The 61,580-nt window shown below is 69.9% G+C and overlaps 10 protein-coding genes across 21 annotated transcripts in view; 5 read left to right on the top strand and 5 right to left on the bottom strand.

Moving 5' to 3' along the window:
- The window catches only part of RPL18 (ribosomal protein L18), a 2,032-nt gene extending 1,443 nt beyond the window's left edge, over positions 1-589 (bottom strand). Inside the window, 3 exon segments of the mRNA XM_075019262.1 lie at positions 1-31; positions 158-244; positions 445-589. The exon segment at positions 1-31 is cut by the window's left edge and continues 47 nt beyond it. Coding sequence (XP_074875363.1) covers positions 1-31; positions 158-244; positions 445-447 — 121 coding nt within the window. The 5' untranslated portion in view covers positions 448-589.
- A 1,207-nt stretch (positions 590-1,796) lies between these two features.
- On the top strand, positions 1,797-7,008 carry SPHK2 (sphingosine kinase 2). The gene is made up of 5 exons (XM_075019174.1): positions 1,797-2,172; positions 3,323-3,466; positions 3,700-3,794; positions 3,896-4,011; positions 5,097-7,008. The coding sequence occupies exons 2-5, from the start codon at positions 3,424-3,426 to the stop codon at positions 6,361-6,363; spliced, it is 1,521 nt and encodes a 506-aa protein (XP_074875275.1). The 5' UTR covers positions 1,797-2,172; positions 3,323-3,423; the 3' UTR covers positions 6,364-7,008.
- Positions 7,009-7,681: 673 nt separating this feature from the next.
- On the bottom strand, positions 7,682-12,309 carry DBP (D-box binding PAR bZIP transcription factor). The gene is made up of 3 exons (XM_075019261.1): positions 11,654-12,309; positions 10,645-10,832; positions 7,682-9,271 (listed from the first exon to the last, which is right to left on the bottom strand). The coding sequence occupies exons 1-3, from the start codon at positions 11,820-11,822 to the stop codon at positions 9,056-9,058; spliced, it is 573 nt and encodes a 190-aa protein (XP_074875362.1). The 5' UTR covers positions 11,823-12,309; the 3' UTR covers positions 7,682-9,055.
- A 1,480-nt stretch (positions 12,310-13,789) lies between these two features.
- ZNF865 (zinc finger protein 865) lies at positions 13,790-18,829 on the top strand. The gene is made up of 2 exons (XM_075019055.1): positions 13,790-13,978; positions 14,734-18,829. The coding sequence occupies exon 2, from the start codon at positions 14,761-14,763 to the stop codon at positions 17,758-17,760; it is 3,000 nt and encodes a 999-aa protein (XP_074875156.1). The 5' UTR covers positions 13,790-13,978; positions 14,734-14,760; the 3' UTR covers positions 17,761-18,829.
- Positions 18,830-23,299: 4,470 nt separating this feature from the next.
- On the top strand, positions 23,300-29,241 carry CCDC106 (coiled-coil domain containing 106). 3 transcript variants are annotated; one of them, XM_075019031.1, is made up of 6 exons: positions 23,300-23,464; positions 24,200-24,275; positions 24,529-24,636; positions 25,073-25,216; positions 25,827-26,030; positions 27,809-29,236. In XM_075019031.1, the coding sequence occupies exons 1-6, from the start codon at positions 23,453-23,455 to the stop codon at positions 29,005-29,007; spliced, it is 1,743 nt and encodes a 580-aa protein (XP_074875132.1). In that variant the 5' UTR covers positions 23,300-23,452; the 3' UTR covers positions 29,008-29,236. The 3 variants fall into 3 exon arrangements, with proteins under 3 accessions (XP_074875132.1, XP_074875134.1, XP_074875133.1); XM_075019033.1 differs by having other exon boundaries at positions 23,310-23,464; positions 27,753-28,226; XM_075019032.1 differs by lacking the exons at positions 23,300-23,464; positions 24,200-24,275 and having other exon boundaries at positions 25,132-25,216; positions 27,809-29,241.
- A 577-nt stretch (positions 29,242-29,818) lies between these two features.
- Positions 29,819-37,105, top strand: U2AF2 (U2 small nuclear RNA auxiliary factor 2). Of its 2 annotated transcripts, none has more exons than XM_075019035.1 (12): positions 29,819-30,129; positions 30,812-30,947; positions 31,077-31,106; positions 31,195-31,298; positions 31,393-31,544; positions 31,766-31,882; positions 31,963-32,101; positions 32,514-32,593; positions 32,850-32,972; positions 33,430-33,516; positions 34,813-35,028; positions 36,692-37,105. In XM_075019035.1, the coding sequence occupies exons 1-12, from the start codon at positions 30,081-30,083 to the stop codon at positions 36,824-36,826; spliced, it is 1,368 nt and encodes a 455-aa protein (XP_074875136.1). In that variant the 5' UTR covers positions 29,819-30,080; the 3' UTR covers positions 36,827-37,105. The 2 variants fall into 2 exon arrangements, with proteins under 2 accessions (XP_074875136.1, XP_074875135.1); XM_075019034.1 differs by having other exon boundaries at positions 29,826-30,129; positions 34,780-35,028; positions 36,692-37,103.
- Positions 37,106-37,271: 166 nt separating this feature from the next.
- Positions 37,272-39,620, bottom strand: LOC142026151 (platelet glycoprotein VI-like). 2 transcript variants are annotated; one of them, XM_075018995.1, is made up of 5 exons: positions 39,449-39,590; positions 39,319-39,355; positions 38,402-38,659; positions 38,023-38,316; positions 37,272-37,459 (listed from the first exon to the last, which is right to left on the bottom strand). In XM_075018995.1, exons 1-5 carry the CDS (start codon positions 39,476-39,478, stop codon positions 37,395-37,397), a joined length of 684 nt encoding a protein of 227 aa, XP_074875096.1. In that variant the 5' UTR covers positions 39,479-39,590; the 3' UTR covers positions 37,272-37,394. The 2 variants fall into 2 exon arrangements, with proteins under 2 accessions (XP_074875096.1, XP_074875095.1); XM_075018994.1 differs by having other exon boundaries at positions 37,273-37,459; positions 39,319-39,354; positions 39,445-39,620.
- An 868-nt stretch (positions 39,621-40,488) lies between these two features.
- Positions 40,489-49,182, top strand: LENG8 (leukocyte receptor cluster member 8). Of its 5 annotated transcripts, none has more exons than XM_075019027.1 (15): positions 40,489-40,691; positions 40,789-40,954; positions 41,624-41,725; positions 41,851-41,967; positions 42,119-42,386; positions 42,826-42,982; positions 43,196-43,372; positions 43,471-43,791; positions 43,930-44,088; positions 44,223-44,511; positions 44,604-44,705; positions 45,000-45,068; positions 45,163-45,292; positions 46,914-47,121; positions 48,185-49,182. In XM_075019027.1, the coding sequence occupies exons 1-15, from the start codon at positions 40,654-40,656 to the stop codon at positions 48,345-48,347; spliced, it is 2,466 nt and encodes an 821-aa protein (XP_074875128.1). In that variant the 5' UTR covers positions 40,489-40,653; the 3' UTR covers positions 48,348-49,182. The 5 variants fall into 5 exon arrangements, with proteins under 5 accessions (XP_074875128.1, XP_074875125.1, XP_074875124.1 ...); XM_075019028.1 differs by having other exon boundaries at positions 40,490-40,691; positions 43,954-44,088; positions 48,185-49,180; XM_075019024.1 differs by lacking the exon at positions 48,185-49,182 and having other exon boundaries at positions 42,122-42,386; positions 46,914-48,167.
- A 714-nt stretch (positions 49,183-49,896) lies between these two features.
- Positions 49,897-54,344, bottom strand: LOC142026241 (protein phosphatase 1 regulatory subunit 12C-like). The gene is made up of 17 exons (XM_075019172.1): positions 54,205-54,344; positions 53,993-54,129; positions 53,823-53,881; positions 53,588-53,707; positions 52,948-53,070; positions 52,703-52,782; positions 52,486-52,563; positions 52,311-52,401; positions 52,079-52,213; positions 51,943-52,006; positions 51,705-51,784; positions 51,564-51,613; positions 51,412-51,478; positions 51,184-51,288; positions 51,033-51,083; positions 50,865-50,915; positions 49,897-50,755 (listed from the first exon to the last, which is right to left on the bottom strand). Exons 1-17 carry the CDS (start codon positions 54,258-54,260, stop codon positions 50,669-50,671), a joined length of 1,434 nt encoding a protein of 477 aa, XP_074875273.1. The 5' UTR covers positions 54,261-54,344; the 3' UTR covers positions 49,897-50,668.
- On the bottom strand, positions 54,315-60,730 carry LOC142026232 (troponin T, slow skeletal muscle-like). 4 transcript variants are annotated; one of them, XM_075019142.1, is made up of 13 exons: positions 60,687-60,730; positions 60,553-60,566; positions 60,182-60,211; positions 60,028-60,060; positions 59,923-59,944; positions 59,766-59,826; positions 59,448-59,564; positions 59,111-59,188; positions 58,906-59,016; positions 58,704-58,813; positions 58,529-58,619; positions 58,393-58,433; positions 57,561-57,635 (listed from the first exon to the last, which is right to left on the bottom strand). In XM_075019142.1, the coding sequence occupies exons 1-13, from the start codon at positions 60,713-60,715 to the stop codon at positions 57,590-57,592; spliced, it is 783 nt and encodes a 260-aa protein (XP_074875243.1). In that variant the 5' UTR covers positions 60,716-60,730; the 3' UTR covers positions 57,561-57,589. The 4 variants fall into 4 exon arrangements, with proteins under 4 accessions (XP_074875240.1, XP_074875241.1, XP_074875243.1 ...); XM_075019141.1 differs by having other exon boundaries at positions 58,529-58,813; XM_075019139.1 differs by lacking the exons at positions 58,906-59,016; positions 59,111-59,188; positions 59,448-59,564; ... (4 more) ...; positions 60,553-60,566; positions 60,687-60,730 and adding exons at positions 54,315-54,728; positions 55,292-55,436; positions 55,931-56,090; positions 56,176-56,294; positions 56,392-56,522 and having other exon boundaries at positions 57,094-57,635; positions 58,704-58,819.
- Positions 60,731-61,580: the final 850 nt, after the last annotated feature.

Genomic DNA, 61,580 nt, shown 5'->3' with positions numbered 1-61,580 from the left:
AATTCGTCCGCCGGGCCAGGAACCGATAGAGCTGCAGCGGGGGGGGAACACCGGGACCGGGGGGGGGGGGGGGTCAGGACCGGCGGGAGAGCCCCGTTACCCGGCCCAACACCTCCCCCCCCCCCCCCCCCCCCGCCGCCCCTTCCCCTGGCCCCACCTTGACGAGCAGCCGCAGGTAAATGTCCTGGCTCTTCGGCTCCCGGCGCCGAACCTTCCGGTCCCGGTTATGGCGGATATCGATACCCTGAGGGGGGGAACGGGGGGTCAGGCCGCCCTTAGGCCTCAGCGGGAAACATCAGGCACCGGCCCCTCCACGGTGCCCCATCGCCTTCCCCAGGCTCCCTCCAGCCTCCCCCGGCCCCGGCGGCGCCGGTCCGGTCCCCTCCGGGGGAGGATGGAGGCGGATGGTCGTTCCCCCCCTCCCCGCCGGCGGCGCAGACCCACCATGGCAGCGGCGACCGAGGGAGGCAGAGGAAGGTGCGCGCCCCGCGCGGGGGGTTATGGGAAAGCGGCGGCCACTTCCGGCCGCCGGGCGGAAGTGGGTGCACGGGGCCGCTCTGCGCGGTGCGGCTCGATGGTGGCGGGAGGACCGCGGCGTCCACTGGAATGGCGGCGAGGGGGCATAGAGACGGTGGACAGAGAGACGCCGCTGCGGAGGGGTTTTGCGTTTAATTAGCGTTGTTAATGGGGTTGTGAGGAGGGAGGGGCAGCGGGAGGGATGGCGGCGGGGATTCGCTGTCCTGGCCTGCACCGCGGGGCCGCCGCCTCCGCCCGGCCCCGAGGCTTTTCCTGGAAAACCGGGCCCTGCCCTCCCTCAGTCAAGATGGCCACCGCGGCCTCACTCCCCGGGCGACCGTTGCCATGGCTCCGCCGCTCCCATTGGCTGAAGCGGCGGCCCCGCCCTCCCCGCCCCAAAATGGCGGCCGTGCCCCCGCCTGACCCGCCGCGCCCTCAACAAAGATGGCGCCGCCCTAACGTCACGGCCCCGTTGCTCCCCACGGCGGCGCCGCCCTCAACCAACATGGCGGTGGGCGGCGGGGCGGGGCGCTGGCGGCCGCCTCCGCCTCCCATTGGCTGCCGGCGGGGGGCTCGGCGCCGCGCGATTGGTGGGACGCGAGGGAGGCGGGGAGCGTTTCCGGGGCGGAGGGCAAAGCGGCCGGAGGGGAGAGAGGGCGACGGCGGGACCGGCGCCCGGGGGGGGACGCGGGCCCGGGGGGGCCGCCCCGGGGCCCTCCCCGATACGGGGGGCCCATGACAGGGTGGGAGCACTGGGGGGGGCGCTTATAACCGTCTGGGGGGGGTGACAACGGCCCCGGAGGGGCAGTACCGGCGGGGGGTGGGGGGCAGTACCGGCCCTGGGGGGGGGCAGCCGGTCACTGCGGGGGGAGACAGGCCCCGGGGGGGCAATACCGGCATTGGAGGGGGGTAATGCCCGTCCTGGGGGGGCAGAACCGGCTCTGGGGGCATCAACAGCTCCGGGGGGGGCACTGCCTGCCGGTGGGGCTCCCCCCCCCACCTCAGGTCCGCCGCCTCCGGTCCCGCCCCGGCCCCCCCCCCCGGCCCGCCCCCCCTTTTCCCCCGCCCCCCCCCCCTACGATGGGTGTCGGGCGAGGAGAACGGGACGGGCAGCCTGTGCAGGTGGGGGGGGGCACCGGGGGATGGGGGTCACTGGGATGGGGGGGCAGCGGGGGACATGGGGTTGGGGGGGGGAACGGGCTGGCCCCCCTCCCCGTTCCCAACCCCCCCATCTCCGCCCCCCCCCCAGGCCGAGCCGCCCCCCCCCGCCCCGATGAACGAGGAGCCGTTGCTGGAGGGGGGATTTCGGGGGTCCCCCAGGCGCGGGGGGGGGACCCCGTTTCCATCTCTGGCCTGACCCGACGGAGCTGCAGATCCTGGGGGGGCCCCCGGGGGGGGCGGGGGTGCTTCGCCTGGCCGACGTGGTGGGCTGCCACACGCTTCGCGCCCCCTCCCTCCCCGCCGCCGCCTTCTTCGCCGTCTACGCTTACCCCCCCCGTTGCCGGGGGGTCCCGGGGGGGCCCCGCCGCCGTCGCCGAGCCCCCACTTTCCGGGTGGACGCGGCCCCCGACTACGAAGGGAACCGGGCGACGGCCGAGCGCTGGGCCCGAGCCATCCGCTGCCTCGTCCGGGGGCTCCCCCTGCCCCCCCAGGCCGGTAAGGGGGGGGCACGGGGGGGGGGGGCCGGGGATGGGGAAATTTGGGGGGGACCTGGGTTGTTAGAGGGACGGGGGACCCAGGTGTTGGGATCCCATAGGAATGGTGGGGGAAGGGGGCAGGTTTCTAGAGCCCCCCCCCAAGAATGGGGAAGGGGCCCCCAGGTGTCGGGGACCCCCCCAGGTGTCGGGGACCCCCCAAGGCTGGAGGGGAGATCCAGGAATTTGGGGGACCCCGTGTGCCACAGGGAGGGGGGGGACGACCCAGGCGTTCGGGCCCCATAGAAATGGGGGGGGGACCCCCAGGGTTGGGGGAGCGGACCCACTGGGGTGCCCCCCACCCCCCCCAGAGGGGACACCCCCCCCCCCAGCACCCGCCGGGGCCGGTTCTGGCAGGTGGAACGAGTCCGGCCCGAAAGCCGGGGCCTGCGGGCGCGGGGCTGGCGCCGCCCGGACGCCTGGGTCCCCTCGGGGAGGGGCGGGGGGGTGCCACGCCTGGACGCCTGGGTCCTCTCGTGGGTTTTTGGGGTGGGGACCCAGTGTCTGAGCCCCCCCGCCCTGGAGGGGACCCAGGGATCTAGGGATTTGGGGGGGGGGGGGTGTCTCCAGATGGGGACCCAGGTGTCTGGGGGGGGGACGACTCTGGGATGGGAACCCAGAGATTTGGGGGGGGTCTCTGGGATAGGGGGGGGTCTCCAGACCAGGACCCAGGTGTCCAGGGGGGCCTCTGGGATGGGGATCCAGGGATTTGGGGGGGAGCTTTGGGATGGGGGGGTCTCCAGGCGAGGACCAAGGTGGCCAGGGGTCCCTCCAGCGTGACCAGCCAGGTGTCTGGGGGGGGGTCTCTGGGATGGGGGGGGGATTTCCAGACCAGGACCCAGGTGTCCGGGGGGGCCTCTGGGGTGATGACCCAGGTGTCTGGGGGTTCTCTGGGATGGGGATCCAGGGATTTGGGATGGGGGGGGGTCTCCAGACAGGGACCAAGGTGTCTGAGGGTCCCTCCAGCGTGACCAGCCGGGAGTCTGGGGGGTTCTCTGGGACGAGGACCCAGGGATTTGGGGGGGGTCTCTGGGATGGGGGTGTCTCTGGGATGGGGGGGTGTCTCCAGACAGGGACCCAGGTGTCTGGGGGGGGGGGTCTCCATCCTGCAGAAATCCCGCCGGAGCCACGTCGGCGGCGGCTGCTGCTACTGCTGAACCCCTTCGGGGGCCGGGGCCAGGCCCTGAGCTGGTGCCAAACCCACGTCCTGCCCATGATCACCGAGGCCGACATCAGCTTCAACCTCATCCAGACCGGTGGGGGGGGGGGGGGGGGCCGGGGGGGGGGCAGGACAGGGGCTGGGGGGGAGGCAGACACCAGCTACAGGGACTTGGTGGGGGGACAAAATGGGCTGGGGGGTGCCCTGGGGAGATGGGCTGGGGGTTTTGGGAGGCTCAGGGGGTTGTGAGGGGGATTGGGGGTCCCTGGGGGGGGGGGTTGGGGGTCCCTGGGGGCCACGGCTAACGTGTGTCCGTGTCCCCCCCCCCAGAACGGGCGAACCACGCGCGAGAGCTGGTGACGGGGATCAGCCTGGACGAGTGGGACGGGATCGTCACCGTCTCGGGGGACGGGCTCCTCTATGAGGTAACGACCCCCCCCCCCCGACCCAGAAATCCGGGACCCTTCAACCGGGGGACCCAGGGGTGAGGGGGGGGGACACGCAGACACACTTCTGGCCCCCACAGGTGGTGAACGGGCTGATGGACCGGCCGGACTGGGCTGCGGCGCTGAGGATGCCCCTGGGAATCCTGCCCTGCGGCTCCGGCAACGCCCTGGCCGCCGCCATCAACTTCCACGCCGGGTACGGGGACACGGAGACGACACGGGGACGTGGGGGGGGCACGTGGGGACGGGGACGCCGGAGGGGATGTGGGGACACGAAGGGGACGGGGGTATACGGGGACGTCCACGTCGTCGTGCCTGACGCGTGTCCGTGGCGTGTTCCCGCGTGTGGCGCGTCCCCGCGCTGTGCCGTGCTCTCGCGCCGTGTCCCCTGTGTGCGACGCGTCCCTGCGTTGCATCCTTGTGCGTCACGCGTGTCCGTGCCGTGTCCCCACGTGTGCCAATCCCTGTGCCGTGTCTTCGTGCCGCATCCCCCACGCGTGCCGCATCCCCGCGCCGCGTCCCTGTGCGTCACATCCCTGTGCCGTGTCCCCACGTGTGACGCATCCCTGTGCTGTGTCCCCACGCGTGACGCGTCCCTGCGCTACATCCCTGTGCGTTGCATGTCTGTGGCGTGTTCCTGCATGTGCCACATCCCTGTGTCCCCGTGTGCGATGCGTCCCCGTGCTGTGTCCTTGCGCATCACACGTGTCTGTGCCGTGTCTCGTGTCCCTATGCGTGACATGCCCCTGTGCCACGTCCCCATGTGTGACACATCCTCCTGCCGTGCCCCTGTGCCATCTCCATGCAGCATCCCTGTGCCGTGTCCCCACGTGTGACGTGTCCCCGTGCCATGTCCTCATGTGCGACGAGTCCCTGTGCCGTGTCCCTGTGCCATCTGTGTGCAGCATCCCTGTGCCGTGTCCCCATGTGTGACGTGTCCCCGTGCTGTGTCCCCACGTGTGACGTGTCCCCCTGCCGTGTCCCCATGTGCGACAAGTCCCCGTGCCATGTCCCTGTGCCATCTCCGTGCAGCATCCCTGTGCCATGTCCCCATGTGCGACGTGTCCCCGTGCCGTGTCCTCGTGTGTGACGCGTCCCCGTGCCGTGTCCTTGTGCATCACGCGTCCCCGTGCCGTGTCCCGCGTCCCCGTGCCGTGTCCTTGTGCATCACGCGTCCCCGTGCCGTGTCCCGCGTCCCCGTGCCGTGTCCTTGTGCATCACGCGTCCCCGTGCCGTGTCCCCACGCCTGACCCGTCCCCGTGTCCCGTCCCCCCTCCCTAGGCTGGCCCCGGCGCTGGGTCTCTCCCTGCTGCAGAACTGCACCGTGCTGCTGTGCCGGGGGACGCCGTCCCCCCTGGACCTGGTTTCGGTGACGACGGCCTCGGGCGCCCGCGTCTTCTCCTTCCTGAGCGTGGCCTGGGGTTTGGTGGCCGACGTGGACATCGAGAGCGAGCGGCTGCGACGCCTGGGGCCGGCGCGTTTCGCCCTGGGCACGGCCGCTCGCCTGCTGGCCCTCCACACCTACCGCGGCCGCCTCTCCTACCTGCCCGCCGTCCCCCGCAGTGCCACCGCCGACGCCGCCGGTGCCGCCGGTGCCGCCGCCGCGTCCCCCCTTCCCCGAGCTCTCTCCGATTTGGGGCTCTGCGCGGGGACGGCCAGCGGCCCCGGTACCCCCGAGGGGGACGGCGGGGATTGGGGGGACGCCCCTGGGCTCGGCGACAACCCCGGGTCGAAAGGTGCCGCGGTCGGAGACGTGCTGGTGCGGGGGGACGCCCCGATGATTCTGGGGGACGGCCCGGGACGTGGGGCCACCGCGGTGGACGATGGCACCCCGAGCGATGGGGCCACCTCGAAAGATGGGGACACCGCAGTGCCGGGGGACGCCCCGAGAAATGGGGACACCCCGAGAGATGGGGACACCCCCAACCCTGGAGACCCCCCAAGGCACAGGGACACCCCCAGCCCTGGGGACACCCCGAGAGACGGGGACACCCCCAGCCCCGGGGACCCCCCGAGTGATGGGGCCACCGAGGTCCACGGCGTCACCTCAAGGCATGAGGACGCCCCCAGCCCGGCGTCCCCCCCAAAAGACGCGTCCCCCCCGTCCCCCTCCTCCCCTCCCGGCGGCCCAGTGGACGATTTACTGGTGCCGCTGGGCCAACCGGTGCCCCCCAGTTGGGTGACGCTGGAGGGGGACTTCGTCCTGGTCCTGGCCATCTACCAGTCGCATTTGGGGGCCGAACTGGTGGCGGCCCCCCGAGCCCGGCCGGACGACGGCCTCATCCATCTCTGCTACGTGCGGGCTGGGGTCTCGCGGGGGGCTCTGCTGCGGGCGCTGCTGGCCATGACGCGGGGTGGCGGCGGTGGGGGGGGGGCGGACGCCGCCGCCGGACCCCCCTTGTCCCGCGTCCCGGCTCGAGCTTTTCGCCTGGAGCCCCTGACCCCCCGGGGGGTGCTGACGGTGGACGGGGAGCGGGTCGAGTACGGACCCCTCCAGGGGCAGATCCACCGCGGGCTGGCTCGGCTCCTGACCCCCGCTGCGCCCTGAGGGGGGGACCCCCGGGGGGGCACCCCGAGGAATTGGGGACCTGAGAGACCCCCGGGGGGTCGGGGGTGACCGAGGGGGTCGCGGGGACCTAAGGGCTTGGGGGGACCCCAAGGGGCTGGGGCGGGTGGGGGGGGACGCAGGTGGTTGGGTGGGTGACCCCCAAGGGGTCGGGGGGGTCCCCAAGGGGTCGGGGTGACCCCCAAGGGTTTGGGGGGTCCCCAAGGGGTCGGGGAAACCCAGGTGGTTGGGGGGACCCCCAAGTGTTTTGGGGGGACCTAGGTGGTTGGGGGGGGCCCAAGGGGTTGGGGGGGACCCCAAGGGTGGTTGGGATGTCCCCCAAGGGGTCAGGGGGACCCCAAGGCTTTAGGGGGGCTCCAGGTGGTTGGGAGGGACGCAGCCATGGGGGGGGGGGAATCCAGGTGTCCGGGTGGTCCCTGCACTGACCCCCAGGACACCCCCCCCCCAGAGCTGCCCCCATCCCCCAGCAAAGGGTGACCCCAAACTGGACGGGACCCAGGTGTCCAGGTCCTGTGTCGTCCCCCCCCCCCCCAAATTCATGCCTGGATGCCTGTGGGTCCCCTGGGGGGGGGTCCTGCTGCACCCCACGCCCCCCCCCCCATGACCTATGCAATAAAGCCCGAGCGTGGAGTGAGCTCAGTGCTTGGGGGGCTTGTGGTGCTGGGGGGGGGGGGGTTACGAGTGGGGGGGGGGGCTGACACACGTGTGTGATGGGCTCTGCACCATCCCCCCCCCCCCCCCATTTTGGCCTCCTAGGACCCCCCCCCCCATCCCAGTGCCCCCAGTTTGGCCTCCCAGTTCAGGCTGCGACCAGCAGCAGGATCAGGGGTTTATTCTGTACAAAAGTCCCCCCCCCCCAGCCCTGGCCGGGACCCCCCCCCCCCTTGGGGGGGTCACAACCCCCAAAACCCACGTGCGGAGGGGGGTGGGGGAAGGGCAGTAAAGTGGTCAAAGTGCAGGGGGGGGGTTTGGGGGTGGGGGGGACCTGGACGCCTGGGTCCCCCCCCCAGGGGTGGGTTGTATCTTTTTTTGGGGGGGGGGTGACGTGCTGGCTTCTGTCCCAGGCTGGGAAGGGACCCAGGCGTGTCCCCCCCCCATCCCATCCCCTCCCAGTGACGCTACTGGCCTTAACTGGAAATGGGTCACTGCGAGGAAGGTGAGGGGGGGGCTGTGAGGGAACCCAGGCATCTGGGGGCTGCCCCCCCCCCCCAAAAAAAAGAGGACGCAGGGGGCCGGGAGCCCCCGCAGGGTCTTTCGACCCTGCGGGGGCTCCCGGCCCCCTGCGTCCTCTTTTGGGGAGGGGGGTGGTCTTGGGGGGGGTGCAGTGCTTGGGGGAGGGGGCACCCGAATACCTGGGCCCCCCCATGTTGTGCTTTAAACCAGCCCTGGGGCTGGGGAATAAATATTTACAAGGGGGGGGGGGGGCGCAGGGAGAGACCCCCATGGAGGGGGGGACCCAGGTGTCCAACTTTTTTGGGGGAAAAGGGGGGGGAAGAGTCCGGCCTGGGGGACCCCCACCCCATTCCCGGGGACTTGAGCCCCCCCCCCCGGGACTGGGTCAGTTCTGGATCCAGATCCCGGTTCCGGGTTGGGGCTGGAGATGGATTCTGGCCAGAGCCGGTGCCGGATCCCGGTGCTGTGTCTTGTTGCTGGATCCTGGCGCCAGATCCCATGGCCAGATCTTGGAACTGGATCCTGGTGCCGGATCCCAGGGCAAGATCCTGGTGCCGGATCCTGGTGCCGGATCCCAGGGCAAGATCCTGGTGCCGGATCCTGGTGCCGGATCCCAGGGCAAGATCCTGGTGCTGGATTCTGGTGCCAGGTCCCAGGGCAGGATCCTGGTGCTGGATTCTGGTGCAGGATCCTGGTGCCAGATCCCGTGGCCAGATCTTGTTGCCGGATCCCATGGCAAGATCCCGGTGCTGGATCCCAGTGCTAGATCCTGGTGCCAGATTCTGGTGCCAGATCCCGTGGCCAGATCTTGGTGCTGGATCCCAGTGCTGGATCCCAGGGCGAGCTCCTGGTGCCAGATTCTGGTGCCAGATCCCGGTGCCGGATCCCGTGGCCAGATCTCGTTGCTGGATCCCGTTGCCGGATTCCAGCCCCATCTCCAGGCTTGGTCCTGAACCCTGGATCCCGGCTCCCGGCCACTTCTCCCACTCGGCATCCGGCTCCGGCCGCATGGGTGGGTCGATGCCGGACCGTGCCGTGCTGGGGGAATCCCTATAGGGCACCGTGCCACGCCGGACCGTACCGGGGATCCCTACAGGGAGCTGTGCCGCACCGTGCCAGGATCCCTACAGGGCACCATGCTGGATTGTGCCGTGCCATGCCGGAGTCCGACCGAGCACCGCGCCGTGCCGGGATCCCTACAGGGCACCGTGCCGGACCGTGCCGTGCCACGCCAGAGTCCGACCGAGCACTGCGTTGTGCCAGACCGTGCCGGGATCCCTACAGGGCACCGTGCCGGACCGTGCCGTGCCACGCCGGACTCCGACCGAGCACCGTGTCGTGCCGGACCGTGCCGCACCGTGCCGGGATCCCTACAGGGCACCGTGCTGGATCGTGCCGCGCCACGCCGGACTCCGACCGAGCACCGCGTCGCGCCGGACCGTGCCGAGGTCCTTCGGGGTGCCGCGTCGGATCACGCCGGGCCGTGGCCGTACCGGGAATCCTACAGGGCGCCGTGCCGGGCCTCGTAACGCGCCAGGAGAGCGCGGAAGCGGGCGAGCTCCCGGCGGGCGGCCGCCACCTCTTGCCGCAGCGCCGCGTTCTCCCGCTCCAGGAAGGCGGCGCGCACCGAGATCTGGTTCTCCTTCAGCCGCCGCGCGTCCCGCGAGCGCTTGGCCGCCGCGTTGTTCTTGCTGCGCCGGCTCCAGTACTTCTCGTCCTGGGGGGAGAAGGGGGACGATGGGGACCCCCCCCCATTGGGCATGGGGGTCCCTCAGCCACTTGGGGACCCCCCCACCCAGAACTTGGGTCTTCTGTGGACACCTGGGACCCCCCCCCAATGCCTGGGACCCCCTGATTCCTGGTCCCCCCTCGGACATGGGGGTCCCTCAGCCACTTGGGGACCCCCCCACCCCAGAACCTGGGTCTTCTGTGGACACCTGGGACCCCCCCCCAATGCCGGAGTCCCCCTCATTGTGGTCCCCCCCGGACGTGGGGGTCCCTTAGCCACTTGGGGACCCCCCCCCTAATAAACTGGGTCTTCTGTGGATGCCTGGGACCCCCCCCCCAATGCCTGGTCCCCCCTCATTCCTGGTGCCCCCCAGACATGGAGGTCCCTTACCCACTTGGGGACCCCCCCCAAGAATCTGGGTCTTCTGTGGACGCCTGGGACCCCCCCCCAATGCCAGAGTCCCCCTCATTGTGGTCCCCCCTGGACGTGGGGGTCCCTTAGCCACTTGGGGACCCCCCCCTAATAAACTGGGTCTTCTGTGGATGCCTGGGACCCCCCCCCCCCAATGCCTGGTCCCCCCTCATTCCTGGTCTCCCCCAGACATGGGGGTCCCTTACCCACTTGGGGACCCCCCCCAAGAATCTGGGTCTTCTGTGGATGCCTGGGACCCCCCCCCAATGCCTGGGACCCCCCCCAATGCCTGGGACCCCCTGATTCCTGGTCCCCCCCCAGACATGGGGGTCCCTCAGCCACCTGGGACCCCCCCCCCAAGAATCTGGGTCTTCTGTGGACAACTGGGACCCCCCCCCAATGCCTGGGACCCCCTGATTCCTGGTCCCCCCCGGACATGGGGGTCCCTTAGCCACTTGGAGACCCCCCCCTAATAATCTGGGTCTTCTGTGAATGCCTGGAACTCCCCCCAATGTCTGGGACCCCCCCCAACGCCTGGGTCCCCCTGATTCCTGGTCCCCCCCCGGACATAGGGGTCCCTCAGCCACCTGGGCCCCCCCCCCCCAAAACCTGGGTCTTGTTTGACACCTGCCCCCCCAAACCTGGGTCCCCAATTGCCTGAGCCCCCCCCCCACCTGGGTCCCCCCCAGCTCCTGTCATGTTGCCCCCCCCAAACCCTGGGTCCCCCTTATTTCCCGCACCCCCCCCCCATGCCTGTGTCTTCCATGGACACCTTGGCCCCCCCCCCAACACCTGGGTCCCCCCAATTGCCTGTGCCCCCCCCGACACCTCATTTCCCCCCAAATTCCTGGGTCCCCCTTGCTCCTGTCACCCCCCCCTCCCCAAAACCTGGGTCCCCCTAATTCCTTGCCCCCCCCCCCCCACCACCGGGGGCCGTGTCCCCCCCCCACCTTCTGCTCCTCGGGCACGTGAACCTTCCGGGCTTTTCTGGCGATGGGCTGAGGCCGCAGCTCGTCCTGGGAGAAGCGGAGCCGCCGCGGGTCGAAGGGGCCCCCCCCGGGCCCCCCCAAGGCCTCCGCTTCCAGCAGCGGCTCCCCCGGCGCCGGGGGGGTGGGGGGACCCCGGGGGGGGCCGGGGGCTGCGGGTGGGAGGGTCAGAGAGGTCAGAGGCGTTACCCTGGGGGGGGGTAAATGGGGGGGGATGGGGTCCCGATCCGGCTGGGATGGGGCTGGGGGGTCCCCACCGCGCGGGGGAGGGACGAGGGGGGGGTCCTGTCGTGATAGGGGGTCCCTATCGCAATGGGGGGGGGTCCTTATCGCAATGCGGGGGGTCCCTATCGCAACGGGGGGGGCCCTATCGCAACGGGGGGGGTCCATGTCATGGTGTGGTTGGGCATTGGAGGTCCCTATTACGATGGGGGGGTCCCTATCGCAATGGGGGGGTCCCTCTCGCCACGGGGGGGGGGGTCCTTATCACAATGCGGGGGTCCCTATCGCAACGGGGGGGGGTCTCTATTGCAATGGGGGGTTCCCTATCGCAATGGGGGGGGATCCTTATCGCAATGGGGGGGTCCCTGTCGCCACGGGGTGGGGTCCGTGTCATGGTGTGGTTGGGCACTGGAGGTCCCCGTTGCGATGGGGGGGGGGGTATCGCGATGGGAGGGGCTGCGTTGGGGGGTCTCTGTCACGACATGGCACTGCACAGGGGGAGGCACACTCGTGTCCGTGTCTCATTCCCCCCCACCCGGGCCCCCCCCAGTGGGTTGGCGCACGGTGGGGCTGGGGACAACCCGGGTCGTGACCCTCCCCACGCGTGGGTCTCCCCCCAAAACAAGCTCGGGTCCCCCCCCGGCGTGTCCGTCCCCCCCCACCTCACTCTACCGGACACCTGGATGTGTTTCCCCCCCCCCCTCCACGCGTGGGGGGTGTCCCCGTCCCCCCCCCCCTCGGTGACACCCACCGGCCGGTCTCTCGTGGGCGGGGGGGGGCTCAGGGCTGGGGGGCAGCCCGTGCTCCCGCAGGAATTCATCCAGGTCCACGTACTCCAGCTCCGCCGCCGCCCCGGGACGTTCCCACGGCGGGGGGGGGGCGCCCACGAAGCCCCCGCGGCACCCGCCCGCCTCCTCCATCCTCCTGCCGCGCCCACGGACACGCGTCACCACGCGTGGGGGGGGGGACACGGGACACACACACCCCCCCCCACGGGGGCCGTTCTTCTCCCTTCCCCCCCCCCCCCGAGACGTTAATTCCCGGGGGGGGGTGGGTGGGCACGTGACCGGCCGCACGTGACGGCGGCACACGCGTGGGGGACACGGGACACGCGCGGGGGGGGGGGGGAGGAGGAGGAGGAGGGGCGGGCGCACGTGCGGCGCTCACGTGGGAGCTCCCGCCCCCACGTGCGCCCTCACCTCGGGCGACCCCGGGACGGTTCCCACGGGGGGGGGAGCGGAGAAATTCCCCCCCCAATCCCGGGAGCCCACGGACAACCCCGGGGCTGGGGAGGAGGGGGGGGCCCGATCCTGAGCCCCGTTCGTGCCCCCCGCTCATCCCCCCCCGGTCACAGCGCCGGGGGGTCGCGGATCTTCGTCCCCCCCCCCGGTTCCCGGTGTGCCCCCCCCGGGGTCCTGCTGTGTGTCGTCCCCCCCCCCACTCCCGGTTGCCCCCCGGGTCTCGCTGCCCCCCCCCGAGTGCCGGTTCCCCCCGCCCCCGGTCCTGCTGCCCCCCCCCCCCGTCCCGGTGGCCCCCCCCGGTCCTGGTACCCCCCCCCGGACCCGGTGCCCCCCCCATCCCGGTGCCCCCCCCCCGGTCCCGGTGCCGACCTGCCGCCCCGCGCCCCGCCGTGCCCTCGGCATGAGCCGCCCGCGGGGGCGCTGCGCCCCCCCCGCCCCGCTTGGGGGGCGGGGCCTCGCCGAGCCACGCCCCCAACCCCCGGCGCTGCGCCTATCGCCGCCTGCCTTGGGTGCGAGGCACGCCCCGCGCTCCGCCCACCAGGCCGCGGGGCGGGGCGAGGCCCCGCCCCCTCGGCGCACGTTGCGCTCCTCTCATTGGTCGCCTCCGCCTGATTCCCCCTCCGATCCACGCCCCTCCGCTGCAGGTGTCGCCCCGCCCCTCCCCGCAAAGGGCGGAGCTCCTCCCCCCTCTGCCAGACCCCGCCCTCCTGGCGCCAGCCGCGGCCAATAGGGGCGCGGGGGGGCGGGGCCGGCGGTCATGCGGCGCGGCCAGCGGCGCCGCGGGGGGGGCGGAGGGAGTGTGGGGGGGTTCTGACCTAGATTTAGCCAATGGGAGGGCGCGCGGTGGGCGGGGCCTGACCCACTTTTGGCCAATAGGGGCGGGGGCGGGGGGCGAGGCCTGAGGGGCCGCGAGCACGTGGGGCCGCACGTGCCCCGCCCGGGGGCGAGTTTTTAAAGGGGCCGCGCTCTTAAAGGAGCCGCACCCGGGAAGGCGGAGCCGGGGGCGGGAACGCCCTGGGGGAGGGGCACACGGTCCTGCGGGGAACCCCCACACCCCCCCTCCTCCCCCGTGACGAGGTCCTGAGCGGTGACGTCACCCTCTCCACGGTGTCCCCCACCCGCGGCCTCCCAACGCGGGGACGCGGCGTCCGGCGCCCCCGTCCTCACGCTCGTCACTTCCGCCCCGGGAGCGGTTCCCAGCTCCTCCCCCTTCCAAATCCGCCGCTCTGATTGGCCGCGAGCAGCTCTTCCCCCCACCCCTCCCTTCCCCACCGGCGGCCATCTTTGAAGTGGGCACTAGGAGGGAGGAAGTCACTGGCCGCCATCTTGGTTGAGGGCAACACTCCCTCCTGCGGGCGCCATCTTGGGTGCGGGCAGCCGCCATCTTGTCTCGGGCCCCCGTTCGGCGCCGGGCAGCGGCCGCCATCTTGGCCGGGGGGAGGAGGGCGCCGCGGCGCCATCTTGACTGTGGGCAACGCCCCCTTCTCCCCCCATCACCCTCCCCGTGAAGTTTTTTTGGGGGGTGGGGGGGTCTCCACGACCCCCCATCTCCCTCCTGGGGGTGGGGAGGGACAGAAGGGGTTTTCCCCGATATCCCGGCTCCCCCCCCCCCCCGTCCATTTTCCACAGTGTCGCAAAGGATTGTGGGAGGGGGCGGGGCTTGCGTCACGTGTTCCCGGCCGGGGGGTTCCGGCTCCGGCGGGGGAGGCGCGTCCGGCCAGGCCCGTCCGTGCGGGGCTCCAGGGCGGCCCCGGCCCCGCACAACCCCCCCCCACTCCCGGACCGACCACCCCCCCCCCCCCGGCCCCGGACGGACGGGCCTGGTTCACCCCCAGGTGAGTGACACCCTTCTCCCCCCCCCCATCGCTGCTGGGGCCCCATTGACCCCCCCAAGGCCACCCCATAGCCCCCCCCCCTTCCACCGACCTTATAACCCCCCCGAAAAAGCCAAGGGGACGCCCCAGCCCCACGGCTCGGCTCTGGGGTCTTGCTCAGCACCATCCGCCCCCTGTCCTTCCCCAGACTTCACAGCCCCCCCCCCCCCCCAAAAAAAAGCCAAGGAGACCCCATGACCCAGCCCCACATCCCGCCTCTGGGCTCCTCCTGACCCCCATCCACCCCCAAAAAAAGCCGAGGGGACGCCCCCGCTCAGCCCCGCATCCCACCTCTGAGCTCACTCCCAGGCCCATCCACCCCCTGTGTCCCCCCCCCCGACCTCAAAGCCCCCCAAAACCCAATTGAACCCCATGGCCCAGCCCCACATCCCGCCTCTGGGCTCCTCCTGGCCCCCATCCACCCCCTTCATCCCCCAAAAAAGCCGACGGACGCCCCAGCCCAGCCCCACAGCCCGCCTCTGAGCTCCTGCTCAGCACCATCCACCCCCTGTGCTTCCCCTGACCTCAAAGCCCCCCAAAAACCCAAGTGAACCCCATGACCCAGCCCCACATCCCAGCTCTGGGCTCCTCCTGACCCCCATCCACCTCCTGCCCTTCCAAAAACCCAAGGGCACCCCACATCCCATCTCTGAGCTCCTCCCCAGGCCTGGGGGATACCTCCCCGACCCCCCCCCACCTCTCACGCCCCCCCCCAGGTCACAGCCCCCCGTCCCCGGGCGGAGATGGAAGCCAACGTCAGCGACGAGAGCGTTCACTTCCAGAGCTACCCCTTCGACTTCCTCGAGTTCCTCAACCACCAGCGCTTCGAGCCCATGGAGCCCTACGGCCACGAGCACCCCAAAACCCTGCCCGCCCTCCCCTGCCCCCAGCCCCCTTTCGACTACCCCCCCCCGCCCGGCGCCCCCCCCTTCGACCGCCCCCCTGCCGCCAAGCACAAGGACTTCAAGGCCGAAGGCGGCGCCTCCTCTTCCTCCTCCTCCTCCTCCTCCTCCTCCTCCTCCCAGCCGAAAAAGGCGGAGGGCAGCGTGGGGGTGCAAGCGGGGGCCCCCCCGTACCCCAGCCCGGCCGTCCCCCCCCCGCCGCAGCCCCTCTTTGAGGCCGCCGGCGCCTTCAACGCGCCCCAGTGGGGCATCGTGGACCTCTCCAGCCACCAGCACCTCTTCGGGGGGCTGAAACGGGGTGGGACGGTGGCGGTGACAACGGGGACGGCAGCGGCGGCGGGGACCCCGGCGGCCCCCCCGGCCCCCCCGGAGGCGGCGTCGAAGGAGGAGAAGAGTTATTTCCGCCGGCTGAAGTATTTCATGGAGCGGCGCTTTCCCTGCGGCGTCTGCCAGAAGTCCTTCAAGCAGTCGTCCCACCTGGTGCAGCACATGCTGGTGCACAGCGGCGAGCGGCCCTACGAGTGCGGCACCTGCGGCCGCACTTATAACCATGTCTCCAGCCTCATCCGCCACCGACGCTGCCACAAGGAAGCTGCCGAGGACAGCGGCGCTGCCGGCGTCACCCCCGCCGCAGTGGCCACCACCTCCGGGGTCATGCCGGCACCCAACGGGGCCGGTGGGGTCTTGCCGGCACCCAATGGAGTCAACCCCCTGGCGAGCGGGGTCAACGCGGCGCCCAACGGAGTCAACGCGGCACCCAACGGGGTCAGTCTAGCGGCGAGCGGGGTCATGCCGGCGCCCAACGGGGTCAACGTGGCACCTAACGGGGTCAATGCGGCGCCTAACGGGGTCAATGCGGCGCTGAGCGGCGTCATCCCGGCACCCAGCGGCGTCATCCCGGCGCCCGGTGGGGTCATCCTGGCGCCGAGCGGGGTCATCCCGGCGCCCGGCGGGGTCACTTTGGCGCCCGGCGGTGCCGCCCCAGCACCCAGCGGCACTGCCCCGGACGGCCCCTTCACCTGCTCGCTGTGCTGGAAGGTCTTCAAGAAGCCGAGCCACCTCCACCAGCACCAGATCATCCACACCGGCGAGAAGCCCTTCAGCTGCTCGGTGTGTGCCAAGAGCTTCAACCGGCGCGAGAGCCTCACCCGCCACGTCAAGACGCACTCGGGGCTGCTGCGGGTGCCCTGCGCCGTCTGCGGGAAGGAGTTTCGGGATCCAGCGTACCTGCTGCGGCACCAAGCCGCCCACAGCGGCCAGCGCCCCGACTACAAGTGCGAGGTCTGCGGGAAAGCCTATGCCGCCCCGCAGAGCCTGCTGCGGCACCGGCAGGTCCACGCCGGCCCCAAGGCCGGCGCGGTGGCGTACCCCGGCGTCCCCAAGGGAACGGCGGCGGCGGTGCCCGTGTTCCCCGGTGCCTACGTGGCACCGGAGGGGGAGGTGAAGGCGGCCGACGGTGCCGGGGGCTTCTTGTCCCCCCCGCCGGCCGCGTTGCTGGCACCGGGCAAGAGTTTCGGCTGCGGCATCTGTGGGCGGGCGTTTGGCCGTCGAGAGACGCTGAAGCGGCACGAGCGGATCCACACCGGGGAGAAGCCGCACCAGTGCGCCGTCTGCGGCAAGCGCTTCCGTGAGTCCTTCCACCTCAGCAAGCACCACGTGGTGCACACCCGCGAGCGGCCCTACAAGTGCGAGCTCTGCGGCAAAGCCTTCGGCTACCCCCAGAGCCTGACCCGGCACAAGCAGATCCACCGGCTGCCCTTGCCCTGCGGGTTGGGGGGTGCCGGGACCCCCCCTGAGGGGCTGAGCTACGGCTGCGGCGAATGCGGCGAGCGATTCCCCGACCTCTTCCGCGCGGTCAACCACAAGGAAGCCCACGCCGGGGAGAAACCCTACGGCTGCGACGCCTGCGGCAAAGCTTTCGGCTTCATCGAGAACCTGATGTGGCACAAGCTGGTTCACCAGGCCGCCCCCGAGCGGCTGCTGCCCGAGGGGGGGCCGCCGGCCGAGAGCGGGCTGCAGCCCCCCGAGGAGCACCCGGTAGTGCCGAGCGGCGAGCGTTTCACCTGCGGCACCTGCGGGCAGAGCTTCAAGCATTTCTTGGGGCTGGTGACCCACAAGTACGTCCACCTGGTGCGGCGGACGCTGGCCTGCGGCGTCTGCGGGCAAAGCTTCGCCGGCGCCTACGACCTGCTGCTGCACCGGCGCCGGCACCTGCAGAAACGCCATTTCGGTTGCTCGGTTTGCGGGAAGCGGTTTTGGGAAGCGGCGCTGCTGATGCGGCACCAGCGTTGCCACACCGAGGAGCGGCCTTACCGCTGCGCCGTCTGCGGCCGCGGCTTCCTGCGCTCCTGGTACCTGCGGCAGCACAAGGTGGTGCACACCGGCGAGCGCGCCTACAAGTGTGCCCTCTGCAACAAGCGCTTCGCCCAATCCTCTAGCCTGGCCGAGCACCAGCGCCTCCACGTCGTCGCCCGCCCCCAACGTTGCCAAACCTGCGGCAAGACCTTCCGTTATCGTTCCAACCTCCTGGAACACCGGCGCGTTCACCTGGGCGAGAAGGTTTACCGCTGCGAGCTTTGCGGCAAGAGCTTCTTCTACCTGTCCTCCATCCTGCGGCACCAGCGCTCGCACGACGCCCGCCGCGACCTGCGCTGCTCCGCCTGCCTCAAGCTCTTCAAGGACCCCAAGTACTTCAGCAAACACCTGCAGACCCACCAGGGCGGCCGCCCCTTCAAGTGCAGCACCTGCGGCGAAGCCTTCCGGAACACCTACGGACTCAAGAAGCACCGGCACGGCCACAAGCTCGAGCGTCTGGCCGCCCTGGCACACAAGGACGCCTGAGGATGAGGCGCGGCGGCAGCGGTGGGCGCCCGATGGGACGGGGAGGTGGTGGTGGTGGGGCCGGGTGCTGCGGCCGGGCTCGGCGCGGTGCGACGTGGATCATCGTGGCGCGACGGGGCTCGTGGCGCGATGGGGCTCGGCGCAACTTGGTGCGGCGCAGCGGGGCTCGGCGCAGCTTGGCGTGGTGCGGCACAGCTCGGCACGGAGCAACGGGGCTCGGCGTGGCGCAACGTGGCTTATCGTGGTGCAACGGGGCTCGGCATGGTGCAGCACGGCTCGGCACAAGGCAACGGGGCTCGGCGTGGGGCAACGCGGCTTATCATGGCGCAACGGGGCTCGGCACGGCTCAGCGTGGCGCAACGTGGCTCAGCATGGGACTCAGCGCAGCTCGGCGTGGTGCAGCACGGCTCGGCACGGGGCAATGGGTCTTGGCACGGCTCGGCGTGGCGCGGCAAGGCTTGGCGCAGGATAACGGGTCTCGGCACAGCTCTGCGTGGTGCGACAAGTCTCGGCACAGCTCATCAAGGTGTAACGCGGCCCCGCGCAGCTCGGCATGGCTTGTCACGGCGCAACGCAACTCGGCACAGCTCGGCTCGGTGCAGCTCATCGTGGCGCAACACGGCACGGCTTGGCGCGGGACGGCGTGGCACAGCGCAGCTCGGCACAGCTTGTCGTGGTGCAGCCCGGCCCAAAGGACGCGGGGGAACGCCATCCCCGGCACCCCGGCGTGCACGGACACGACATACATCCCCCCCAGTGCCCCCCATGCTGAGCCCGGACACCTGGGTCCCCATGGGGGGGCTGGGGCGTGGGGAGACCCCCCCAATGGCCCTCCTCGCCCCAGAGGGATTTTTTAACACCGCAGGTCTATAAATAAATGCAAATATAAATATAAATATATATATATATATATATAAAAATATCTATAATAGAGAGTTTCCGCACCCCCTGCTTGGCAAGGGGGGGTCCCGGCATGGGCAGAGACCAGCTGCAGCTCGCCGCAGTGATGGGCGGGGACCGCGGCGTCCGACCCGGGGATGTACAGACGAAGCCGATATTAAACCGTGGATGCGACCGTGGGGATGGCTCCTTCCAGCGCCAGCGGGGCTTGGGGGGGTGGGTTGGTTGGTTGGTTGATGGGTTGGTTGGATCACGGGTGGGTTGGTTAGTTGATGGGTTGGACCACGGACAGGTTGGTTGGTTGAGGGGTTGGTTGATGAGTTGGTTGGATCATGGGTGCGTTGGTTAGTTGGTTGGTAGGTTGGCTGGATCATGGGTGGGTTGGTTAGTTGATGGGTTGGTTGGATCATGGGTGGGTTGGTTAGTTGATGGGTTGGACCGTGGACAGGTGGGTTGGTTGGATCTCGGGTGGGTTGGTTAGTTGATGAGTTGGTTGGATCATAGTGGGTTGGTTGGATCATGGGTGGGTTGGTTAGTTGATGGGTTGGTTGGATCATGGGTGGGTTGGTTAGTTGATGGGTTGGACCATGGACGGGTTGGTTGGTTGATGGGTTGGCTGGTTGATTGGTTGGACCACAGACAGGTGGGTTGGTTGAGGGGCCGGTGGGTTGGTTGGCCCAGGGGTTGGGTGTTGGCCATCGGCCATTGGTTTTCAGGCTATTGCCCGCCCCCCGCCCCGAATAAGACAACAGGAGAGAAAAGGAAAAACCAAAAAAGAGCTTTTTAATAATAATTAAAAAAAAAAACAACACTGAGTGGGGGAGAGCCGGGGGGGCCTCGCACGGGGGTCGGGGGGAGCAGCTTCACAGGGGGGCGGGCAGCGCGGACCCCGTCCCCAGGGCCACCGTCCCTCCGTGCAGGAGCCCCGAGGCCACCGTCCTTCCACGTCCCCAGCCGCGGGGCCACCATCCCTCCCCGCTGAGCACCAGGGCCGCCATCTCTCCACGTCCCCAAACCCGTGGCCACCCTCCCTCTATGACAAGACCCCGGACCACCGTCTTGCCACGTCCCCCGCCCCAGGACCACCATCCCTCCGCGACGAGCTCCGGGGCCACCATCTCCCGTGTCACCGACCCCAGGGTCACCCTCTCTCCAGGACCAGCTCCATGCACGAGCCCTGGAGCCACCATCCTTCCATGTCCCTGACCCCATGGCCACTATCCCTCCATGACGGGCCCTGGAGCCACCATCCCTCCACGACGAGCTCCAGGGCCACCATCCTTCCACGTCCGCAACCCCAGAGCCACCATCTTGCCATGATGGGCCCTGGAGCCACCTTCTCCCTACGAGGAGCTCCAGGGCCACCATCCTTCCACGTCCCCAACCCCAGAACCACCATCTCGCCGCGATGAGCCCCGGAGCCACAATCCCTCCACGACAAGCTCCAGGGCCACTATCCCTCAACGTCCCCAACCCCAGGGCCACCATCTTGCCGCGATGAGCCCTGGAGCCACCATCCCTCCACGATGATTTCCAGGGCCACCATCCTTCCAAGTCTCCAATCCCAGGACCACCATCCCTCCACGACAAGCTCCAGGGCCACCATCCCTCCACGTCTCCAACCCCAGGACCACCATCTTGCCATGACGGGCCCTGGAGCCACCATCCCTCCACGATGACCTCCAGGGCCACCATCCTTCCACGTCCACAACCCCAGAGCCACCATCTTGCCGTGATGGGCCCTGGAGCCACCATCTCCCCACGACGAGCTCCAGGGCCACCATCCCTCCACGTCCCCAACCCCGGACCCACCATCTCGCCGCGATGAGCCCTGGACCCACCATCTCCCTACGATGAGCCCCGGACCCACCATCCCTCCACGACGAGCTCCAGGGCCACCATCCCTCCGCGCAGAAGCCCCGAGCCCACCACCCTTCCACCAGCCCCACATCCACCACCTCTCCCCGTCCCATTCCACCCCCACCCCACCCCAAATCACGCCCCCCCACCCTCCGCCGCCATCACGGCGCGGGCGGCCGGGGCAGATGCTTGCGCCTGACGTGTCGTTGGAGGGTGTTCCTCTCCCCGAAACGCATGTGGCAGTGGGGACACTGGAAGGGTCGTTCCCCCGTGTGCACCCGCTGGTGGTGGGCCAGCTCCCCCGAGTCCCGAAAGCGTCGGGGGCAAAGGGGGCAGGCGTGGGGCTTGCGGCCGGCGTGGGTGTATTTGTGACGTTCCAGGTGGGACGTTCTCTTGAAGGCTTTGCCGCAGGCGCGGCAGACGTGGGGCTTGTGCTCCGAGTGGGTGATGCTGTGGCGCTGCAGGTAGGAGAGGTACTCGAAGGAACGGCCGCAAACCGGGCAGGAGAAAGCGCGACGGAGGGTCCCGGGACCCCCGGGTTCGGCCACCAGCACCGTGTAGGGTAACCCTTGGTTGTCGATCAGGAGGTAACGACCCCCCGACGGGGGGCTGGACCCGCGGCGAGAGGCGGAGGAGGAAGAGGACGGAGGGTCGGCGGGGGGCGGCGAGATGGGGGGTGGCGGCGGCGGCGGGGTGGGGGGCGGCGGCGGCGGGGGGTGGTTGGAGGTCTCGGTGCGGCTGTGGGGGGAGAGGAGCGGGGGGTTAGAGGGGATGGGGGGGGGGGGGTCTCGGGTGCCGGGGTTCCTGGCAGTGGGGTTGGGAGATGTGGGGGTCCTCAGGGGTGGGGGGCAGATCTGGGGGTCCCAGACGGCTGGGTCCCCTGGGGTGGGGGGATATGGGGGTCTCAGATGCCTGGGTCCCCAGGGGTGGGGGGATACGGGGGTCCTGAGTGCCTGGGTTCCCAGGAATGGGGGGGGGGAATATGGGGGTCCCAGACGGCTGGGTCCCCTGGGGTGGGGGGATACGGGGGTCCCCAGGGATGTGGGGCAGATCTGGGGGTCCCAGACAGCTGGGTGCCCTGGGGTGGGGGGATATGGGGGTCCCAAGTGCCTGGGTTCCCAGGAACGGGGTGGGGGGAAGAGATATAGGGGTCCCCAGGGATGTGGGGCAGATCTGGGGGGGTCCCAGATGGCTGGGTCCCCTGGGGTGGGGGGATACGGGGGTCCCAAGTGCCTGGGTTCCTAAGAATGGGGGGGGGGATATGGGGGTCCCAGATGCCTGGGAGTCCCCAGGGATGTGGGGCAGATCTGGGGGTCCCAGACAGCTGGGTCCCCTGGGGTGGGGGGATACGGGGGTCCCCAGGGATATGGGGCAGATCTGGGGGTCCCAGACAGCTGCGTCCTTGGGGATGGGGGGAGATATGTGGGTTCTGGATGCTGGGGTCCCTGGGGGGGGGTCACATAGAGGGGTCCCGGATGCCTGGGTCCCCCGGGGTGGGGGGATATGGGGGTCCCGAGTGCCTGGGTTCCCAGGAACGGAGCGGGGGGAAGAGATATAGGGGTCCCCAGGGATGTGGGGCAGATCTGGGGGGGTCCCAGACAGCTGGGTCCCCTGGGGTGGGGGGATATGGGGGTCCCCAGGGATGTGGGGCAGATCTGGGGGTCCCAGATGCCTGGGTCCCCTGGGGTGGGGGGATACGGGGGTCCCGAGTGCCTGGGTTCCCAGGAATGGGGGGATACGGGGGTTCCCAGGGATGTGGGGCAGATCTGGGGGTCCCGTGTGCTTGTGTCCCGGGGGGGGGGGGGCAAATCTGGGGGTCCCGAGTGCCCGGGTTCCTTGGGGGACTAAACATGGGGGGGCCCCGGGGGTCGGGGGGGGGGGAGATTTGGGCGTCCCGCACCCCGGGGGGGGGGGGGGGCAGACCTGGGGGTCCCGACCACCCGTGTTCCCAGCGATGTGGGGGCAGGTCCCAAACGCCTCTCCCACCCCCCGGTCCCGTGTGTGTCCCCCCCCCCCCCCCCCCCGTTACCTCCCGGCGGCTCCGCGCCCCGGGCCCCACCTCGGGCCCTTCATGGGGCCCCGCTCAGGTCGCGGCTTCTCCGGTCGGGACCGATCCCGGTTGCGAACCCGGGGTGGGGGGGGGCGTCCGGGACCGCCGCATCGGGGCGGGAGGGGGGCGCCCGGTAAAAGGGGGGGGGGGTCGACCCGCGCCGGTGTCGCAGCGTTTGGTGTCCGGGTGGAAACGCAGCGCCGAGACTAGTTGGTTTTTTTTTTTTCCGCCCCCCCCCACCCCCGCAACCCGCGGGGGGGACACACGGTGCTTTTGCACTTCAAACCCCCCCCCCCCCCGCCGCCTCCCCACGCGTGTCGGTGCGCAGCGCCCCACGCGTGTGGCCGTGCGGGGGGGGGGGCGGCGGCTCCCGCGCGCACACGCGTGTCCGCGTCCACCCCACGCGCTCCCCACGGTAGGGGAGAACCGGCCCCCCACGACCCCCCCCCCCTCCCCGGGGATGTTTTTCGCTTCTACTCAGGGGCGGCTCTTTCGCGACGCTCCCTCCCCCCACCCCGCACTTCGCCTTTCGCTCGCGGCCGCGCTCGGAATTTTACCCCGGTCCCTGCGCGGGCGGCGGGGGCGGGCGGGCGGCTGAGGGAGCGTCGCGAAAGAGACGCACCGGACCGGAGCCGAAATAAAAAAAAAAAAAAACAAAACACCATCCCCAGGGGTTGGGGGGGGTTAGGGGGGGAGGGGAGCGGGCGGAGGCGGGGAGGGGCGGGAGAGTTGGCGGGGGGGGGGGGTGGATGGAGGACCGGACCCCGCGCCCCCCCCGCCCCGGTAGTATCGTCTGTCGTCTCCCATCCTCGACGCTTTTCGCTGTCGCTCCCCGGCGGCTCTTTGCAGACGGTCCCTGCCCGGGCGGCGGCCGCCGGGCGGATGCGGAGCGGGGTGAGCGCGGGGGCTCGGCCGGGACCCCCCCCCCCAAAACCGGGACCCCCCCCCAAAAAAAACCGGGACCCCCCCATAGGGACCCTGCAGGCAGTTTGGGGGGACCACCCCCCCCCCATGAAGGGGGTCCCGGTTTGGGGGGGGGGTCCCGTTTTTTTTGGGGGGGGGCCGGTTTTTTGGGGGGGGGTTCCCGGTGCGGGAGGTCACGATTTGGGGGGGCTCGGTCTGGGGGTTCAGTGGTTTGAGGAGGGGGGGGGAGATCGGTTTGGGGGGTCCTGGGGGGGGGGGCTGTCCGGGTTTGGGGGGGCTGGGGGGGGTCCCGGGGTGGATCTAGGGAGGGGAGAGGCCTTTCGGGGGGGGTCCCGGTTTGGGGGGGTGCTGGGGGGGTCCCGGTGGGGGAGGGTCTCGGTTTGGGGGGGTCCTGGGGGAGGGTCTCGGTTTGGGGGGGGTCCCGGTAGGGGAGGGTCTCGGTGTCGGGGGGGTCCTGGGGGGGTCCCGGTGGGGGAGGGTCTCGGTTTGGGGGGGTCCTGGGGGGGTCCCAGTGGGCGAGGGTCTCGGTTTGGGGGGGTCCTGGGGGGTGTCGTGGTGTGGGGGGGTTCCTGGGGGGAAGGGTGTCTCGGTTTGGGGGAGTCCTTTCATGGGGGGGTGGCCCTGGGGGGGTCCCAGGGATTTGGGGGGTCCCGGGGGGGGACCCGCACCCTGGTGACCCCCCCGTGTCGTCGTCCCCCCCGGCAGCGTCCCGCCGAGGGGCCCGGAGACAGCGGGGGGGCCGGGGGGGTCCCCGCCATGGCCGAGCGCCGACGACGACCCGGTACGGGGGGGGTCCGGGGGGGGCTTTTGGGGGGTGTCCAAGGGGAGGGGCAGAGACCCTGGAGAGGGTGGGGACCCCCCCCAGGGGGTATGGGGGGGGGGGGCTGGGAAGACCAGGGGGGATTGGGGGGGGGCAGGACTCTATGGGGGGGGGCAGGGACCCTCTTGGGGGGTGCTGGGGGGATTGGGGTGCGCCGGGGGGAGGGGGGGCTGGTGGGTGATGGTGACCCCCCCCTTGTGTCCCCCCCCCCCAGTGAAGAAGGATGAGGAGGCCTTTGAGATCTCCATCCCTTTCGAGGAGCCCCCCCATGTCGAGCCCCCCATCTTCTACAGCCTCAGCCCCCCCCAGAGCAGCTTTGAAGGTGGGGTGCACCCCGATGCCTGCATCTCTTTTTTGGGGGGGGGCAGCACCCTGGATGCCTGGGTCCCTTTTGGGGGGGGGGTGTCACAGGGCGCAGGGTCCCCAGGAGGGTGGGGACCCCCCAAGCTGGGGGGGGGGGCAGGGGACATGGGGCTGGGGGTGCCCAAGCCGGGGGTCCCCTGGGACATGGGACTGAGGTTGGGGGTCCCCAGAGCCCCCCGGAGGGACCCCAGGATGGGGGGGGCTGGGGGTGCCCCAGTTGGGGGGGTCCCTGGGGATGTGGGGGGTCCCCAGAGCCCCCCGAGGCACGGGGGGTTCCCCAGGGATGTGGGGGCTGAGGGTTCCCCGACTCCTGAGGACGTGGGGCCGGGGGTCCCCATGCTGGGGGGGATCCCCCGGCCGCGGGTCTGAGGGTGGGGGTCCCCGGGGGTCCCCAGAGCCCCCCGGGGCGCGGGCGCAGCTGCACCTGGCCCTGGAGCGCAACGCCTGGCTGCAGAAGCGCATCGAGGACCTGGAGGAGGAGCGGGATTTCCTGCGCTGCCAGCTCGACAAATTCATCTCGGGAGCCCGCGGGGGGGACGGTGAGGGGGACGCGGGGGGGGGGGACGGGGGGGTGCTCAGGGCAAGGGGGTCTGGGGGGAGCTGGGGATGTGGGGAGGCTCGGGGCGGGGGGGAATTGGGGTTTGGGGGGATGTGGGGGGACGGGGGCAGGAGGTTTGGGGGGGATATGGGGTCTGGGGGGACGTGGGGGGGACGTGGGGGGGACGTGGGGGGACAGGGGCAGGAGGTTTGGGGGGGATATGGGGTCTGGGGGGGACAGGGGGATGGGGACTAGGGGATGGGGGGGCAGAGTCAGGGGGTTTGGGGGTGACCCAGAGGGACAGGGGTACGTGGGGACGGGGGGATATAGGGTCTGGGGGGACAAGGGGACGCAGGGATTTGGGGATGGGGGATATGGGGGGACATGGGGGGATATGGGGGGACAAGGGGACACAGGGACGTGGGGATGGGGGGATACGGGGGGGCAGAGGGACGCAGGGACGGGGGGACATGGAGGGGCAGGGAGGCGCGGGGCTGGGGGGGGGGGACACGGGGGATGCTCGTGGCAGGGGGGGTTGTGGGGACACCGATTCGGGGGACGTTTTTGGGGGACGCCCGGGTCCCCCCCCCGGCACTGAGCGCTGCCCGCAGAGGAGCACGGCCGCGGGAAGGCGGCGCCGCGGCGGGGGGACGCAGGGGACCCCCGCAACGGGGAGGTGACGGACAACGACAGCGTCGCCTCCTCCCTCGGCCCCTCCGAGGACGGCGGCGCCGGCGAACGGCGGCGGCAAAAACCCAAAAGCGGCGTCGCCCGGCGCCGCGTCGGCAAAGCCCGGACCCGCGAGCGGCAGCGGGGTGAGACCCCTGGGGACACCGGGACCCTCTGGGGACGCTGGGACCCCCCCCAGCCTCTCGGGACCTATGGGGACCCCCTGGGGACCCTCTGGGGACACTGGGACCCTCTGGGGACACCGGGACCCCCCCTGAGCCTCTTGGGACCTATGGGGACCCCCTGGGGACACCGGGACTCCCTGGGTCCCACCCCAGACCCCGCAGGGTCACCCGGTCCCCTCCGGGACCCCCCCCCCTCCATGCCGGGGGCCATCGCTGGAGGTGACGGTGTCTCTTCTCTGCCCTGTCCCTGCCCCCGGCGCTGGCCCGTGTCCCCCCCACGTCTGTCCCCCTTGTCCCCATCCCCGTGTGCCCCCATGCCCATGTCCTCATGTCCCTGTATCCCCCATCCCCGTGTCCCCCTCCCCGTATCCCCCTGTCCCCATGTCCCCCACCCCCTGTGTCTCCATTCCCACGTCCCCATCCCTCTGTCCTCTATCCCCACGTCCCCTGGCGTCCCATCCCCATGTCTCCCTGGCCCCATCCCTGCATCCCCGTGTCCCCATCCCCATGCCTGTGTCCCCATGTCCCCCACCCGTGTCCCCATCCCTGTATTCTTGTCCCCGTGTCCCTGTGTCCCCATCCCTGTCCTTGTGTCCCCATGTCCCCGTCCCCCCATCTCCCATCCCTGTCCCCATCCCCACGTCCTCCTGTCCCTGTCCCCATCCCTCCTGTCCCCATGTTCCCGTGTCCCTGTCCCCTATCCCTGTGTCCCCATCCCTGTCCGTGTGTCCCCATATCCCCATGTCCCTGTCCCCCATCTCCCATCCCTCTCCCCATCCCCATGTCCCCGTCCCCCCTCGTCTCCCATCCGTGTCCCCATGTCCCCGTGTCCCTGTCCCCCGTCTCCCGTCCCCACGTCCCTCTGTCCCCATCCCTGTCCTTGCGTCCCCGTGTCCCTGTCCCCCATCCCTGTGTCCCCATCCCTGTCCTTGTGTCCTCGTGTCCCTGTGTCCCTGTCTCGTGTCCCTGTCCCCCCTCGTCTCCCGTCCCCATGTCCCTGTCCCCCATCTCCCATCCCTCTCCCCATCCCCGTGTCCTCACGTCCCTGTCCGCCCTCATCTCCCATTCCCGTACCCCCGTTCCCATGTCCCTGTCCCCCATTCCTGTCCGTGTGTCCCCATATCCCCATGTCCCTGTCCCCCATCTCCCATCCCTCTCCCCATCCCCATGTCCCTGTCCCCCCTCGTCTCCCATCCCCATGTCCCTGTGTCCCCATCCCTGTCCGCGTGTCCCCATATCCCCATCCCTGTGTCCGCCCCCAATCTCCCATCCCTCTCCCCGTCCCCATGTCCCCCCATCCCTGTGTCCCCATCCCTGTCCGTGTGTCCCCATACCCCCATATCCCTGTCCCCCCATCTCCCATCCCTCTCCCCATCCCCGTGTCCCCATGTCCCTCTCCTCCCGTCTCGTGTCCCTGTCCCCCCTCATCTCCCGTCCCCGTGTCCCCCATCCCCATGTCCCTGTGTCCCCATCCCTGTCCGTGTGTCCCCATACCCCCATCCCTGTGTCCGTCCCCAATCTCCCATCACTCTCCCCATCCCCATGTCCCTGTCCCCCATCCCTCTGTCCCCATCCCTGTCCCCCTGTCCCTGTCCCCCATCTCGTATCCCTGTCCCCCCTCCTCTCCCCTCCCCGCATCCCCCCATCCCGCATCCCCATATCCCCAACTCCCCCCCCCCGCAGTGAAGGACGCCGACGGGGTCCTCTCCCGCTACAAGAAGATCCTGACCACCTTCCAGAAGCTGAAGAGCATGAGCCGGGCCTTCGAGCACCACCGCGTCGACCGCAACACGGTGGCGCTGACCACCCCCATCGCCGAGCTGCTGCTGGTGGCCCCCGAGAAGCTGGCGGAGGTGGGCGAGTTCGACCCCTCCAAGGAGCGGCTGCTGGAATATTCGCGCCGCTGCTTCCTCGCCCTCGACCCCGACACCCTCCAGAAGGTCCAAGCCCTCAAGAAGAGCAAACTGCTGCTGCCCATCACCTACCGCTTCAAGCGGTGAGACCCCCCACCCGGGTGGGGTGGGACCCTGGGACCCCCCCCCCTCCTCTTCCCCCTCTGCCCTCCGGAACCAGCCTGACACCCTGCCTGCTCCCCCGGCACGGCGGGGACCCCCCCCTACTCGCTCGTGTACCAGGACGGGACCCCTCTCCCCACCAGGACCCCCACGTGCTGCCCTCCCCGTGGGCTGGGACCCCCCCCCCCAGACCCCATGCTCTTCCCTTGCTGTCAGACAGGAGCCCCCCAACATGCCTGGGACCCCCCAACTCGCTCCCATACCAGGATGGGACACCCCCCCCCCCGCCGGGACAGGACCCCTCTCCCCGCCAGGACCCCCCCCTGTGGGCTGGGACCCCCCCCCAGACCCCACGCTCGTCCCTTGCTGCCAGACAGGAGCCCCCCCAACACGCCTGGGACCCCCCAACTTGCTCCTGTACCAGGACAGGACCCCCCCCCAGACCCCCACGTGCCCCTCCATGGGCTGGGACCCCCCCCAGACCCCACGCTTGTCCCTTGCTGCCAGACAGGAGCCCCCCCGACACGCCTGGGACCCCCCAGCTCGCTCCCGTACCAGGACGGGAGCCCCCCCTGCCGGGACAGGACCCCTCTCCCTGCCAGGACCCCCCCTGTGGGCTGGGACCCCCCACCCAGACCCCACACTCATCCCCCACTGCCAGACAGGAGCCCCCCAGAACCAGCTTGACCCCCCCCAACTTGCTCCCCCAGTGGGACAGGGCCCCCCCCGGACCCCCACTCATTCCCCACACAGAGCTGGGACCCCCCCCCACGCTCCCATACCAGGGTAAGACGCACCCCCAAACCAGCCTGACCTCCCCCCGCACTCCCTCAGGGGGACAGGACCCCCCCAGCCCTCCCCCCTTAGGACGGGACCCCCCCAAAACCAGCCTGACCCCCCCACGTGCCCCCCCGGTGGGGTGAGACCCCCCCAGATGCCCCCTGTGGCCCCCCTGCCCCCCCCCCCAGGGCTCAAGCTGAGGAGGGTCCTGCCCCCCCGCCATGGGGGTCCCCCCCGTCCCTCCTGTGCCCCCCCCAGCTGAGGGAAAAAGCAGGAAAAGGAGACAAAAACGAGAAAAGGAGAAAAAAAAACACCAAAAAAAAAGGAAAAAGAGGCGGGGAAACGGTGAATAAACGGAAAAAACGCCGAGATTTGGGCAAAGTGCGGCGCTTCTGCCTGGCTGCTTGGGGGGGGGGGCAGGGGTCATGGGGGTCAGGGGTCACGGGACCCTCCCGGTGTCACCGGGGGCGCGTGTGCCCCCGCCTCCCCGCAACGACACTTCCGCTCCCCGCCGGAAGTGCTCTCTCGGCCAGGGGGCGGGGGAGGAGCCGAAGTGGAGCCGAGCGGCGGCGGAAACTGCCGAAGGGGCGACCCGCGGGGCGGGGCCAGCCCGCCGGAAGTCGCCTGGGCGGAAGCGGAAGGTCGGCCGAGGTGGCGGCCGGACGGTACCGAGCCGTGCAGGGAGGCTCTCCCAGCGCTCACCGGCAAGGGCGGAGTCGGCGGGACCCCGCCGGGGCAGCGGGACGCAGTTGTTCCTTCCCGTTCCCGGTGGCCGAGGGGCGGAGCGGCGGCCGGAAGTCAGTGAGGTCCCCGCCGGAAGTGGCGTAGCAGCGTGGCGGAAGAAGCCTGAGGAGAGCCGAGCTCTTCCGGAAAGAAGCGAGCCGAGCGCCGCCGGAAAGGGCCGAGCGCCGCCGGAACGAGCCGAGCGCCGCCGGAAAGCGCCGAGCGCCGCCGGAACGAGCCGAGCGCCGCCGGAAAGCGCCGAGCGCCGCCGGAACGAGCCGAGCGCCGCCGGAAAGGGCCGAGCGTCGCCCGAGGAGCCCCGAGCGGCGGCCGGAAGCTGCCGAGCGCGGGGCCGGAAGTGGCCGAGCGTTGCCGAGCGGGGGGACGGTGCCGCCGCGGCCTGCGCGGGGTCGGAGCCGGGAACGGGGCCGGGGCCGAGGCCGAACCGGGAACCGGGAGCGGGACCGGGACTGGAGCCGGGGCCGCCGCCGCCATGTCGGACTTCGACGAGTTCGAGCGGCAGCTCAACGAGAACAAACAAGGTACCGGCGGGGGCGGCGCCCCGCCCCCACCGCGCCGCCGCCGCCCCTCCCCCACCCGCCGCCGGGACCGCCCCGCCCCCACCCGGGCCTTGGGGGGGGCCCTGCCCCCCACTTTGGGGTATAACCCCTCCATGGGGCGCTCCCTGGGGCGGGGGGGGGCTGCCCCGGTTCCCTGTGGGGGCTGCACCCCCCATCGCCCCCATTGGGGGTCTCTGCCCCCCCGCCCACCGGGTTTTCCCGTTGAGGGGGGGCTCCCCCCCCGTTCCCCATAAGAGTGGGCTCCCTGCCCCCCCCCAGGCTGTGCTCCCTTTGGGGGGGACCCCCCCAGCAATTCATCACCCCCCCCAGCAATTCATCACCACCCCCCCCCGCTTTGGTGCCTGGGGGGGGGGTCGCCGTGCCCGCCCCCCCCGGTTGCTGACCCCCCCACTTTCTTTGGGGGTGTCCTGGGAGGGGGGCAGTCCCCCCTCCATATGCTGCCCTCCCCACCATGTGCTCCCCCCCACGCGGGTCCCTGTGTTCCCCCCCCCCACTCTGAGGGGATGGGGACCCCCAGCCCGCGCTAGTGGGGGGGTCCCAGGCCTGGGGGGGGTGGGGTGCTGCCTCCGGGAGGGGTGGGGGGGTTGGGTGGCTGCTGACCCCCCACCTAACGCCCCCCCCCCCTTTGTGTGTGTCCCCCCAGAGCGTGACAAGGAGAACCGGCACCGGAAGCGCAGCCACAGCCGCTCCCGCAGCCGGGACCGGAAACGCCGGAGCCGCAGCCGGGACCGGAGGAACCGGGATCAACGCAGCGTCTCCCGCGACCGCCGGCGGCGCCGGTATCGCCCCTACACCTGGGTCCCCTTTTTGGGGGTGGGGGGGGCAGCGGGGCTGTGACTCCCCCATCTTAATTAGAGGAGGGGGTCTGTTACGGCACCCACCATAACGGGGTCTCCTTTTTTTTGCAGGTCGCCCCTGAGCCTTTCGGGACCCCTGAGGTGAGTCTGAGACAGTCTGTTAGTTGGGGGGGGACACAGGGGGATGCTCAGCCCCTCGCCTCACCCCACTGTGCCCCCCCCCCACCAGCCGCTCCCCCCGCCATGAGAAAAAGAAGAAGATCCGCAAGTACTGGGACGTGCCGCCCCCCGGCTTCGAGCACATCACCCCCATGCAGTACAAAGCCATGCAAGGTGGGTGCCCGCTCCCCGGGCCCCTCCCCGAACCCCCCCAGACCCCCCCCCTCACCCTGACGGTGCCCCCTTCCCTCCTCCCTCCGTTTTCCAGCCGCGGGGCAGATCCCGGCCACGGCGCTGCTGCCCACCATGACCCCTGACGGTTTGGCCGTCACCCCCACGCCGGTGCCGGTGGTGGGCAGCCAGATGACGCGGCAGGCCCGGCGCCTCTACGTCGGCAACATCCCCTTCGGCATCACCGAGGTATTTTGGGGGGGGGTGGGCAGGAGCGAGGCGGGGGGGCAGGATTTGGCACCCAGCGCCATTTCGGGGCTGAGGGGTTGGGGACGCCAATGGAGGAGCCCCTCCTGCCGCGAGACGGAGCCTTCAGCCCCCCGCTGTCTGCTGCGGGGTACACTGCTCCCGCTCACTTTTATTTCTGTCGTGTCTCCCCTTTTTTTCTTTTACACCCCCTTCCATTTTAGGAAGCCATGATGGATTTCTTCAATGCCCAGATGCGGCTGGGGGGGCTGACCCAGGCACCGGGAAACCCTGTCCTGGCCGTGCAGATCAACCAGGATAAGAATTTTGCCTTTTTGGAGGTAAAACGGGGTTCAGGGTGTGCTGGGGAGGGGGGCATGGTGCCCATGGGGGGGTCACTAAGGCATCTGTCCCCCCCCAGTTCCGCTCGGTGGACGAAACCACGCAGGCGATGGCCTTCGACGGGATCATCTTCCAAGGGCAGTCGCTGAAGATCCGTCGCCCCCACGACTACCAGCCGCTGCCCGGCATGTCGGAGAATCCCTCCGTCTACGTGCCGGGTGAGTGGAGGGGGCCCCAAAACCCACAGGGGCCCCCCCCCCACCTTGATAGGGCAGCTGATGGGGGGAGCGCACAGTGTTTGGAATTCCCTCCCTAACTTGGGGCTCCGTTGCCGTGGGTCTTTCTTTCTTTGAGGGGGGAACAAAATGGCTGTGAGCCCCCCTGGGGCTCCCCTCTGTTTTGGGGTGAGCTGGTTCCCCCCCCAAAGGAGATTTGGAAGGGGTGGCCGTTGCAGGGTGCCTCTGCTTTTTTGGTTTGGGCTATTTTTTTTCTAAAACGTATTTGTAGATAGGGGGGTAGTTTTGGGGGGCCCATTTTCCGGCCATACAGGAGCTCCCCCCAGTGCTGGTTTGGTCCTGGGGGGCCCCCCTGCGCCCCCCCAACTCACAGCCGTGTCCCCCCCCACCCCAGGTGTCGTCTCTACGGTGGTGCCCGACTCCGCTCACAAGCTTTTCATCGGGGGTCTCCCCAACTACCTGAATGATGACCAGGTGAGAGGGGGGGGATGACCCTAGAGCCCCCCCCGCCAACTTGGGGGGGGTGTCACAGTGGAGGAACCCCGTTCCTCTCTTCAGCTGAGTTTTCCATTGACGGGGGCAGGAATTGGGGGAAGAGGGGGGGAGGCAGTACCCAGGATTCCCATGGTGTTTCAGGCTGGGATTCCCAGTGCCGTGGGGGGGTTCCCGGTGTTGGGGGGGATGTCCTAGAGCTGCCACACACACCCAGTTGTGTCCCGTCCCCCCCCAGGTGAAGGAGCTGCTGACATCCTTCGGGCCGCTGAAAGCCTTCAACCTGGTGAAGGACAGCGCCACCGGCCTCTCCAAGGGCTACGCCTTCTGCGAGTACGTCGACATCAACGTCACCGACCAGGTACCCCCAAAACCGCACCTTGGGGACCCCAAAACCCCCCTGACCCCTCCCCCGGTTATCTCTAGGGGTTTTTGTGCCCAAAATACCCCTAAAATATGCCTTGAAAGCCACTGGGGAGATGCTGCTAGGCTTGGGGACCCCCTTGATGGTTTTGGGGACCACCCTGATGGTTTTGGGGACCCCCTCCCTAGCCGCTTGGGATGCCCCAGGGGGGCTGCAAGCATCATTCCTCCTCCCCAAATTTTTTTTTGTTGGGGGGGTGGCAGGTAGAGCCAGGCCTCTCCAAAATTCTTTTCTGGGACAAAAAAGGGGAACTCCTTACCCTGAGCTGCTCCTACACCTGCCACCGCACCCCCAGGGTCTCTCAGGGTGCCCCAAACTTGTTGGGGATCCCCCAAACCCCGTGGTGACCCCCCGCCGTGTGTCCCCCCCCCCCCATGTCGTTCTCCCTCCCCAGGCCATCGCTGGGCTCAACGGGATGCAGCTGGGTGACAAGAAGCTGCTGGTGCAGAGGGCCAGCGTGGGGGCCAAGAACGCCACCCTGGTGAGTGGGTGCCAGACGCCAGGGTCCCCCCCCGGGGTGGGAAGGGGAGGGACGGACGCTGGGGTCCCCCCCCGGGGTGGGGGAAGAGCCTGGGTCCTTTTCTGAGAGGGAGAGGGGGGGTTCTAGGATGCTTGGGGGTTTTTTTAGGGGGGTATGGGGGTGCCAGGACAACTTGTCCATGTCCCCAGCGAGCCAGAGGATCCTTGCGGGGATGCGTGGGGGTGGCAGGATGCCTGGGTCGTCTTGCGGGGGGTGTCCCAGATGCCTCGGTCCTTTTTTCGGGGGGGTCTAGGGGCACCAGGACGCCTGGGTTATCTTCTGGGGGGGGGCTCTTGGGTTGCTAGGATGGCTGGGTTCTCTGGAGGGGACCCTGGACACCTGCGTTCTCTTTGGGGGGGTATGGGGGCATCAGGACCCCTTGTCCCTGTGCCCAGCAAGCTGGGGTTCCCTGGGGGGGGGACAGCCAGGACGTTTGGGTCCTGTCCTGGGGGCTGTGGGGGTACCAGAACACCTTATCCCCATCCCCAGCGTGCTGGGGGTCCCCCGGGGAACAGCGGGGTGCCAGGATCTTTTGTCCCCACGCTCCGTGAACTGGGGTTGGGGTGGGGGGGGGTTGCCAGGACGCCTTGTCCCCCTCCCAAGGGAGCTGGGGGTGTCCCTGGAGGGACGTGGGGGCACCAGGATGCCTCGTCCCCATCCCCAGCAACCCAGGGGGTCTCCGGGGGTGTCTGGGGGAACCAGCACGCCTGGGTCCACTTCTGGGGGGGGTGTGGGGGCACCAGGACACCTTGTCCCCATCCCCAGGGAGCTGGGGGCGTCCGGGGGGGCTGTGGGGACACTAGGACACCTGGGTCCTCTCGGGGGGGTGTCAGGAGCCCTGGGTCCTTTCCAAGGGTAGCGTGGAGGTGCCGGGACCCCTTGTGTTTCCAGTGATCTGTGGGGAGTGCCAGGATGCCTGGGTTCTCTTTTTCGGGCGGGAGCTGGGGGGCAGCCAGGACCCCTCGTCCCCATCCCCAGTGAACTGGGGGGGTCCCCACTGGGGGGGGGGGGCGTCCGGGAAACAGCCGGGATGCCCAGGTCCCGTCCTGGGGGTGAAACGCGGGGACGCCAGGACGCCTCGTCCCCATCTCTAGGGAGCTGGGGGGATCCCCAGGGGGGTCTGGGGGACACCCCCCCGTGTCGGGGTGGGCGCAGCGGGGTCCCGTCACGCCCCCCTAACCCCCCCGCTGTTGCCCCCCCCCACCCCCCCCCCCCCTTCACCAGAGCACGATAAACCAGACCCCGGTGACGCTGCAGGTGCCCGGGCTGATGAGCTCGCAGGTGCAGATGGGCGGCCACCCGACGGAGGTGCTGTGCCTGATGAACATGGTGCTGCCCGAGGAGCTGCTGGACGACGAGGAGTACGAGGAGATCGTGGAGGACGTGCGGGACGAGTGCGGCAAGTACGGCCTCGTCAAATCCATCGAGATCCCCCGGCCCGTCGACGGCGTCGAGGTGCCCGGATGCGGAAAGGTGGGAGACGGAGAAGGGGCCGGGGCGGGGTGGTGGTGGTGGTGCACGGGTGACCTGTGGGGATGGGGCAGGGGGACCAGGACGGCACCCACACGCCCCAGTACCCCGTGGGGATGTAGCAGTGGGGACGAGGACAATTCCCAGGTACCCCGGTAACCTGTAGGGACAGGGACAGTGACTGGACGCCCCAGTACCCCGTGGGGACATCGGAGTGGGGACGAGGACAGCACCCACCCACCCCAGTACTCCGTGGGGACATGGCAGTGGGGACAAAAACAGCACCCAGACACCCCAGTACCCTGTGGGGACATGGCACTGGGGACAAGGACAATTCCCAGACACCCCAGAACCCTGTGGGGGCGTGGCAGTGGGGACAAGGACAATTTCCAGACAGCCCAGAACCCCGTGGTGACAGGGAAAGTGACTGGACGCCCCACTACCCCATGGGGACATCACAGTGGGGACAAGGACAGCACCCAGACACCCCAGTACCCCGTGGGAACATGGCAGTGGGGACAAGGACAGTTCCCAGACGCCCCAGAACCCCGTGGGGACAGGGACAGTGACTGGACACCCCAGTACCCCATGGGGACATGGCAGTGGGGACAAGGAGAATTTCCAGACAGCCCAGAACCCTGTGGGGATGTAGCAGTGGGGACGAGGACAATTCCCAGACAGCCCAGATCCCCGTGGGGACAGGGACAGTGACTGGACACCCCAGTACCCCATGGGGACGTCGGAGTGGGGACAAGGACACCACCCACCCACCCCAGTACCCCGTGGGGACATCGGAGTGGGGACAAGGACAGCACCCAGACACCACAGTACCCCATGGGGACATCGGAGTGGGGACAAGGACAGCACCCAGACACCACAGTACCCCGTGGGAATGTAGCAGTGGGGACAAGGACAATTCCCAGACACCCCAGAACCCTGTGGGGACACAGCAGCGGGGACGAGGACAATTCCCAGACACCCCAAAACCCTGTGGGGACATGGTAGTGGGGACAAGGACAATTCCCAGACACCCCAGTACCCATGGGGACATCGGAGTGGGGACGAGAACAGCACCCACCCACCCCAGTACTCCGTGGGGATGGGGCAGTGGGGACAAGGACAATTCTCAGACACCCCAAAACCCCGCGGGGACATGGCAGTGGGGACGAGGACAATTCCCAGACACCCCAAAACCCCGCGGGGACATGGCAGTGGGGACGAGGACAATTCCCAGACACCCCAAAACCCCGCGGGGACATGGCAGTAGGGACGAGGACAATTCCCAGACACCCCAGTACCCCGTGGGGACGTGGCACTGGGGACAAGGATGATTTCCAGACACCCCAGTACCCCACAGCGACTGGACACCCCATGGGGACGGCAACGGCGCCCAGACATGAGGGGAACCCCGACACCAAAGCCCCCCCTGTGGAGGGGACGGTGCCTGCGCCCCGGGGTCCTTTGGGGGGGCTGATGTGGGCCCCCCCCAACCCCGGTGTCCCTCGGGGGGGGGGGGGGCGATATGCGGCCCCAGGACTGGGGCAGCCCCACATGGGGGTTCCCCTTGGGTGGGGGGGTGATGGGGGGCAGGCTCTGGGGGGGCAGCTGGATGCCTGGGTCCCCCCGTGACCCCCCCCCTTTAAAAAATTCTTGCCCCCCCCCCCAGATCTTCGTGGAGTTCACCTCGGTCTTCGACTGCCAGAAGGCGATGCAGGGCCTGACCGGCCGCAAATTCGCCAACAGAGTCGTCGTCACCAAGTACTGCGACCCCGACTCCTACCACCGCCGCGACTTCTGGTAGCCCCCGGTGGGGGGGGGCTGGGCTGGGGGGGGGCCACCCATGCCCCCCCTACCCCCCCAGCCCCTTTTTTGTTTTCTTTTTTGTTTGTTTGTTTTGTTTTTTGTTCTTTTCGGGTTTTTTTTTTTTTTTTCTCTCGTCTCGGCGGTTTCCCCCCCCGTTGCCCCCCCCAGTGCTGGTTTCTCGTTGTAGCGCTCGCCTCCCCTCCCTCCCTCCCCGCCCCCCCCCTTCTGTGGCGTTTCGTATTGGCGAAAACGGGGGGGCCCCCCTCCCCCCACCTCCGGCCCGGCCCCCCCCCGTGTCATACGGAGTTGGGGGACCCCCCCCTCTCCCGCCGCCCCCCCCTAATTAAACGATTTTTCCAATTCTCCGGGGTCTGCGTCTCGCTGGAGGAGGCCCCCCCTGCCCCATTTTGGGGATTGCCCCCCCTGTGTCTGCATTTGTGGGGGGGCCACTGCCGTGGGCCCAGGTGTCCAGATAATGTTGCTTTATTGAGCTGATTGGGGGGGGGACACCCAGGGGTCCGGGGGGGCACCCAGGCGTCCTGGTGCAGCGGTGGGGTTGGGGGGGGTTAGTAGGACCCCTCCCAGTTCTTGCAGCCCGGCCAGTTGGGGTCCTTGGGGGTGGCACCCCCCCCTGTGGGGACAGGGGGTCTCAGGTGGGGCCCCCAATCTGTAGGGACACCCCAAAATCTGCCCCCCCCCCCCGGCTTCTGCCTTGGGGATTCCCCAGCTGCCCTCCAGGGACACCCCCCCCCCTCAATTCCCCCTTTTTGGGACACCCCCCCCCTTTCCCTGGGGAGGCAGCCTGAGCCCTTCCCCACCCCCCTGGATTTAGGGGGTGTCCCCCCCCCTTCATCCTTTAAGTCATTCTCTGGATTTAGGGGCTGCCCCCACCCCCCCCTCATTTTGGGGTGTCCCCCCTCCATCCTTTAAGACACCCTCTGGATTTAGGGGCTGCCCCCAGCCCCCCCCTCATTTTGGGGGGGTTCCCCAGACACCCCTGCATTCGAGGGTGCCCCCAGCCCCTGTCCCCAAGGCGAACTCCCCCCCTCCTTGTTTCTGCCCCCCCCCCCCCATCTTCAGACCCCTATGTAACCCCTGAATACAGGGGGACACCCCTCCCCCTAATTCCTCCTTTTTGGGACACCCCCTGAATTTGGGGACTCCCCCCACCCCTTTAATAGCCCCCCCCCTCACCTTCCACCAGGATCAGCAGCGAGGGGCTGGGTGGCGAGAGCCCCCCCGTCTTGGGGCTGTAGGTGCAGAAGTAGGCGCCCTCGTCGCGGGGGTGGAGGGGGCCGAGGGTGAAGGAGGCGGCCCCCCCCCTCTCCTCCTGCTCCTTCCCCACGGCCCCCCCGGGACCCCCCCGGTAGAGCTGGAAGGTGGCAGCCCCGGGGGGTCCCTTACAGACCACCGAGATGTTGGTCCCCTCCGGCACCGGCAGCGGCTGCGGCGGCGGCAGCGAGAGTTCGGGGGGGTCCAGATCGGGGTCTGGGGGGGGCACAGGGAAGGGGGGGGTCACGGGATGGGGGGCACCAGCCCCCCCAAGCTGTCCCCGGCGTGGTTTTTTGCTCACCGATGACCACCACTTTCACGGCCTCGCTTTTGGGGCCGGGGGGGCAGCGGCAGAAGTAGAGCCCGCCGGCGGCGCGGGTGACGGTGTCGTTGAAGGTGACGAAGCCGCAGTCGGAGGTTTCGGTTTTCACCGGCGGCTTCGTGTCGTTCCCGTGGAAAAGGTGGAATTCCGGCCCCGGGCAGAAGCACTGGAGGATGAGGGGGCTGCCCACCGCCACCCACAGCCCATCCCTGGGCGTCAGCTGGGGGCGGCTCTGGGCTGGGGACATGGGGGGGGACACGTTGGGGACCCCAGAGTGATGGGGATGGGGGGGATATTGGGGACCCCCGAGCCCTGGGGACGGGGACACAGGGGGACGTTGGGGATCCCGGAGTCCTGGGACGGGGACAGGGAGGACACTGGGGACACTGGAGGCGTGGGGCTGGGGACATGGGGGGACGTTGGGGACCCCAGAGCCCTGGGGATGGGGGGGACATTGGGGACCCCAAAGCCCAGGGCACAGGGGCAACACTGGGGACACTGGAGCCGTGGGGATGGGGACACAGGGGGACACTGGGGACCCCAGAGCCTTGGGGATGGGGATATTGGGGACCCCAGAGCCCTGGGGATGGGGACACGGGGGACCCCAGAGCCCTCGGCAGAGGGACAGGGGGACGTTGGAGACCCCAGAGCCCTGGGGAGGGGGACAGGGGGGACATTGGGATGGGGTGGGGGCTGCAGAACACAGACAGGGGGACACACACCCCCCCCCCCCAGGGCTGTAGGGCACCAGGAGTGTGGAGACACGGGGGGTCCAGGTGCGGTGGGACATGGCAGGAGGGGTTGGGGGGGGTGGATGGCCACCTTCACCCCCCCCAGCCCCACAGCGTGTTGTGTCCCCCCCCCACCCCGACGCGTCCCCCCCCCCAGATACTCACGGTCCAAAGCCCCGCGCGGCACCAGCACCCAGCAACCTGTGGGAGACAAAGCCCGGGGGGGGGGTTGACGGTGGCACCCACGTCCCCCCCACCCCAAATTCACCCCCCCCGTGCCCCCGGCCCCACCGAGGAGGAGGAGGAGGAGGACGTGGGTCCCCATGGCGCTGCCACAGCCCTGAATGCAGAAGTTGGGCCCGGCAGGAAGGGACGGGCTCAGCCTCCCCAAAACCGCTGCCCCCCCCCCCCCCGAAACCGCTGCCCCACGGTGCCGCTGCCTCCCTCACCCTGCTCCATAGACCCCCCCCCCATAACTGCTCCCACCCTGCCCCATGGGACCCCCATAACTGCTCACCCCCAGCCCATAGACCCCCATAACTGCCCCCCCACCCCATAGACCCCCATATCTGCCCCCACCCTGCCCCATGGGACCTACATATCTCCCCCCATAGACCCCCATAACTGCTCACCCCCACCCCGTAGACCCCCATAACTGCCCCCCCCCAGACCCGTAGACCCCCATAACTACCCCCACCCTGCCCCATGGGACCCACATCTCTTCCCCCCCACCTCATAGACCCTCATATCTGCCCCCCACCCTGCCCCATGGGACCCACATATCTCCCCCCCACCCCATAGACCCCCATAACTGCTCACCCCCAGCCCATAGACCCCCATAACTACCCCCCCGCCCCACAGACCCCCATAACTGCCCCCACCCTGCCCCATGGGACCCACATATCTCCCCCCCCATAACTACCCCCCCCCGCCCCATGAGACCCCCATAACTGCCCCCCCCACCCCACAGACCCCCATAATTACCCCCAGCCTGCCCCATAGACCCCCATAACCGCCCCCCCCGCCCTCCCAGAGTCCCCCTCCCCTCCCAGGGTCCCCCTCCCCTCCCGTAGCAGCGCCGTTGCGCTTTGGGAAGGGATTGTCCCATCCCGGCCGCCGTTCCCCCCCCCCCCCCAGCTTTGCCTTCCCATTGGATAACACCCGCGCGGTTCCTCGCTCCCATTGGTCGCCGCTGCCCAACGCCCCACCTTCCCCGTCCTCCCTTCCACCCCGCGCCTCCGCCCCGCCCACCCCTCCCGTTGGCCCCGCCCCTTCCTCTCTCCCCGCGCCCCTACTGGCCCTACGCGCGACGTCACCGGAAGCGGCGACCGGAAGTGAAGGCGCGGGAGGGGGGGGCGAAGCGTCGGTGCGGGCGGCGCCGCCATTTTGGGAGCGCGGAGGCGTGCGGAGGCGCCGGTACCGATCGCTCCGGCCCGGCCCGGCCCGGCCCCGCCCGGGCTTGGGGGTGGCGGCGGCGCAGAGACCGCGGGAGGCCCCGCCATGGCCGCCAACATCGGGGACCAGCGAGGGCCGGAGTGGTGAGCGCCGGGGGGACGGGGGACAGCGGGCCGGTTCCCGGGGCGCGGCCCGCACTGACCCCCCCCCCCCTCCCGCCCCGTTCCCGTCTCTCCTCAGGGCCCCCCAGTACGGGCTGGGAGCCAGCGGGGCGCGGGAGGGCGGCCTGGAGGCCCCGGCCCACGAGAACCCCGAGTGGGAGAAGGCGCGGCAGGCGCTGGCCAGTATCAGCAAAGGGGCGGCCGCCGGCGGCAAAAGCGCGGGGGGCGGCTCCGGGGGGGCCCAGGTGAGGGGGGGGGGGTCCTGGGGGGTGTAGAGAGGGGCTGGGGGGGGGTTTGGGGGGGGCAGGAGCGTGCCAGAGGGGTAGGAGAGGGGCTGGGGGGGTCCTGGAGGGTCTGGGGGAGGGAAAGGAGGGGGCTGGGGGGGTGTTAGGAGGGTCCCGGGGGGATAGAGGGGGTCTGGGGGGCCAGGGGAGGGAGCTGAGGGTGTTTGGGGGGTGCAGGAGGGTCCTGGGGGGGCAGGGGATTGGGCTGGGGTGGGTGTTTGGAGGGTGCTAGGGAGGTAGAAGGGGTCTGGGGGGGTCCTGGGGAGGGAGCTGGGGGTGTTTGGGGGGGCGCAGGAGGATCCCAGGGAAGTAGAAAGGAGTCGGGGGGGTCCTGGAGGGTCTTGGGGGGGGGCAAAGGAGGGGGTTGGGGGGTGTTAGGAGGGTGCAGGAGGCTCCTGGGGGGGCAGGGGAGGGGGCTGGGGTCTGAGAGGAGGAGTTTTTGGGGAACCAAGAGGCTGTTTGGGAGGCAAAGGGGGGTGGATGAGTGTTCTGGGGGGGGGGCCAAGAGCGCTCTGGAGGGTTCCTGCAGGATGGAGAAGGGCAGGGGAGGTCCCGGGGGGGGAGTGAGGGGGGTCCTGGGGGTGTGAGGCTCCCCCCCACCCCTTTGCTGAGCCTTCCTCCCCCCCCCAGTACTCCTCACCGCAGAGTGACCCCGGGCTGCAGCAGCAGCCCTACTACCAGTGGTACCAGCCCTACGGCGGTTACTACCCCTACGGCTACTACTACCCCATGGTGAGATGAGGGGGGGGCCGGGGGGTCCCCTCAGCTGTGAGGGGTCCCCTCAGCTGTGGGGGGGGCGCTTGGGGGTCCCCCCCGTGGGCGGGCGGGGGCAGGTGCCGACGTGGGTCTCGTTGCAGGGCGTCTATTCGGGGTACGGGGCGACGGCGGCAGCGGCACCCTACGGGACAGGGGGGGCCTACGCTGCCGCCCCCCAACAGCCCCCCACGCCCGGGCAGCAGAGCGGCCTCGGCCAGGTGAGGGGGGGGACGGGGAGAAGTGGGGGGCCCAGATACCTGGGACCCCTGTGGGGCAGATTTTGGGGGGCCCAGATGCCTGTGTCCCCCGTGGGGGGGCCCAGAATTCTGGGACACCCCCCCATCCCCTCTTTGCCCCCACCCCCCACAGCAGCCACCAGTGCCGGGTCTGGACGAGGCGTCTCCCTACGGCAGCCCCCAGCCCCAACTGCCCCCCGCCGCCCCCCCGCAGCCCCCCCCGCCCCACAGCGCCCACCCCCTGGGTGGGGCAGGGGGATCCACGACGGCGGGGGGGGGCGGAGGCGGTGGGGCCACCCCGCCCAGCGCCACCGCCCCGTACCCCCCCCATGGCTACAGCGAGGGGCCCAGCCCCGGCCCCAAAGGCAAGAAGGGGCAGCAGCTCTGGAGCCGCATGAAGCGTAAGAAGCTCCCCCTCCCCGGGGGTGTCAAATTGGGGGCTGGGGGGGCCCAGGGGAGGAGGGGGGGGCTGTCGGGGAGGGGACTGGGGTGGTGGGGGATGTTCTCAGGAATCACCCTAAAACCAGGGGGAGCTGTGACCCCCCCCACCCCTGGTCTCCCATTGCTCCAAATTCCCCCCCCCCCCCCCCCGACCCCAAAACTCCCCCAAACCCCGAATTCCTCCCCAAAACACACCCCACGCTCCCCCCCGGCCCCCAAACTCACTCCCCAAAACCCCACCTTCCCCCAAAACACACTACCCACCCGCACTTTCCCCCCCAAAACTCACCCAAATGCCTCCAAAAGACAGCACCACCCACCCAGAACCCCAAATTCCCCCCAAACCACCTCCTCAGCCCCCCCTCACCCCTTTTTTCTCTCTCTCCCCCCCCCCCCCAGAAGCCCCCGGCGCCGGCGGCCTCAAGTTCAACCTCCCCAAACGCCCCTTCGTCCTGACCACCCCCAGCTTCGGGCCTGGGGAGCAGCGCGGCAGCAGCGACGGCGGCAGCAGCGGTTTCGGGGGGCAGTCGGGCCCCGACAAACACCACGGCCACGGGTGAGGGAAGACGGATGAATTTGTGGGGGGGGGGGGGCACGCCAGGTACCCCAAAACCGCGGCAGGTTCGCCGTGGGGCAGCACGCGGTGGGTTTTCGCCGCGATAGATCGTTTTATGGGGGGCTGAGCCCTGCTTGGTGATGTCTGCCCGCCCCGCTGAGCCCCCCAGCGCCCCTCTGACCCCCCCCCTTGCGCGCCCCCCCCCCCAAACAGGGGGAAGCCGGAGGACTGGCCCCAGGACATGAAGGAATACGTCCAGCGTTGTTTCACCGCCTGCGAGTCGGAGGAGGACAAGGACCGGACGGAGAAGCTGCTGAAAGAAGTGCTGCAGGCGCGGCTGCAGGACGGCACCGCCTACACCATCGACTGGAGCCGCGAGCCGCTGCCGGGGTGAGCCCCACGCCGCAGAGAGACCCCCAAAATGGGGGGGGGACACACACGCAAAGAGGCGAGCTCATCCCCTCTCCTCCTCTTCCTCTGCCCTGCAGGCTGAACCGGGACAGCGTCGCCGAAAACCCCAAAAAGAAGCGCTGGGAGGTGCCGGCTCTGCACCCCCCCCGGCCAACGGCGGGCTCGGGGCTGTCGCAGCCCCCTCCCCAACGCGGCGCCGGCACCGGGGGGTCCACCCTGGGACCCCCACCCCAACGCGGCGGTGGTACCGGCGCCGGCCGGGCTCGCGGTAACAGCTTCCCCACTAAATTCGGCAACCGTAACGTCTTCATGAAGGAGAACAGTTCCTCCTCCAGCGCCGGCTCCCGGTCCCGATCCCGGTCCTCTTCCCGCTCACCCGGACGGCATTTCCGACGCAGGTGGGGGGCAGAAGGGACCCCCCCGGCACCCCCAAACCCCCCCCCTCCCCGGCACCCCCTCACCTCGGTCCCAGGAGGAGCCGGGTGGCTGTGCCGGGGTGGGTGGATGTTGGAGGGTCTGTTTGGGGGTCCCCCCAGCTCCCTGCTCCGTTCTCCCCGCAGCAATTCCCACTCGGATTCGGACAGTTCCCTCTCCGGCGCCGAGAACCGGCCGGGCGCCCGCCGGGCTCCCCCCAAAACCCGCGGCCGGGGGGGGCACGTGGAACGCGGCCGAATGCGGATGCAGCGGGGGAAAAGGTACCGGGGGGGGGTAACCGGGACCAGTTTGGGGCTCCCCAGTGCGGGGCAGAGCCTGGGATCGGGGTTGGGGTCTCCAGACTTTGTCCCTGACGGAAACGCCTGTTTCTGCCCCGAAACGCCTCCTCCCCCAGGCACGACCAGGGTCCCTCCAAGCGCAACCGCAAGCGCCCGGCGATGGACTACGAGGACCCCGAGAAGGAATTCAAGAAGCAGCGACGAGCGGCTCGTTTCCAACCCGGGCACCCCAAAAAGCTACGGCCGGAGCCCCTCGTCCTCCCCCTGGGGGGGTCCGACCCCCCCGGCTCCTCCGAGAGCCTCGACTGGAACGAGCTGAAGATCCTGGGGACCTGCCAGGACGTCACCAAGCACTACCTGCGCCTCACCTGCGCCCCCGACCCCTCCACCGTCCGCCCCGTCTCGGTCAGCGCCTGTCCGTCCGTCCCCCAGGGACCCCAGGGTGGGGAGGGGGCCGCTATGACACCCCCCCACCCAAATTTTATCCCCTCCTTCAGGTGCTGAAGAAGTCGCTGAGTCTGGTAAAGTCTCACTGGAAGGAGAAGCAGGATTACGCCTTTGCCTGCGAGCAGATGAAATCCATCCGCCAAGACCTCACGGTGAGACCCCACCCCCACCCCCGACACCTGGGGGGGGTGCTGGGTGTTTTGGGGGGTCTCCCAGACATTTGGGGCTCTCCTGGACCTTTTGGGGTCTCCCAGCTCTTTTGGGAAAGTCTCCTGGGGCTTTTGATGGGTCTCCTAGAGCTTTTGGGGGGACTCCCCCAGGCCTTTTGGGGGGTCTCACGGATTTTTGGGTGGTCTCCCAGGCCTTATGGATGTCTCCTGGATTTTGGGGTGTCTCTGCGGGGCAGAAGATCCCCCCCTATCACCCCCCCCAACCCCTTCTCGCAGGTCCAGGGCATCCGCACCGAGTTCACGGTGGAGGTGTACGAGACGCACGCACGCATCGCCCTAGAGAAGGTGGGTTTCAGGGGCCCCCCCCGGGACCCCCTTGTGTCGTGTCCCCCCCCTCCATGCCCGATCTGGCCCTGAGGGTCCCCCCCCGTCCCGGCAGGGTGACCACGAGGAGTTCAACCAGTGCCAGACGCAGCTCAAGTCTCTCTACGCCGAGAACCTGCCCGGCAACGTGGGGGAGTTCACCGCTTACCGAATCCTCTACTACATGTTCACCAGGAATTCGGGGGGTGAGCGGGGATGGGGGCGGGGCAGGGCACGATCTCGGGGACCCCTCCTGCTCGTGCTGGGGGGGGCTTTAGGGGTGCTCCAAGGGCCCCCCTATTTGCAGTGAGGGGATTTAGGTGTGCCCCAGGACCATCACCCCCTGCCCCGTTCATGTTGAGTGGCTTTAGGGGAGCTTTGACCCCGCTGGTCACAGTGAGGGGGGGCTTTAGGGGCACCCCAAGACCCCCAAGTTAAAAATGAGGGGCTTTAGGGGCACCCCAAGACTCCCATGTTAAAAATGAGGGGCTTTAGGGGCACCCCAAGACCCCCATGTTAAAAATGAGGAGCTTTAGGAGCACCCCAAGACACCCATGTTAAAAACAAGTGGTTTTAGGGGTGTCCTAAGACCCCCCCCATTTGCGGTGAGTTGCTTTAGGGGAACCCCAGGACCCCCACATTCCTGTTAAGGTACTATAGAGGAGCCCCAATACCCCCCCCCGCCCTTGCCCTCAGTGGCCGTAGGGCTGCCCCAAGCCCCCCACATCCACAACGAGAGAATTAAGGGCACCCAAAGAGCCCCCCCTGTCTAACCGAGGGGCTCCAGGGGTCTCCAACCCCCCTCCGAGCTCATAGCGAGGGGTTTTAGGGGAGCTCTAAACCCCCCCACCTTGCTTTTGGGCACTTTAGGGGAGCCCCAAGCCCCCCCCACCTTGGTCTTGGGCACTTTATGGGAGCTCTAAGCCCCCCACCTTGGTCCTGGGCACTCTAGGGGAGCTCTAAACCCCCTCCTCCTTGTTCTTGGGCACTTTAGGGGAGCCCCAAGACCCCCCCCACCTTGGTTTTGGGCATTTTAGGGGAGCTCTAACCCCCCCCTTGGTTTTGGGCACTTTAGGGGAGCCCCAAGCCCCCCCCACCTTGGTCTTGGGCACTTTAGGGGAGCCCCACGCCCCCCCACCTTGGTCTTGGGCACTTTATGGGAGCTCTAAACCCCCCTACCTTGCTCTTGGGCACTTTATGGGAGCTCTAAGCCCCCCCACCTTGGTCCTGGGCACTCTAGGGGAGCTCTAAACCCCCCCCTCCTTGTTCTTGGGCACTTTAGGGGAGCCCCAAGCCCCCCCCACCTTGGTCTTGGGCACTTTATGGGAGCTCTAAGCCCCCCCACCTTGGTCCTGGGCACTCTAGGGGAGCTCTAAACCCCCCCCCTCCTTGTTCTTGGGCACTTTAGGGGAGCCCCAAGACCCCCCCCACCTTGGTTTTGGGCATTTTAGGGGAGCTCTAAGCCCCCCCCCTTTGGTTTTGGGTACTTTAGGGGAGCTCTAAGCCCCCCCCCCCTTGGTCTTGGGCACTTTAGGGGAGCTCTAAGCCCCCCCCCCCCTTGGTCTTGGGCACTTTAGGGGAGCTCTAAGCCCCCCCCCCCCTTGGTCTTGGGCACTTTAGGGGAGCCCCAAGCCCCCCCCACCTTGGTCTTGGGCACTTCAGGGGAGCTCTAAACCCCCCCCCCATGGTTTTGGGCACTTTAGGGGAGCCCCAAGACCCCCCCCATTGCCCTCCGTGGCTTCAGGGCTGCCCCGATCCCCGCCGTGTTCGCACCGAGGGTCTCCCTGCTGTGCCCCCCCCCTCACCACCTGTGTGTCCCCCCCCCAGACCTGACGACGGAGCTGGCCTACCTGACGCCGGCGCTGCGGGGGGACGCCTGCGTGGCGCACGCCCTGGCCCTCCGCGCCGCCTGGGCCCTGGCCAACTACCACCGGTTCTTCCGCCTCTACCGCGCCGCCCCCCCCATGGCCGCCCGCCTCATCGACAAGTTCGCCGAGCGGGAGCGACGGGCGGCCCTCAAGGCCATGATCAAAACGTATGTGGGGCCGCCGGGGGGGTCCCGCGCCCCCCCGGCTGGGGGGCGGGGGGAGAAGGTTGGGGGAGCGGGGGGGTTATGGGGGCGGGGGGGTTGGGGTGGGGGGGAGAGCAGGAGCCGGACCCCCGTGGCGGCGGTGCAGGTGAGTCGTGCGGGGCGGTGGGGAGGGGGGGTGGGTGGGGTGAGCCCCCCCCATTTCTGCCCCCCACCGGGGCTCAGAGGGGGGTAAAAGCCCCAATTCCACCCCACGCCGGGGCTGGGAGCGTCCGAATCCCCCGTTTCTGCCCCATAGCAAGGTTGGGGGTGTCCAAACCCCCCCCACCTGCCTTACACGAGGGGTGGCTGAACCCCCCCCCAAGTCCTGCCCCACGTCAAGGCTGGGGGTACGCAACCCCCGGCTCTGCCCCACGCTGGGGCTGGGGGGGGTCTCTCTGTACCCCCCCGCAGTGGGGCAGGACAGGGCTCCCCATTTCACCCCTGTGGGGCTCTGAACACCCCCCCGTGTCACCCTGTCTGACCCCCATGGGGCCACAACCCCCCACTATGGGGCAGTGCCCCCCCCCGGTCACCCCAGTGGGGCCACGTCCTCTGTGTCAGGGCCGTGTTCCCCTTCACCCCGTTTATGGGGTGGTGCACCCACTTATGGGATGGTGCACCCACTTATGGGGCTGTGCACCCTGTTTATGGGGCTGTGCACCCACTTATGGTGCTGTGCACCCCGTTTTTGGGGCTGTGTACCCACTTATGGGATGGTGCACCCCGTTTATGGGGCTGTGCACCCACTTATGGGGCTGTGTACCCAGTTATGGGGTGGTGCACCCACTTGTGGGGTGGTGCACCCCGTTTATGGGACAGTGCCCCCACTTATTGGACCGTGCCCCCGTTTATGGCCCTGCGCGCCCCCCCATGGGGCCACATCCCCCCCCCATCCCCGTCCCCCTCCTGGGCCCACATCCCCCTCACCGAGCCCATATTCTCCCCCCACCATGGGCACCCCTCGCCCCCCCCCATGTCCCCCCCCCCCGCTGCCGTGTCTCTGTTCTTGATCTCCTTCTCTCCCCAGCTTCCGCCCGGCGCTGCCCACCGCCCTGGTGGGGGCCGCCCTGGCCCTCGACTCCCCCGAGAGCTGCCGGCTCTTCCTGGCCGCGCTGCCCCTCTCCTTCACCGGCCCCGACGCCGCCGCCATCGACTGCAAGCAGAGCTTGGCGGTCCTGGCTCACTTCTGACCCCCCCGGAGAGGGCTGGGGGGGGGGGCGACAGACGCCAGAACCGACGACGAACGACGGTTGGGGGGGGGGGGGGGGCTGTCCCGTCACCCCCACGCAATTCCTCGCAGCCACCCTCCCCCCCGTCCAGCAGACGCAGAGTTTGGGGGGGGGTGAGGTGGGGAGGGGGGGGCACACACACACACGCACCCCCCCCCCCCGTAACTTTCTCTTTCGGTCCCGGCAGGAGGGAGCCGCCAGTGATGGAGGGGGGGTGGGAAATTGAGGGGAGGGGGCGGCGGTGGGGGGGGGGGGAAATGTGTGTGTTGCAGCCCCCCTAGCCCCGGCGGGAAGGGGGGCTCCTGGGGGGGGGGGCCAAGCCGCCCGCCTGCCCCCCCCCCACTAACCCTGTCTCAGTTTCTCTCTCTTCTTCCTGCTGCCGAGGTGGCCCGAGGTGTCGTCCGCCCCCCCCCGACGCTGCGGCGGAGCCCCCGACTCACGGCGGCCCCCCCGACCCACGGAGCCTCGACCCACGGAGCCCCCCCCCCCTCCCGCCCCAACCAACACCACAACGACTGCCTGGGGAGGGGCTCCCCCCCCCAACTTCGACGCACGGAGCCCCCCCCCCGGAGCCCCGGGGGGGGCTCAGGGACTCGCCAAGCTGGGACTGTGTCAGAGCCGCCGCCGCCTTTTCTCTCTCTTTGTTTTTTGATGCTCAAATTTCTTTTTTTGGTTCGTATTTAATTTATTTCCCCCCCCCCCAACCCTTCCTCTGCCCCTCCCCTCACGTCTCTTTGCAGGTAAAACACGACCCCTCCCCCCCCGCCACCCCCCCTTCCCCCCCCCCCCCTTTTCGTTTCTTTTCGGCGCCCCCGGGGCCGTGCTGTCTCCCCGGGCTGGCCCCGACAAACCCCCCCCCCCCCCCCTTTTTAACTGATTCCCCCTTTTTTTGGACAGAATAAAGAGGAAAAGGAGAAAAAACAGCCTGGGAATTGGGGGTGGGGGGGGGTCACAGCCTTTCACATATGTCACGGGGGGGGGAAATACGCCTTGGAAGGGATTGATGTGCATTTGCCCATGTCTGTGGGGGGGTGTCAGAGCCCCCCCCCATCCTGGGCAAACACGGGGCCGTTTCTGTGGGCACGGGGTGCACACGCGTGTGCACACGCACAGACACGCTCCAGCCCCCCCCGGCCCCCACACACGGACATTACACCTGTGCGTAGAAAAAAAAACCCGCATCAGTCAGGGGTGTCCGTGACCCCCCCAGGGAGAGCGAGACACGGGCACCGTGCGTGTGTGTTTGCACACGCGTGTGTACAGATCAGGACCGTGACACACACGGCATTGATGTCGGGGGGGTTGAGGGGCACACGCATGTGCAAATGGACATGCCCAGCCCCCACCCACTGACCCAGCTGTACGGGGGGGCACACATGTGTGTGTGCGTGCACACGCGTGTGCACACGCGTGCGTGGCTCCCAACATGCGTGTACATCTGCAGCCCTGGTCATTAACCTAATTAGCACTAACGCAGCCGTGTGCGCACACGTGTGCCCCCCCCACAACACGCAGCTTCACCTTTTTATTTTTTTCCTTTATTTTCTCTCCTTCTTTTTCACTTTTTTTTAATTTTTTTGCAAAAATACTTGCCGGGGGGGGGGGGGGGGGAGGAGGAGAAGCCCCCGGACCTGGAGGCTCGTTGGGGGTGGGGCATTGGCGATGGGCGGGGCCTGGGGAAGCCCCGCCCGCTCAGGGGGAGGGGGAGCAGCACGTGTGATTGGCATGCGGTGGGCCCGGGGGGTGGGGCTGGCATGCGGTAGCCCCACCCACTTCTGGAATGGGGCGGGGGCAAGCGTGGCAGGGGCGGGGCTACGGACCCCACATTGAGGCAGAGGGCGTGGCCACAGGGAATGGGCGTGGCTAGCAAGCAACATCGAGACCACACCCTCAATTACAGCATAACCCCGCCCCCCCAGGCCCCGCCCCCCTTTACACCTCCCCCACACAGTGCCATGGGGCAACCTCGGCTCCGCCCCCCCCAGCAGCATTGGCTCCACCCCATCGCATTGGCCCCGCCCCAGCAGCATTGGCCCCGCCCACACAACATTGGCTCCGCCCCCAGCAGCGTTGGCTCTGCCCCCCGGGGAGGGGGGAGATTGGCAGTTGTGGGGTACGGGGGGGGGGGGCAGAGGGGTCCCATGGGGTGGGGGGGGTCCTCGTTTTGGCACAGGGCGCCCCGGGGTCCCGGGGGGGGCCGTGGGGTGCTGGGGTCCCCGTGGGGCACCCGTGGGGGTCCCGCCGTCGGGGGGGGGGGGTGGTCGCGCCGTGGGTCCCGGCGGTCACTTGGAGAGTTTGCTGATGACGCGGATCAGCGCCGCGTTCTCGTCCTTCAGCCGCTGGTTGTCGGCGCGGAGGTCGGAGAGGGCCTGGGGGGGGTCGGGGGGGGGGTCCTGAGTATGTGGGGGGGGGGACACCCACATCCTCCACCTCCCTGCGGGGTCCCGAACATCTCCCCCCCCCCCCCGCCAACTTTACCTTCAGCTCTTCTTCCAGCTCAGCCGCCTTCCGCTCCAGCGCCCGCCGCTCCTGGGGGGGGGGCAGAGAGGGGGTAAGGTGGGGGGGGACACACATCTTGGGGGGGGGGGGACATGGACACCCTGGGGGGGTCTCTTGGGAGTCGGGGGAACCCCCCCCAGCACTCACGAATCGCTCCAGCTCGAGCAGCGCCGGCCGCTCTGCGATCCTTTCCTGGCGCTGTGGGGGGACATAGAGGGGGTGAAGTCGGGGGGGGGGGGGGGCAGTGTGTGCACCTCCCAAACCTGGGGGGACCCCTGGGACCCCCCCCCAGACCCACCTGGGTGACCCTCTCCAGCTCCAGCTTGATCTGGGTCAACTTCAGCTCCGTCTCCTGCAGCTGCTCCCTCAGCCGCTCGTTTTCGACCCAAAGCTCCTCGTACAGCTGCGGGGGGGGGACAACCCAGGTGTCTGGGGGGGGTCCCAGGCATCCGGGGTGGGGGGGGATTCATTCAGGCCCCCCCCATCACACACACCCCCCCCCCACCCGACATCATCTGGGACTCACCTGCTGGTAGTCGAAGGCGGGGGGTGGGGGGCGGGGGGGCAGGAGGCCATTGGGTGGCTGGGGGAGGCTGGGGGGGGGGCAGGGGGGTGAGAGGGGGCTGCGGGAGCCCCCCCCGACCCACCCAGCCCCCCCCTCCCCCAGCACCCTCATACCTGGGGGGGGGCGCATCCTCCCCACTCCCCGGCTCGTCGCTCTCTGACCCCTGCGAGGACAAGACGGTTTTGGGGGGGGGGAGGGAGAGGGTCTGGGGGGATCTCGGGGACCCTCCCTGCCCCCCCATGGCCCCCCCTCACCTCAGTGCCGGACCCCCGCTGAGTTTTCCGACGATCCCGGCCCCCCGGGCGGCTCCGCAGCTCGACCTCCGCCTCCGGCCCTGCGCGGGACCCACAGGTGGAGGGGACCGGGGGTGTCCTGGACCCCCCCCCACCCCAGCTGGGAGCAGCAGACCCTGCCCTGGGGGGGAGGGGGGTTTATGGGGCAGTGGGGGGGGCTCCAGGAGGGATTTTTGAAGGGGGGGCGGGGGGCACCCACCTTTCTTCACCTGCGAGCTGGGGGGGCCAGGGGGGGCCGGCAGCCGGGAGCGGCGAGAGGGGTCCTGGGGAAGGAAGGGGGGGGGTGTTAGAGGGGGGAGCCCCCCAAGACCCCCCCCCCCCACCTTGACACCCACCGAGCTCTCCAAGGGCTGCTCCCCCTCCTCCCGGTCCCGCCTCTCTTCCTCTCTGATTCGCTGCTCGGGCACCCGCCCGTCACCACCGCGGCCAATCGTCTTCTCCGCTTCCTTCAGCTCCGTCAGGGTCACGCCCTTTTTTGGGGGGGGGGGGGGGTGTCACAGACCACCCTGGGGGGGGACACACACCCAGGCATCTGGGACCCCCAACCCACGGGGTAGGGGGGGTTACCTGGGTCGATCTCCGCGATTGCCGCATCAGCCGGGACCGGGCTTTGCGCTGCGACTCCGACTCCTCGTCCCGCACGGGGGTCTGGTAGGACCTGGGGGGGGGACACACACACACGGTGGGACCCCCAGCTTTGAGGCGGGGGGGGGGGGAACGACCCAGGCGTTCGGACGCTCACCTGCGGGGCCGGGGGTCGGCGGTGCCGGGGGGGGCGGCGTCGGCGTCGGTCTTTGCCGGGAGGTCGCCGTCGGGGGGGCTGCGGGGAGGGAGCGTTACCACCCCCAGCCCCCCCCCACCATGGACCAGGAGTCCTGGCCCCACAGCAGGACCCCCCCCCCCGACTCATTTCCCTCACCCCCCCCCACCCAGAGGGAACCCGGGGGTCCGGGACTCACGTGGCGGGGGCGGCGTTGGGGGGGGCGGCGATGCGTCGGGTGGGGGTCGGGGGGACGCGGGCCAGGCGCGGCTCCTTGCTCTGCGAGGGGGGGACACACAGGAGTCGGGGGGGGGAAAAACCAGGCGTCCGGGCCCCCCCCGAGGATCCCTGGAGTGACAGAAACTCCCCCGCCAAGCCCCAGCTGGGCAGGATGGGGTTAAATCAAGCCCCGCCCCCTTGTGAGCAGTGGGTGGAGCCTCCTACCGAGTCACCTGATGGGCTCCCTTCCTCCCAATTGGATGCCTCCGAGGCCGGGCTCTTATTGGCTGAGCCTGGGCCAATCGGGGTGCGGTTCCACTTCTGCAGCAGCTCCCAGAAGTCCTGCTGCTGGGGGGGCGGGGCCAGGATGGGAAGGGGCGGGGCCAAATCGGGAAAGGGGGTGGGGCAGAAAAGGGGTGGGGTCAGGGAGAAAGGGGTGGGAGCAAGAAAGGGGTGGGGTCAAAGAGGAAAAGGGTGGGGCCCAGAAAAGGGGTGGAGCAATTATAGGGGTGGAGTCAAGGAGGAAATGGGTGGAGCCAAGAAAGGGTGGAGCCAAGGGCTGCAGTCACCATGGGGGTGGAGCCCAGGGTGAAAGGGCGTGGCCAAAGGTAGAAAGGGGTGGGGCACAAAAAATGGGCAGAGCCAAGGAGAAGAGAGGCGGAGCCAGGGCAGAGGTGGAGCCCAGAAGGGGTGGAGCCCAAGGAGGGGGCGGACCCCAGACAGGTGGGGCCCAAGGACAGGGCGTGGCCAGGAGAGGGCAGAGTCTGGGGACAGGGCGGAGCCTACGGAATGGGGCGTGCCCTGTGGAAAGGGGCGGGGCCTGTCGGGGCCGGGCAAGGAGAAAGAGGGTGTGTCCATGACTCACCTGGGGCGGGGCATCGAGGCGGGGGGAGGAGGCGGAGCGACGGACGGCGCTGGCGGGGGGGGCCCCGGCGGGGGGCAGCGCCCCCAAACTGCCCGTCCTGCAGAGACCCCCGGGGGGGGGCTGGGGGGGGCGTCAGGGGACCCGGACATCCGGGACCCCCCCCCGCCCCGCTGAGGCGGAGCCCAGACGCCCCACCCCTTTGCCCATATAAGGACGGGAAGGGGTGGAGCCTTACCTTTGCGGCGGGGGGGCCGTTGGGGGGGCAGCTCTGGGGGGGCGGCGGCGCGGGAGGGCCTGGGGGGAGGAACGAGGTGGGGTGAGGGGGGGGGGGGCATCACTGAGACCCCCCCCCCCAGCAAACCCAGGCATCCAGACCCCCCCCGTCCCCCCGGGGGGGGGGCTCACCCTGCGGGGGGGGGTCGCCGTCCCCCCCCTCCTCGCCGCTGTCGTCGTCCCCCGGGGGGGGCAGGGGGCCCAGGCGCTCCTTGGACTGATCCTGCACCGACATCTTGTCCCGGCTGCTCATCCGGCAGACGGAGCTCCTGGGGGGGGGGGGTTGGGTTAAGGGGAGACTCAGGGGGCGGGGGGGGGGGGGATTTGGGGAGGGGGGGTCTCACCGGCGGTGTTTGCCGCCCCAGGCGGGTGTCGGGGCGCCCTCGGGATCCGGCGCCATCGGAGCGGGGGCCGCTCCCGGGTCCTTCTGGCTGCGCAGCTGGGGGGGGAGAGGTCAGGACCCCGAGACCCCCCCCCCAATACCCCGAGACCCCCCCCCCCGGTTCAGGGTGAGGCCCAGGGACCCCCCCAGCTCCCCCCCTTTGAGCACGGATGGCGGTTGGGCCCCCCTGGTCCTTTTGGGCCCCCCCCCCCCCAGCAGGGTTGGGGTCTGTCGTTCCACCCCCCCAGACAGGTCCCTTGGGAGTTGGGGGTGTCCTGGGGGGGTCAGGACCCCCCCAATGACTGAGGGGTCCCCCCAAAGGTGACGGTTGGTGGTGGGGGTCCCTCCCCAGTGGTCCTGGGGGGCAGTGGGTCCCAGGGGGTGCTGGGGGGGGTCCCGGGGGGGGCTCACGTGGTGCTGACGCCGCTGCAGCTCCTCGAGCAGGGGCAGCGTCTCCTCGTCTGCCAGGTCACAGGGGCGCTGGCCCTGGAGGGGGGGGGGGGGCAGAGCTGCTCGGGGACCCCCCCAAAGACCCCCCAGAACTCCTGGGACCCCCAACCGCCCCCTCACAAGGGGCTCAGAGCTGCCCCGGGGCTCCCTCGGACCCCCTGAGTCCCCCTGCGAACCCCCTGGAACCCCCCAGATACCCCTGGGCGCACTCAGCCCTCCCCAAAACCCCCTGAACCCTCCCAGAGCCCCCCCCTAAACATCCTTGGCCCCCCCTATAGCCCCCTGGGCAGCCACAGCTGTGCCAAAACCCACTCAGAACCCCCCCCCAAGAACACCCAGCCCCCCCCACCTTGCTGTGGACCCCCCTCCAGCCCCCATGGCCCCTCCATGGGACCCCCCCAGACCCCCCTACACCCCTGTGAACCCCCTGGGACCCTCCCCAGTCCCCCTAGATCCCGCTCAGAGCCCCCTGGGAACCCCCCAGCACCTTGTGCCCCCCCCCCCAGACCCCTCTGAAGCCCCCGGGAGCCCCCTAAAGCCCACTCAGAGTCCCCTGTGAAGTCCCTGGGAACCCCCCCAGCCCCCCTTGCCCCCCTCACCACGTTGTTGCGGGGGGCCATGTCGCAGAGGTGCTCGGCCAGCAGCCGACAAGCCTCCTCCACCCCCCAGTGCGCGGCGGCGTGCAGCGGCGTCCACCCGTCCTTGTCCCGCACGTCCGGGTCGTAGCCGGCCTGCAGCAGCAGCCTGCGCCCGCGGGGTGAGGGGGGGGGGGGGTCAGGGATGCCCCCAGGGGGATGGGTGTCAGGGTCCCCCCCTCCTCTGGGCTCAGTCCCTTCCCATGGGGTGGGTGTCGGGGACCACCCTTTGGCTGGCTGCTGGGGTCGCCCACGGATGCCTGGGTCTCTTTTTGGGTGCTGGGGTGCTCCCCGAACCCCTGGGTGTGTCCCCCCCCCCCCGATCTCCTGGGTGCCCCCTGATCCCTGGGTCCCCCCTGATCCCTGGGTCCCCCCCGATCCCTGGGTCTCCCCCAATCCCTGGGTCCCCCCCGATCTCCTGGGTCCCCCCCGATCTCTGGGTCCCCCCCGATCTCCTGGGTTCCCCCCGATCCCTGGGTCCCCCCCGATCTCTGGGTCCCCCCCGATCCCTGGGTCCCCCCCAGGCCCCTGAGTCCCCCCAATCTCCTGGGTCCCCCCCAGACCCCTGGGTCCGCCCCCCACCAGCCGCGAGGCCCCCCCCACCTCATGACCTCGATGTATCCCTTAGCGGCGGCCACGTGGAGGGCGCTGGCGCCGGTGGCGGGGTGCCGGGCATCCCGGATCTCTCCCGCATCCAGCCACCGTCGCGTATCCCGCAGCATCCGCTCCTCCTCCGCCCGCTTGGCCGCCGCCACGTCCACCCCTGGGGAAGTGCCGGGGCGTGACCGGGTGTGGCCGGTCACACGCCCAACCACCCCGTCCCCGCCCCCCCCCTTGGCCCCACCCACCTCGCCGCACCACCTCGGCCCGCAGCAGGGCCTCCAGCCCCTCGTCCTCGGCCACCTCCAGCGGCAGCTCCCCGTCGCTCGTCACCGCCGCCACGTCCGCCCCGTGCTCCAGCAGGTACCTGGGGGGGGGACACGACACGAGGGGTCAGGGGGGTCGGGGTGGTGGGGGTCCACCTGGGCGCTGGGGCGGAGAGACCCCCCCCGTCCCCTCCTCACTGGGCGATGTGCCGGTAGCCGCAGGAGGCGGCCACGTGCAGGGGGGTCCAGCCCTCGTTGTCGGCCTGGTTGACGTCGGCCCCGCTCTCCACCAGGAATTGCACCACCTCCATGTTCTCGTCGATGCAGGCCTGGGGCGGGGGGGGGGGGGGGGGCACATCCCGGGGAGGGGGGGACGGTCACGGGGACGGGGTCCCCGCCCCAGGGACCCCAGCACCGGGGACATCCCCCCCCCCCGGGGTGTGTGTGTGTGTCCCCGGGGAGCCCCGTGCCCCCCCCCCGCAGCATCGACCCCAGGCCCCTCGGGTCCCCCAGTTGCCCCCGGGTCCCCCAGTTGCCCCAAGCCCCGCCCTCCCTCCGCAGGCCCCGCCCCCTTCCCAGGAAGCCCCGCCCCTTCCCCGCCTACCTCCCACTAGCTCTGTGCGGGCCCCGCCCACTCGCCAAGGCAACCCCCGCCCCTTCCATCCACCGGCCCCGCCCACTCACCTCGGCAAACCCCCGCAGGCTCCACCTGCTCACCGGGGAAACCCCGCCCCCTCCCTTCCTCCCTCCCACTTGCCCTCCGCAGGCCCCGCCCCCTCAGGTACCGGCGCCCCCCCGCAGGCCCCGCCCCCTCACCCAGGTAACCGCGCCCCCCGCTGCAGGCCACGCCCCCTCCCATCCGCTGGCCTCCCTCCCTCCCCCAGGAAACCCCGCCCCCACCTGGTGCAGCGCGCTGATGCCGTCGGCGTTGGCCCCGCCCAGCAGCGCGCGGCCCCCCGCCCGCACCATGGCGCGCGCCTCCGCCAGGTCGGCGCCTGCGCAGACGGCGCGGAACTCGGCGGCGCGCTCGAAGCGGACGGCGCGGGCCCGCGGGGCCGGAGGGGCCGGGGGAGCCGGGGGGGCCGCCGCCGCCGCCGCCTCCCAGCGCCTCAGCTGCTCCCGCCGCCGCTCCCGCGCCGCCGCCGCCGCCATCGCCGCCGCCGCCCCCCGCCGCCGCCGCCGCCGCCGCCGCGGGGGCCCCGCCCGGCTGCCGTAGGGGGGGCGGCGCCGGAAGCGCGGGGGCGGGGCGCCATGGCAACGGCGCGCGGGGGGTGCCGGGGCGGCGCGGGGCAGGGCGGGAAGGCGGCGGACCCCACCCACCCCCCGCCCCACCCCCCTCCTCCGCCGGCGGACGGAAGGACGCGAGAGCCGGATGTGACGTTTATTGGGGGCGGGGTCACTTCCAACGGCCGCCGACGCGGCCTTTCCCGACCACCTTCTTGCTGCGGGGGGGGAAGGAGCGGGCTGGGACCCCCGGCCCCAAATGACCCCCCCCGAGCCCCCAAATGTCCCCCCGGGACCCCAAGCCACCCCCCAGGACCTTCCTAAAACCCCTCAGGGTCCCAAACACCCCCCCGGAGCCCCTTAATGCCCCCCCCGACCCCCCTAATTCCCCCCGCCCCGGACCCCAAATATTCCCACAGGACACCCCCCCCCCCAAAACACCCCTCATGACCCCCCCTAGGGCTCCCCATACCCCCCAGGACCCCCAAATGCCACCCCAGGACCCCAAGTGGCCCCCCCCGGAGTCCCTTAATGCCCCCCCCCAGACACCCTAAACCCCCCCCCGGACCCCAAATATTCCCTCAGGACCCCTCATGACCCCCCCCAGGGCTCCCCCGGACCCCCAAATGCCACCCTAGGACCCCAAGTGACCCCCCCGGAGTCCCTTAATGCCCCCCCCAGACACCCTAATTCCCCCCCGGACCCCAAATATTCCCCCAGGGCCCCCCCTAAAGGCCCCTCAGGACCCCACATGACCCCCAGGACCCTAAACACCTCCCCAGTGCCCCCCAGGGCCCCCATAATACCCCCCAGGGCCCTCAATACCCCCTCCAACGCTCCTGTCCCCCCCCCCAATCCCAAGTACCCCCCCCCCCCGGAGCCCCCTAATGCCCCCCAGGACCCCTTATAACCCCCCCGACGTTCCTAATTCCCCCCCCCCCCAGCCCCAAATACTTCAGACGCCCCCCCCCTTACAATTTCTGAGCGTGGCTGATGCGGTTGTACAGGACGTTGATCTGGGGAGGGGTAAGTGTGAACCCCGGCGGCCGGGCCCCACATCCCCCCCCCCTTTCACCCCGGGTGGGGGTCCCAGCTGTCCTGGCCCCCCCACCTCATATTTCTGCCGCCGCAGCTTCTCCATCAAGTCAAACTTTTCCGACTCGAGCTGGTGGATCCAGTCATGGAGCTCCTTGGCCTTGACCCTGGGGGGGGTCAAAGGGTGGGTAGGGGGTCCAGGGGGTGGGTAGGGGGTCCTGGGGGGGGGCAGGGGAGGGGAGGGCCCCCACCTGAGCTCATCCTCCCGCATGTGCTCGATGTTGAGGGGCCGCTTGCGCTCGGCCAGGATCCTCAGCTTCATCTCTCTCCCCGTCTGGCGTTTGCCCCGCTTCTGCTCCGCCTGGGGGGGACGAGGGGGGGGGGCTATGGGACACCCTATGGGGGCTATGGGGCACCCTATGGGGGTGCTGTGGGGCTGGGGCCCCCCCCCACCTTGGCCAGGTACCCCCCGAAGTGGGGCATGTTGGACAGCACTTTCTTCTTCTTGGCGTCATCCTCCGCTCGCTTCTTCGCCTCCTCCTCCTCCTTGCGCAGCTTCTCCTCCTGGGGGGGGGGACACGGGGGGGATATGGGGACAGGCGGGGGGGGACCACACAGGGGTCCCCCCCTCCCCGCCGTTGCCCCCTCCCCTGCTCACCGCCAGCCGCGCTTGCCGCTCCCGCTCCTTCTCCGTCCGGCTCCGCAGCTGCTCGTTACGCTCGGCCCGACGACGTTCCTGGGGTACCCGTGTCACCCGTGGGCACCCACGGGGACCCACTGCGCCCCACACCGCCACCCACGGGGGGGGGGACACCGACCCACGGGGGTCCCACAGACCCCCACGGCCACCCACGGGGACCCACAGCCACCCACGGGGACCCCCAGACCCCCATGGGGACCCCCAGACCCCCACGGGGACCCTCCACTGGGACCCACAGGGCCCCCCTGGACCCCCACAGCCCTTCACACCCCCCCCGGACCCCCCCCAGACCCACAATTCGCTCCATCAGGGCCACCAGCTCGTGTTCCTCCCGGCGCCGCTGCTCGAAGTGGGCGTCGATGAGGGTCTGCAGCTCCAGCAGGTCTTTCTCCATCCGCTTGCGGTGGATGTCCTGGGGGGGGGCACCCACGGAGGGGGGGGGATATGGTCATCCGTGGGGACACCAACCCCTGCCCTGACCCACAGCCACCCCCAGGGACCCCCACAGCAGCCCCCCAGCCCCATAGTACCCTTCAGAGACCCCCAGAGAAGCCCCCAGCGACCCCCCCCCCCCAGCCCCACAGTGATACCCCCCCCCCAGGCCCCCACTCACATCGAAGTCAACCCTCTCCCCCTCGGGGATCTTGGGGGGGGCCAGCTGGGGCACGACAGGCCTGGGGGGGTCCAGGGGGGCAGCGGGTGGGGGGGTCAGGGGGGGCAGCAGGGCTGCCTCACTCCCCCTGACCCCCCCAGACCCCCCCACCGCTCACCGGGGCCGTGGCCGCTCCTCCTCTGGTGGGGAAAAATGGGGGTCAGGGGGGGTTGGGGGGGTCAGAAAGGTTGGGGGGTCCTGGGGGGGGCAGGGGGGGTCATACCTGGCTCCTCCAGTGGTTTTTGGGGCTCTGATGCTGCAGGGGAGAGAGCAGAGGGTCAGAGTTTTTGGGAGCCCCCATAACCCCCCCGGGGACCCCGGCGTCTGGGGGGTCCCCATGGATTGGGGGGGGGCTCAGGGGGATCCCCCGCACTCACCATCCTCCTCTTCCTCTGCCTGCTCCTCCTCTGTGGGAGATGGGGGGGACACAGGGTCAGTCGCCCCCCAACCCCCCATGTTAATTAACCAGAGCCGTTAATGAGACAGTAATTAAGACCCCAGGACTTGTTACAGCCCCCCAAGACCTCCCCCCCCCCTCATTAGCAGCCAGGCCGGTTTGTTAGTGGTGTTAATTAATGGTTTGGGGTTTAATTGATGCTTTGGGGGTTCATCAAGGCGGTTTGAGCTTAATGAATGCATTTTGGCTTCATTAATGTATGTGGCTTAATTAATGCACTTGGGGGGTCGTTCCTCATTAACTGGGGGGTTAATTGGGGGCTGGGCCTCTGTTAGCGCTGGGGTCACTCACCTTCCGGCTGCTCCCTGGGGGGGGGGGAAGGAGAGGGGTGAGGGGGGACCCCAGTATGGGGGGGGGCCCATCCCAGTGGGGGACACTGGGGGCCCCAGTCCGGGGGAGGGGGTCACGGGGGGGGGGTCACTTACTCCTCGTACTCTTCCTCAGCCTCCGACATGGCTGCGGGTCAGGGGGTCCTGACGGGATGGGGGGGGGGGGTCAGGGGGCTGCCTGCCCTGAGACCCCCATCACCCCCCCAGCATCCTCCCACCTGCCCCACAACTCCCCATCACCCCCTAAGCCCCTATAGACCCCCCCCGTCCCCCCAGCCCCTATAGACCCCCCCCATGTCCCCCCAGCCCCTATAGACCCCCCCCAGCCCCTATAGACCCCCCCATCACCCCATAGACCCCCCATAGCCGCCCCTATCACCCCACCGGTGGGGTCCCTCTTTCGGGCTCTGCTGGAGTGTGTCCCCCCCCCAGTCCCAGGGTGCCTTTATCGGGGCTGCCCCACCCCCCCGTGACATCACGCCCCCCCCCCCAGGCTGGGACCCCCCCAAATTCCCCCCCCATTGTTCCCGAGATGCCACCGAAATGTCACCGACACCGGACACCCGCAGCTGTCGGGGGCGGGGGGGGGGGCGGACGCTTGGGTCCACTTGGGGGGCAAGGGGGGGGCTCAGGCTGGGATTGGGGGGGGGGGGAGGCAGACCCCTGGGTCTGCTTGGGGGGGCTCAGGCCTTGGCTGGGGGGGTCTGGGCGCCTGTGGGGGGGTGGGGTGGGGGGGCAGCCAGGACCATTCTGGGTGAAGACAAAGGCGGGGGGGGCATGGGGGGGGGGCTGGACACCCAGGTCCTATTCTTGTCCCCTGATGTCACCCCCCCACCCCGCCACCTGTCGGGGCTCCTGCCCTTTGTTGGGGACCCCGAGGGGGGGGGCGGGGGGGGAGCATCGTCACTCCACACCCCTGGCACGTAGGGCTGGGGGGGGGCACCCCCCCAACATTCACCCGCAGGCACCGTTTTGTTCCAATCACGTTTA

This window comes from Buteo buteo, chromosome 32 (assembly GCF_964188355.1).
Source record: "Buteo buteo chromosome 32, bButBut1.hap1.1, whole genome shotgun sequence".
NCBI lineage: Eukaryota > Metazoa > Chordata > Aves > Accipitriformes > Accipitridae > Buteo > Buteo buteo.
Note: the sequence above shows the minus strand (reverse complement) of the source record. Positions and strands in the feature narration are given on the sequence as shown.

Bases quoted from the DNA above. Each gene is read 5' to 3' on its own strand.
- DBP (XM_075019261.1), bottom strand. From the start codon at position 11,822: ATGGAGGAGGCGGGCGGGTGCCGCGGGGGCTTCGTGGGCGCCCCCCCC. The intron at 10,833-11,653 runs GTGGGTGTCACC...TCCCACCCGCAG, and splicing joins CGCCCACGAGAGACCGGCCG to CCCCCGGCCCCCCCCGGGGT. The intron at 9,272-10,644 runs GTGGGGGGGGGA...TTCTCCCCCCAG, and splicing joins ACGTGCCCGAGGAGCAGAAG to GACGAGAAGTACTGGAGCCG.
- LENG8 (XM_075019023.1), top strand. From the start codon at position 40,654: ATGGCCGCCAACATCGGGGACCAGCGAGGGCCGGAGTG. The intron at 42,387-42,825 runs GTAAGAAGCTCC...CCCCCCCCCCAG, and splicing joins GCTCTGGAGCCGCATGAAGC to AAGCCCCCGGCGCCGGCGGC. The intron at 42,983-43,195 runs GTGAGGGAAGAC...CCCCCCAAACAG, and splicing joins GACAAACACCACGGCCACGG to GGGGAAGCCGGAGGACTGGC.
- CCDC106 (XM_075019031.1), top strand. The intron at 24,637-25,072 runs GTGGGGTGCACC...GGGGGTCCCCAG, and splicing joins CCCCCAGAGCAGCTTTGAAG to AGCCCCCCGGGGCGCGGGCG. The intron at 25,217-25,826 runs GTGAGGGGGACG...CGCTGCCCGCAG, and splicing joins GGGAGCCCGCGGGGGGGACG to AGGAGCACGGCCGCGGGAAG.
- U2AF2 (XM_075019034.1), top strand. From the start codon at position 30,081: ATGTCGGACTTCGACGAGTTCGAGCGGCAGCTCAACGAGAACAAACAA. The intron at 31,299-31,392 runs GTGGGTGCCCGC...TCCGTTTTCCAG, and splicing joins GCAGTACAAAGCCATGCAAG to CCGCGGGGCAGATCCCGGCC. The intron at 31,883-31,962 runs GTAAAACGGGGT...GTCCCCCCCCAG, and splicing joins AGAATTTTGCCTTTTTGGAG to TTCCGCTCGGTGGACGAAAC.
- SPHK2 (XM_075019174.1), top strand. From the start codon at position 3,424: ATGATCACCGAGGCCGACATCAGCTTCAACCTCATCCAGACCG. The intron at 3,467-3,699 runs GTGGGGGGGGGG...CCCCCCCCCCAG, and splicing joins CTTCAACCTCATCCAGACCG to AACGGGCGAACCACGCGCGA. The intron at 4,012-5,096 runs GTACGGGGACAC...CCCCCTCCCTAG, and splicing joins GCCATCAACTTCCACGCCGG to GCTGGCCCCGGCGCTGGGTC.
- LOC142026232 (XM_075019139.1), bottom strand. The intron at 56,523-57,093 runs GTGGGGGCGGGG...CCCCCGCCCCAG, and splicing joins GCATCAGCGCGCTGCACCAG to GCCTGCATCGACGAGAACAT. The intron at 54,729-55,291 runs GTGAGGGGGGCA...CCCCCCCTCCAG, and splicing joins TGGCCCCCCGCAACAACGTG to GGCCAGCGCCCCTGTGACCT.
- LOC142026241 (XM_075019172.1), bottom strand. From the start codon at position 54,260: ATGGCGCCGGATCCCGAGGGCGCCCCGACACCCGCCTGGGGCGGCAAA. The intron at 53,882-53,992 runs GTGAGCCCCCCC...TCCTCCCCCCAG, and splicing joins CGGCGACCCCCCCCCGCAGG to GCCCTCCCGCGCCGCCGCCC. The intron at 52,783-52,947 runs GTAGGAGGCTCC...CCCCCCTCGCAG, and splicing joins GGAGCCCATCAGGTGACTCG to AGCAAGGAGCCGCGCCTGGC.
- LOC142026151 (XM_075018994.1), bottom strand. From the start codon at position 39,478: ATGGGGACCCACGTCCTCCTCCTCCTCCTCCTCG. The intron at 39,355-39,444 runs GTGGGGCCGGGG...TGTCTCCCACAG, and splicing joins CCTCCTCCTCCTCCTCCTCG to GTTGCTGGGTGCTGGTGCCG. The intron at 37,460-38,022 runs GTGAGGGGGGGG...CTGTCCCCACAG, and splicing joins GCTGCTGATCCTGGTGGAAG to GGGGGGGTGCCACCCCCAAG.
- ZNF865 (XM_075019055.1), top strand. From the start codon at position 14,761: ATGGAAGCCAACGTCAGCGACGAGAGCGTTCACTTCCAGAGCTACCCC.